The sequence below is a fragment of the Rhinopithecus bieti genome, unplaced genomic scaffold, assembly GCF_001698545.2.
Source record: "Rhinopithecus bieti isolate Rb0 unplaced genomic scaffold, ASM169854v2 scaffold_11966, whole genome shotgun sequence".
Lineage (NCBI taxonomy): Eukaryota > Metazoa > Chordata > Mammalia > Primates > Cercopithecidae > Rhinopithecus > Rhinopithecus bieti.
The window spans coordinates 1,105,983-1,158,928 of record NW_016807254.1 but is presented as its reverse complement, the minus strand read 5'-3'; the positions used below and the strand labels follow the sequence as shown (position 1 = coordinate 1,158,928).

The 52,946-nt window shown below is 34.1% G+C and overlaps 1 protein-coding gene across 1 annotated transcript; it reads left to right on the top strand.

The window, feature by feature from the left end:
• Positions 1 to 15,438: 15,438 nt before the first annotated feature.
• Positions 15,439 to 41,163, top strand: ALX1 (ALX homeobox 1). The gene is made up of 5 exons (XM_017880714.1): positions 15,439 to 15,592; positions 15,678 to 16,137; positions 19,232 to 19,536; positions 26,074 to 26,202; positions 40,534 to 41,163. The coding sequence occupies exons 2-5, from the start codon at positions 15,912 to 15,914 to the stop codon at positions 40,852 to 40,854; spliced, it is 981 nt and encodes a 326-aa protein (XP_017736203.1). The 5' UTR covers positions 15,439 to 15,592; positions 15,678 to 15,911; the 3' UTR covers positions 40,855 to 41,163.
• Positions 41,164 to 52,946: the final 11,783 nt, after the last annotated feature.

Here is a 52,946-nt window from a genome sequence, read left to right as displayed (position 1 = left end):
TTTCCTTCTTTCCTTCCTTCCTTCCTACCTTCCTTCCTTCCTTCCTTCCATCCTTCCTTCCTTCCTTCCTTCCTTCCTTCCTCCCTCCCTCCCTCCCTCCCTTCCTTCCTTCCTTCCTTTTTTTTTTTTTGGATGGAATCTTGCTCTCTTGCCCAGGCTGGAGTGCAGTGTTGGAATCTCGGCTCACTGCAACCTCTGCCTCTCGGGTTCAAGTGATACTTGTGCCTCAGCCTCCCTAGTAACTGGGATTACAGGTGTCCACCACCACAGCTGGCTAATGTTTTATATTTTCAGTAGAGACAGAGTTTCACCATGTTGGCCAGGCTGGTCTCGAACTCCTGGCCTCAAGTGGTCCACCTGCCTTGGCCTCCCAAATTGCTGGAATTACAGGCGTGAGCCAGCCTGCCCAGCCTGGCTCATAATTTCTTACTGTGTTCATAAGTTAGTTGGAGGGACAGCACTCCTATTAAAAAAGAAAAAAGAATAATATAACAAAAGGCAAAGCATTATTATGAGCACTGCTGCACCTTAGATGCAAAAGAGAGAATACACCAACATTCTTGGACATTAGGTTGAGTTTTTTCTTTCTTGGGGAAAACAAGGGAGAGCACATTTTAACTAGAAAGAATATCTTGTAAGGCATAGTAGGTATTAACAGATTTCTGAAATTTGAATTTCAAATGAACAATAAATAGCTTTTAAGAAATCTTTGACTACTTTCAAATCCTTGCAACAGTAATATAATAAGCTTTAGTTCTTGTATTTCCTGAGTATACTGTTTAGCTATTAAATTAGTCATTTCCATGATTTTTCTCCTTATTAGTAATTTTCTCATTTTTTTCTCATGTTTCTCCAAATCTGTGTAATATTGATATGAAGTTTAGACAAATAATGTTAAACATTTATGATATATTTTGATTATATTTTACTCTAGTATGCTATAATAAAAGTAGCTGTAATAAGTTTTATAGGAAAGAGAAATAGAGTGATGTCCTTAAAGCAGTATTCATTATTATTTATCATGTAGCTAATTATTCATCATCTGGATTTGTGGCTTTTATGACTGCACTGAGACCAAAGTGAGTTATAATTAATATATTTTAATTTAGGGGAAGAAGACCCCTAAGGAGTCTACGGGATTGCAGTTGTCAAATCTAATTACTAAGTAGTCACTAACATGAGATATAATTCTATTGTTCTTTTCAGTGTACAATGAAATCTGTTATCTGCCATGATATTTTTGCTTACCTAGATGGAGTTGTTTTTGCTCTAATTATTGTGAAATTCAGAGAAAGACCCTTACTGAGCACTGAAAGAACTGTAATCTAGGTCTATGCTGTGCAACACATTAGTCACTAGACAATTGTGATTAGGATGTACTTAAAATATGGCTAATCTCAGCTGAGATAAAGTGTAAGTGTAAAATTCATATCAGATTTCAGAGATTTCATATAAAAATATAGAACTGCCCAATAATGTTATATTAATTAAAATAATAGTATCTTATTTCTTTTCATTTTTTCAATGTAAGTACTAAAAAAATTTAAATTATATGTACAGTTAACATATTTCTGTTGGACAACACTAACCTTGAAGCTGTTGTGTAAAATAATATAGAAAGGGTGTTTTATGCAGAAAATAACTGGTAAGATATTAGGAGACTCAGAGATGACACAAAACAGGGCACACAAATCCTAGTTTATAAAACAAGAGACCTTAGATTCTGCTAAACATAATGAATATTATGAAATAAAAAGTGGAAATAACCCTTGATTGTGGTTCTAGACTTTAAAGTGGCATAATTGAATTAACCCTTCATTTCCTGTACTTATTTTTTTTTAATCAAAGACCATCTTACAAACTTAGGATAAAATCTTTTATGTTATTTGGATACTTGTTGTAAGAAATAGGATTAGCACCTGACTTGTAATCTATTTCATATCAGGTTTTACATAGATATAATGATTAATTATTCAAATAGCACAATTTGTACTGTGATATGGATGGATTCTTGTAATGAGAGCCATATTATATTTGACATCCTTTTGGATCATAAATCCAGTTTTAATCTAAAAGACACAAAACATAAGAGCCAACAGCAGTCGCATAAGTGAATATATTTGAAAGACAAAAACAAGTATAATGCATTTGTAACTTCCAAGAATCATATGATTATGCTTTGTGTGGCACTTCCTGACAACCACTCCCACTTCCTTTTCAAATATGCAGATCATTTACATTACTGGGAAACAGAATTTTACCCAAACCAAAAGTTAAACTGAAATGCTTCATGTGACTTCTCTGTACCTCACATCCCTGTCAGCACTTCAGGGCAAGGGAGCAAGTAAGTTTCAAGAGCCCTCTCTAGTGGATCTGGAATAGCCACTCGTAGGAAAGGATCATGAGGTTTCCTTAGATTTCAGTACAGAAGAATGCGTAAGGAAGCATGGAAGAGTGTCACAATTGCTGATGTCTGCTATAGCAATGGGAGGTTAGAGTGAGAACTTACTTGCTAGTCGTCTTTGCTGTAAGACAACAGCAAGCCAAGGTGCTACAGGAAGATTCTTTCAAGTTCTTGAGAAAAGTGAACCAGTTCAATTAATAATGCAACAGGAAAAGTTCTCCTTACATTTCATGGTTATATTTGCCATTACTGACGAATATAATCTGCATAACATTCCTACATTTTAGGAGATGTTGTTATAACCACATTTATATTGCAAGAGCAGAGGTGAGAAAGCACTTCAAATTCATAATTTCCTTATGGAGGCCTGAATGCAGCTGCCAGTGATAACCAGATGAGTAAATATAAAACTATTTTTTAAAACAAATATGTCTGAAATGTAGTTTTCTCCCACAAACGCTGTAATGGAAACTTTCAAACTATTTAATCCCAAAGGATTGATCTAGATAAGTATTGTACGACATAAGTATAATGTGAGCCACATATGTAATTTTACATTTTTAAGTCATATTAGAAATGTAAAAATAATTGGTAAAATTAATTTAGTACTGTATTTTATTTAATCTAATATATCCAACAGATACCTTTTATTTAATGGAATTAGGAGGACATTGTCTTACAGGAGAAAATTTTAACTATATAAGCCCCTAAAATTACATGTCTTAAAGAAAACAAAATGCATAAAATAAAGTAATTTTAGATTAACATCTATAAGTATGTAGCTATTAGTAAATGTTAATACATATTACAAATCAAATGATAAATGCTAAATTAATACTTTAAACTTTCATATGGATGTGAGGTTTTCTCTCAAAGTTATTGGATTCAAGAGTTCTCTACCAAAGTTCATGTATCAGTAGAAAATTACAAGGAGACTTGGTAAGGGTGAATCTCTTTCTCATCTTTCTCCACATTATTCAGATTTGATCCAACAATGGATTTTCTATTAAGTTCGAAATAAAACCAGTGCTTGGAATAACTCAGTGTGATACATAGACAGAGTAAGAAATCAGCACAACAATTTTGTTCTGCTAAGTACATATTTTGGTGTGCGACATATGGAAGAAAGTGAAAGGAACTTTTTTTTTTTTTTTTGTAATCTGATTGTGTTGTGTTCTAATCCTTGCTCTGATGGGCATCTTGAACAAGTGACAAACTTTCTGAGCCTATTTCCTTACCATTAAGTTCAGACTGATGTATAACTCATAGGGTCAAGTGACAAAGTATAATGAGAAGCCCCTGGCCTAGTATCTTGATTTTCATAAACATTCAGCAAATACCAACTTGACGCAGTAAACCTTTCCAGAACAATATTCCAAAATTAAACCAAAAATACTCTAAGCAGATTAAAATTGGATCAATTCGACATACCATGTTTAGGAAATATTTCCATGAAATGACGGGAAATTTTTCAAAAAAAAAAAAAAAAAAAAACTTTGAGAACTGATTCCTCTAGATTTGTCTTGAAATGGAAGTAGAACTCAATGTTTTAAATACATCAGTCTTAAGCCTCTTCCACTGTAAGTGTGTAGAATCTTTGGAAATGTAAAATGTATAAATTTCTAATAGCACGTTAAACTTATTTTTTTTCACATGGGCAACTTACAAAAGACGAATTTCTAGAAAACAGGTGGGAAATTTTGGTCAAAAACACCAGACTTTTTACCGGCAGATGCCCAACTATACGCAATGCACTATACTCCAAAATGCAACCAGAAAATGTTTCTACTACCAGGGCCCAAAGGCGGGTGCCAGATAATTGATTAGACTGACCTGTATTCTCTGTAAAATAAATTGGTAAAATAATTTAATAATATTATTTTATTTAATATATTCAACATATACCTTTTATTAAATAGAATTATGAGGACATTGTCCTACAGGATAAAATTTTAGCTGTATTAGCGCCTAAAATTATATGTCCTAAAGAAAACTAAAATACATAAAATAAGGTGGTTTTAGATTATTAACATCTGTAAGTATGTAGCTACTTTTTCATCCCTTTCCCTTTAAGGGAAATATTGGCTAGTTGTCTTTCTAGGGAGACAAAGAGAAGGATATCCACCACTGTGTTTTGTTTCGTTCTTAATCTTATTCAGTGTTTAAACTGTGCAATTGTATTTTCTATTGAGAATAAAAAACTTTTTTGTTTTATTACCTTCATAAACTATTTTTAAAATATTGACCTAGATCCAATAAACAACACTAAAAGGAACTTATAGTTTAGTATCCTAAAGGAGATTTAAAAAATGTTTTGGAGATAGGAAGGATTGGTTTCAAATAATAATGGACAGGGAGCAGGTGTTTCCAGATTCTATTTAACTGATCTTGAAGGATGAATTAACGAAAGCATTTTAAGTGAAGAACACAGACTAAATAAATACCTAGAGACAGATCACAATAATATATCCAGGGAATAGAGAGTAGAACAAGCCAAGGACTGAATTATTAGATAGAACTGAGATAGCTTGGTGAGAGAGACCAGGAATTAGTGGGAAATGTGAGTGGGAAACAGGATTGGATCAACTACCCTGATACCTGTCCAATCTATAGGCTTCAGGTTATTTGTATAATCTCCAGGTGGAAAACGGCTATGTGATGGTTTTGAAAATAGGAAGGCAATAGTATTCTCAGGTAATGTTAATTCCAACAATTATTGGTATATTTTGAAATAAAATTAGACATAGTTAGGGGAAATAGTAATTTAATTCAAATATGAAGAGATAACAAGTTACCTACACTGAAGTCTGTACTTATTGGGTATATCAATTTATTAGTATTATTAAGTGGAAGAAAACTTGATCTACAGAGGTATTGGCATTTCGTTCTGTTGATAGTTGATTTTACATGTGCTGATGCCTCTTAAATCTGAGTGAAGCTGCTTCCAAGTATAGACATTGGTAGAACCATTTGTAAATACTTTGCTCACAAAGATATTGATATAGACAGTGATTTCCTGAACAAGCTAACCTACTCAAGGGATTGAGTTCCTTGAGGGCTTCAGGAGCACTATGATGAGTCCTCTAAGTCTAGTATTGTCTGCAAAAAGCTAGAATTTCTAAGATTATTTATCTGGGATACATTAGAATCAAAGAATTGGAATGCCTTTCTATCTTAGACAGCTTGGGCTCTTGTTACAGAGTACCATAGACTTGGTGACTTAAATAACAACTACTTATTTTTCACAGTTCTGGAGGCTGGAATTCTGAGATCAGAGTGTCAGTATTCGGGGGTTCTTGATTAGGGCCTTCCTCTTGGTTAAAGAAAGCCATCTTCTTACTGTATCTTCACATATCTGGGAGAAAGATCTTGTATCTCTTCATCCCCTTTCAAGTGGGTTAATCCCATCATGAGGACCCCACCTTCATGACCTAATCTAACCTTACTACCTTCTAAAGGCCCCATCTCCAAGTACTATCACGTGGAGGATTAGAGTTTCAACATAATGAATTTTGGAGGAACACATCCACTCATAGCAGCATCTTAGAGACCATGTAGTTTAATTGATAAGAATTGTATTTCTAATAAACTTTTCAAAACACATTAAAAATACATAGTCTTACAATTGGAATATTTTAACAGAGAAACTGAGACTTTAAAAGGCAACTGTCCTTGTTTTAGGTTATACAGATTATTAATGGCAGAGTTAGGAGTAGGACCCCCATCTCCTGAGTCACAAAAATCATGGAAAATTTATGTTAGAGGCAATACTTATGTTTATAACTTAACCGAATAATAGTTTGGGGTAAACACACTTACCTTAATGCAGTACACACACCTCAGGACTTAGAAACTTCATAGAGATTTCTTTCTCATGTGTGATCCATTTTCTTTCCATCTTCTAACAATCATAATTATATGCTTCATATTCTTAATGTAAATAGTTGAATCTGTTTCTGCTTTTTAAGTCACTTTTCATTGTTATAGCACCATTTGTTAATTATTTTTTCTATGTCCATAATCCTTAGTAAATGATTTCACAATGTGAATTTTAAAATATATAACAGCAGCAAACACATAATGCTTATTTTATGACCAGGCACTGTTCTAAATGCTTTAGATACATTAACTTTCTTTATATTAACTCCTATCCTTGGAAATAAACAGTCTTCATTTGATAGACGATTACACTGAATCAGAATCTCAGTATCCCATAGCCAGTGAGTGGTAGAGCTGGACATAACCCCGGTGAGTCTGAATCTAGTCTCTACATTATTACATTTTTGGTGTTATAGATGAAATAGATATGCATAAATACACATTATGATAGAAGTGTGTAACCACTTAGCCAAACTTGCTTATCTGTATAACGAAAACATAGGCTAGAATGATACCATAGTTACTCGACAGAAGACACTCTTTTCTAAGTTTAGTCTTTAATTTCAGCTTAAGGCAAAATATAAGGAGTTATTTTCTTCTCCTTAGAGAAAATTAATCCGGATTTTAAAAAGTAGTACTATAACATATTTATGAACAAACTTCAGATATATAAACTATTGTGAGCATTAAAGATGTCATTTGGAAGTTTTGATTTGAAAGAGAATTGCATGACAGGTTTAACCCTGTAACATACCTTGTTCAGTGCAACTGAATGTGCAATTTTGAGAATCAGCCACTTTAGTTACAGGGAATTTTCATTGTTAGAAAGTTAGTCTTTTACATGAAAAAAAAAAAAATTCTAACTCAAGTCAATCCACTTAGTTCCACCACTGGGGCAAAACTGAATGAATTTAATCACTCTTTCTAATGTCTTAGCTAAAATTCACTAACTCTTACAACCATTCTTTAATATGATATGGTTTACAAATCCTTTTTGCATCAGCCACAGTATACAAAATAGCTTCATATTATTATTCTTTCTCCATAAAAATAGTTTCCGGAGCTCTTTTTGATTCTCTAGATTTCTTCGTATTTCAATGTATTTTGAAGATCTGATCTTCCTTGAAGTGTGACTGTTTCATTTCTGTTAATGTAATATAACCTAATTTTTTTTAGCTTTCTTAGCAACTAAGTCATACTGTAGACTCAAAAGTATCCTCAGAGCTTTATTGTTGGAACCCCATAAGCTTTGTTTCTCTTCTCTATATTTTTTAACTTTAATTTGCAATTTTGAGTTTGCGTCCATTAATTTAATCCTATCATTCTACCTTTGCCCAAAATATCTGCATCCCAATTGTTGTGATATTCTAAAGATTTAGCTGGCCATCATAAGAATCCATAAATTGTAAAGCATAGTAAGTATAAAATATCTATATTTAAGTTTTTGGTGAAAATATTGAAAAAAGTTACACCTTTAATGGATGATACCTGAATAAATTTTTTAAAGTGATTTACAGGATTCCATGGTGTTCACCTCTAGAACTAAATAGTTGCATGATGTACCATAGAGACACTTTTATATCCTATATGGTTTGCCTCAACTGTGATCCAGTAGAGATGCCCAAAGAAGCCAATATATCTTAAATGAAACAGTACATATAGATCTACTTTATTTCATAAAAGCAAAAATTAGTAAAAGTTCTTTATTTTGCCAAGATTTATATTTCTTTTTAAATTTTAAGCCAAATATTCAAAGTTTTATTAACCTAAGAGAGAATGCAAGATTGAAGGGCATTTCTACTGGAAACAGGTAAATCGGGTATTTAGATTTTGCTTAATTCAACTCAATTCAATTATTAAGCAATTCCTAATGTGGCAAAAGAGTGGCTGTATACCTCTCCCCAAAAGTAGCATATATGAATCAAATACAGTGTAAAATAAAAAATTTCAAGAACAGTAATCAGAAGTGAACCCAAAACAAGTCCTTTTTAAAATTAAAGTGTTTTTTTAAATACTTATTTTATAGTAATTTTAATACTGCAAAAAGTGTTTGAAACCTCATAAAGAAGTTGAAATTAATATATTCTTTAAAGACTTTTTTTTGGTATCTTAAAAATACTTATTTAGTAGAATGGCAGTAAACATTTTAATTGCTTATTATATTTGAACTGTATTAATAAATTGTGCGTTCATGAATGTTTGTGAACTGAGAGAGCAAATGTGAAGGTAAGAAAGTGTTTAATTTTTTTGGGATTGTGTAACGAGGGTCCATTTGGGGGCATCTGATGTTGGAAACTGAAAGATGATGTAATCCCATGAGGTCTCTGAGACTTTTCAACAGAGGTCTTCGGATGCCCAGGGTGCCACCCTGCTATAGGTAATGCGTCAACTTGGTTTAATAAAAAGGTCATTAAAAAATCCAGTAAGGGTTAAGAAATTTTTACTGTGGAACAAGATCTTAAGAAGAGACATTACCGTGACCTGGCATTGAAAATATTGGCAGTCAGGCTGAAAACTGGCATTTATTTTTTTCCATCGGGGCAGTCGATCATTACTTGTTGAGGATAGGTAGTTAAGAGTGAGGTATGAGCTACTTTCGGGCGCTCTCCCCTCACCCGTTTGTCCCGCCACGTTTGTGTGTGTGTGCAGGCGTGCTCTTTGTATTGTCAGAGAGTAGCATGTCTCTTGACTAAACTCCTCTAAATCTGTCGCATTTTGTGATATGGATTAATTCTGAATGCCAACATATGAAACAAAAAGGGCACTGTCCTTACCAAGGGACGGCTAGATGACCCATTTGCCAACATCAATATTTGGATGGAAAGCTTAAAATATGCTGTTTTTCCAAGAGTTAAACTTTAAAGGGGGAAAAGCACCACTGATGAAATATTAGCATCCAATCGGTTAACCACTAACTCCTTTCCATTTTCGTCGTCGAGGCTCTTTTAGGTTTGCATGAGAAACGAAACTTCATTCTCTTTGCTCAGAATACAGACTCCTCCACCTATGCCCGTTTAACCACAGAGTCGTTCCTGATTGTAATGGACTTCTCCCACTGCATTGAGTGGAGACCCGGCCCTCATTCCAGACGTCCCGCAATGCAGTCGCTCATGGCTCCCTCCAGGCCGAGAGCCAGGAGGGTGGTCCTTCACCGAGGTGCGCAGCAAGTGGCGGTCCATCCATGCAATGGGGCGCACCAATCTGCCTCCAAAAATTTGCTGCGTACACAACCTGTCCACAGTTCCTGATCAGAAAGGGCTAACGAGATGTCTGTCTACAGCTGTCGCTGGGCGAGGGCGCAGGCTTTGGGAAGTGGTTCAGCGCGAGCAGGGACACCGCTTGCAGCCCTTGGTCCTGCACGCCTAGGAGGGGCGTCCCACAAGCTCGGCTTCCCTTCTGCCAGCCACAGAGAGCTTTTTGTTCCGAAATTCTCATTACGACAGATATTAAAACTCATCAAAATTCACATCAGGAATCTGTGTTGCTGGGGATAGGCAAGACAGGTTGGGAGGAAAAAAGGAGTGAATATTAATCTTCACCTTTCTCTAAAGTTCTTTGATGATTTTCGAAATAAAGGAGCTGGCGCTCTCTCCTCCCTCTTTTTTTTCTCTGAATAATCCTTGATGTAATAAATGTGTTTGTGTTTTTCCTCTTTCTGTTGAACTTATAAAACACCATGACAAAGAGGATAAGCTAGATTTCGAGACGTTTTCATGCCCACAATGAGATTCATTCTAAGCTCACCACCTTGGGGTCTAAACCCGGGCCTCTTATCTTGAGATAAAAGATATCAGTGGGCATGGAAGGGGCACAGTAGGTAGGGAACTTATGGGAGGCCAATCTACTTCACTCCTTGGACTCGCTTCGATTTTGTATATTGGCTATACTCTGAAGGTCGGGTTTGATTAATGACCACGGACTTCACATTTACGTTGTACAATTCCAGTCCAAAGGAGAAGTATCCATCATTTTGTCTCAGCTATCTTTACTGAGATTTTTCTTTAAGGAAGTCTTTACCTGAAATGGGAAATCTCAAGGAGTAAATATGCACGCACGTCTTTTTGAAAATAAACAGCCCTGTCTTTCAGACATATCTAGTAACTCAGCTGGAAAAAAAAAATGTATTTAAATATATCGAATAGAAGTTTAACAGTTCACTTATCAAACAACATAGTGGAAAAACGTTTTAGCGACATGATTAATAGTTTGCTGGTGAAATACCAGTCTATGAATTGAATACAGTTTAACTTACTTATGTACTTCTATATGTGTCATAGAGGAAGTCTAACGTTAACGGTCTTTATTATATTCAGAACTTCCTGAAAAAATGACGACAGCCGTAGAAAGAAATAGAGGTGACTAGATTATTACAGATGAATTATTTTAAAGTTTGGATTAAAATACATTTTTTATACTAAAAGCAAACAATGTCTATAGTAACGGGTACACATACGTTAAATAAATCAAAATATTTGCACCAAGGGCAAAGAGTCATACTGTATTTTTACATTTAAATTGGATCCTTTAGGAGAACAGAAGTTTACTTCTCTGTCTTTTAAGAAAAGGCAACTGTGTGAAAACTATTATTGAAACACTGATATTCAGAAATAAGCATCACTTTTGAAAAGTCAGAAGTTTATAAAACACCAAAACCTTTAATATTATTATTACAATCAGTGTAAAAATTTAATTCATTATACTGGACAGCTTTGCAGCAGCATACTTTGAAGACTTATAAGATCGATTAGCATCTGTCTAATTGTTTTTTTAAAGGCGGAAACTTCAAAAATGTCACAAAGTTACACTTTAGTCTGTAGGTGTGTTTTCTGGAGTAGATAATGGTGGATTGGGCATATATTTTAAAGAAAAGCCTACATATTTATTTGTGTGTGCATATATTTTTATTTTGATGAAAACCTCTTGAGCTGCTTTGATGCAAAATATATTTCAGTATCTGTTATGTCTGCAGAGCTGTGGGAAGGTTGAAGATGAAGGCAGGGAAGGAAAACAACAGCAGAGCACACACAAACACGAGGTCACCTGGCATCCTGCCATGCTACATGACATTCAATTATTTTAGTACTTTTTCATGAAAGTTTCTCTCCACCAGCTCCTCCCCTCTTCAGACCATTGCTCTTCTACATTTGGCATAGTTCGCCTGATTCAGCACACATTTTTTTTCTTGCTCTACTTATAAGCCTCAAACTCTCACTGCAAAAAGGAAATCCTGTCTTGACATTCCCACTATTCGTATGTAAGTGTGACATTTCTCTCAGTAAGTTGAAATTGGAAGAAACTAGAGTGGTCTATACATTTATTCTACAGCTGCTTTAATGCTGTATATATAAATATTTTTTTCATTTCCCAAAACATATTCACAAAGGGAAGATGGGCATTAAAAGCAGCTTTTAGTCTGTGACTTTTTTTTTTCTTTTTTAGTAAAATGAGTCAAGATGCCTTAATCTGCGAATCATTTATCTGAATTTTACTTTCTAATAAAGCACTACTTTGGGGGTGGCGGAGCGTCAAATAGTCATTTCAATGGACTTTCTAATAATTTTAACTTCTTCAATTATTCTAATTCTAGGCTCTAAATGGGAACTAAAAAAGAAAAAAAAGAAACTTAAAACAAATCCCAAATCACTGGGAAAGCTGCCACCTAACAACAACAACTGGTTGCAGGAATAATATTAGATGTCACTTCAAATGGTAGCATCCGTCATCTTTATCTTCACAAAATAGCTTTCTCCCCCTCTGTTAGGATCCCATGGTGCCAGAGGAATGATCTAGCTTGCTCCAACACAGCTCAGTTACTAGAGGAGAAAGTTTTCCAGAGAGGCTGAGACTTGAATCTGTAATAGTCTTGTTAACCCTCATTATTCCTCCTGATTCCCGCTCCACGCCTCACCCACAGGCACTGCTCCTCATCCCCATCAAGAAGATGTGAAGTAGCATCACTAAGCCATGAAGATATGAAAGTGCTGAAATCCTAGGATGTCCTAAATTTTGTTAGGTTTTCAAAGAAATCAATTACTCCCCACCTCTGTTGCTCTCCTACTGCCTCTCTCACCCCATCACTTCCTGCAAGTGTTGGTGCCCATCCGGAAAGTTCAGATTTGAAGGAAGCAAATCAGAAAAGGATGCACAGCAGCTTATTCTAGTTAGATATCTTGACTGACATAAAAGAAGGAACGCTGAATTCTGGGTTTATATCCTGAATATGGAAAAAGATGAACAATACTCTAAAAGGCAAAATAGGTGGGCAAAGAAGAAAACTGATGCCTGGGGTTGATGGGCTGAGGCCCCAGGAGATAAATCTCCACCTAGAACCTGACCTAATAAACTGGATCACACTTGCCTCAGAACACACTTGCCCCTGGGGCCAAGCTGACTTGTTGGAATTGAGGAGGACTTTTAAAAGCTGTGGAAGTAGGAGCCAAGCTGGATCTGGAAGGCTGAAAGCATTTATCAAAGTACTGTGATCAATTTCCAAGAAGGTTATCCTCAAAGCATTGGTGGAAAAAGCCCAGGTAAAGCTCAGGTAAAGTGAGATCGTCTCCAATCTAATTTCTTCTCCCTTCCTGTGACTTTTAGAAATTATTGAATTAGTATTGTTTTAATTAGCATTATTTTCAATGTATTATTAATGCCCCTATCTCTAGAGCTGTGTCAGAACCATAAACTCCATCTCAACCTCTCGAAATTCATGTAATGCAGGGGTTGGCAACCAAATACCCAGCTTCTTGCCCAAAACTGCAGATTAAACATTCGTTATGGGAGTTTGCCATTAGCTGTTCCCTCTGTTATGGGCACATGTGGTTACATGTCACAAAACACACGGGATTCTGTGTAGTATATTTGCATTTCCAGGAATCTCCAGGGATATTATGTGGGTTTGGTGACACCTTACCCCCATCCCTCCAACCACTACCATCAAAAGTGAGTTTTGGTAACGGGGTAGAAACAGGTTTACTAGACAGCTCTTGTCCTCGGCTACGCTGTACTTTTCTCTATGAGTTGGACCTTTATTGGCATACAAGTATCCTAGAACTTGTATTACATGTTTTTCATTTAAAAGACACCTAATGTTTTTCCGGAAATTTAGGGTTTTTAAGACATATATTTATAAACAAGCTGGCACAGCTCTACAAGATAACTTGGTTGATAACTAGTTTGTATACTTCCTCAAGTCAGCAATAGCTGTTGTTCTTGCTGCTGTGAATTTTTGTAAAACATATTAAACGACCATTTTCTTATCTTTCCCCGTGTTTATTAGAGAAAGGCAGACTTTCAGGATACCTGAAGATAAGAAGATACCGAAAGGGATAGGAAGGAATAGAAAATGGCCAACGCAAGAGGAGTGAGTAAGTCAACACTCAGCGTTTCCACAAGGCTGCCCGGGAGCCGGCTAGAAACTGTCCAAAGAACGCAGAGCTGAGCCTCCTACTCACGCAAGGTCGGGATGCTACAGGACACTTTAAGAAGAGCGTTTCAATGGCTTCTTCCGACACCTCACCCTCTCCCCCTGGGCCTGACCTCAGAATGCCAGGTTGTCTGGTTTGGAGTTCCTATGCTCCTACGCCCCGACGCAGCGTGGCTTCCTGCTGAAGCTCAGTCCCTAGTGCTTTTCTTTGAACTTGCTCCCCTGAAATTTAACAAACTGCAGTTGGTGCTGGCAGCAATGCTCCGAAGAGAGTAATAATACAGCAGAAGCTAGTTAGTCCCAGCAATAGTGTCCACTTGCCTGAATCTGAGTGCGCACTCATGGCCACACTGAGCGCTGCGCCACGTGAACTAAGCTTGTGCCCCTCCTCGGGAGAACAGTCTGGGTTGACCCTGGCCGGGCGACCAAGGTTGCTGCTGCCAGCCGATCTGCTCGGGTTCCTGCAGTCGGATCTGGGGGCTTAGGGCCGACCCTGCTTTTGGCGCAATGCTAAGGAGCAGCTCTGGGGTGCACAGCGCTCCCTGATTGTTGCTCTCTGGCTGAGGCCTGGTCAGGTCTCGAAGGTCTTACCAGAGAGGTGAGGGTCTGCCAAGATCCCCGAAGAAAGTGGAGACTCTCAAACCCATCAGCATGCCCACCGCAGCTGGGTTTGGCCTCACCATCCTCAGAGTCGGGACTGCTTGGCCTGCCCGAGGCCTCACCATAATTGACCGGCTTGTCTGGGGAAACGCGACGGCCGCTGTGAGTGCCAGTGTTGACAAAGGCTGTGTCAGGACACATAAGCAGAGGCCTTCCTGGATCACATGTCTGGCTTATTTTCACCAAATTTGCTAGTTTAGGGTGCCTGAGGCAAATGCGTTTTTGTGCCCAGGGCACCGAACGCATTTCCCCCAGGCGCCGCGGGCGCCTGGGAAGCCAAGAGTCATGCCAAAAGTCACACAGAAGGGCTTTCAACCTAGCAGTGCTCTCCTGCCTGCCCTACCATCCCCTCTGGCGGAAATGGAGGCCTTGGACCTGTCCGCGCCCAGGGCACCGCACAGCGAGTGCCCCCAGCTCCGCGCGCTCACCACTCACTCCCAGAGCGCTTTTCGGAGTAACTCCACAGAGACTCTTTAAAAGTAAAAGTAATTTCTGTAAAAATATGCAGACATTCCTAGTCTTCATAAACCCCTATTTGTAACAATCTTCCCTTTGGCATTAGAGAAAAGCCCTTCAAAGGCACTTATCCTAACGGGTTTTCTTAAAATAATTTGGGTCTAATGATAAAATCGTGGACCAAAAGGAAGGGTGGGAAGAGGGTAGGGAATTGGTTGGCATTAGTATAATGGCTTCATTGCCTCTTGCTCGGCTTCTCTCTCCCACCCATCGCCACCGAGTCCACACGCCGCCGCATCCCAGAGAAAAAGAAAAGGCCACGGCCTCGTAAAGCGCCCAGCTGGCCCGGAACGCGAGCTCCTCCCGCTTAGAAGCCGAAGCGACCCTTCTACTACTGCCGCTGCGATTAATAGCTGACAATGCATCTGGTTTCTTGGGCTTCGGATTAATGAGAATCTTCCACGTAAACGATTTACGGAAGAAATGAAAGCCTTTTAGAGCAATACTTCCTTTCAAGTTCTTAAGACGCCTCTAAATCTTTCTGGTAGTGAGTGCCGGCATGGGGGCGGGGTGGGGACGGGTGGCTCAGGAAGGCGCAGGCAGTGGAGAGTGGAGGTTTAACTGCTTTGCGATCTCACCAAGATCTTCCGAAATGCCAGTCCACTGTCACGGCGGCAATGAACTGGGTGTCGGGGGTTCGTCTCTCCTGGCATTTGTCTGAAATGGAGCTGTCTGTCTGTCTATCCTAGGCCTGGACGCGCTCAGCCCCGGTAAGTGGGGAAAATGGGGGTGGGGTGGGGGCGGAGGGGGGACCCGGGGTGGAGTTAGTAGCCCGCCTATTTTCATATTCATTAGAACTGGGAGGTTGCCCAAGATGCCCAGCTGAGTTTCAAGATATAAAAGCAACTTCGGGTGCTCCTTTTCCAGCCGGGACGTATTAAAGGGACCGGAGCGGGGCAGTTCCCGGCGCCGCAGCGTTGGCTTTTCTTTCCCTCCTCTCTGGCCCTCCCTCCTCCCGCCCACTGGCTCCCTCCCCCAGCGCTCTCCAGTTTCTGTGCCTCAGGAGCTACGCGACCGCCTTCCAGGATTATGGAGTTTCTGAGCGAGAAGTTTGCCCTCAAGAGCCCTCCGAGTAAAAACAGTGACTTTTACATGGGCGCGGGAGGTCCTCTGGAGCACGTTATGGAGACGCTGGACAATGAGTCCTTTTACAGCAAAGCGTCTGCGAGCAAATGCGTACAGGCCTTCGGACCCCTGCCCCGCGCCGAGCATCACGTGCGCTTGGAGAGGACCTCGCCCTGTCAGGACAGCAGCGGTGAGTGGCCAGCGCCCCAGCCAGAGCCGCCGCAGACCTTCCGCAATCCAAAATGCAGGATCGGTCAGATCTGGCAGGGAGGGAGGAAGCAGAAAAGTGGGAGCGAGGGTGCTGGGAGGAAGGCAGTGGAAGGTGCTCGCTTTATGAAGCGGTGTTACTGCTGCAGCAGCCTTTGGGGGCGGGGGCCGGAGGGAGGGAGAGATCCGGCACCGGATTGCCTCCCAGCGATTCTCCTTTCGCTGTAGAATCTGGTCGCCTACGGATTCTTGAGTCCTTCTGTAATACTGGCTCCTGGAGTAAACTGATAGGGCGCTAAATAGAGCGTAATTGAGTCAAGACAGAACGCTTCTATGCGAGCCCGCCTCTCTGTCCCGGCGGGAGGAACTGAAATCGATCACAGCTCGTTAGAGTACGTCACTGTCGTCCCGAGTAGGAAAAGAAAAGAAAAGAAAAGAAAAAAAAAAAAACCGAAAACAAAAACAGAAAACAAAAAACCCTTTGAGCCCCTTTAGGTAAAGATAAATCTTTTAATTTTCCGAGACGTGGCTTTATTTTTTCTAAGTTTGAGGATCCCTAGATTTCTAGCGTGTGTGAATTTGTAATTTCTGCTTTTTTGGGTTTGCAATACAACACGCGTCAAATGTTTGTTAAACACCGAAACACATTAAGTAGCTTCGGGCAAAGCATCCCTGGCCTAATAACTCATTCCCAGATTCTACGTTTTCTATTTTATGACTTCACATTAAAAGTCACCTAAGTGGTCTTCGGAATGCTTCTGGGTGAAATCTTCAACTTTGAATGCCCAAGTATCTCCAAGTCAAAATGTTATCAAAACAAACCATCTATCTTTTCTATCTTGTAACCTAATACGAACCTATTATTTCAGATCGCGACAGCTAAAGCACGTTTACAATTCCAAGAGAACTTTTCCTTATCATTGTGTATATTCCACAGTTAAGCTATAAGGGGAGGGTTGCTTTAAAATAACAAACGAATTAAGTGTGAAATATTTACAACAAGCCCCTTGCCCCTATTTTATGGAGATTCAAAATCTGACAAAACACTGACCTGTAGAAGCTCATTTTCTAAATATTTTGAACACAGGTTTTTTTTTTCTTTTAAAAAATCTCATATTTAATTTTATTTAACCTTGTAAGTAACCTGTGACTAAGGGTAAATCAAAATAAAGCCGCAAATGATAGAGAGAGAGAGAAAAAAAAAACAGCTAAGTCGTTTCAGTCATTTGTTTAGAAAGATTCGAGCATATACTTATTATTCTTACACTGAGTTGTTGGTTTTCTGGCTCCGTTTCAGACCTGGTATCTGTATTTGTGGAATTCTTAGATGCATGTGTAAAGTTATTTGAATTGACAGGTCTTTCTTTAATGATTCTGCAATGTCTTGTATTGACTCTGGATGGACTCGATCATAACATTTTATTTTAAATAGTCGGGAATCCAAAATAAGAGACATAGTTGATGCGTTATCAACTTTTAAACAAATATCACACTATTAAGGCGAATTTTAACAGAGAAATGTTAAGGAAGATGAACATAGGCAGTCATTCGCTTAATTTAGGAGAGATCCTGTCTTTCTCTTGAGATGCCCTTAGCCTCTCTGATGCTTCCCCTCCCCATCCCTAATTGCTGCAGTTCCCCTTTAATTTTGCCCAAGGAGACAAAACCGTGTTGTTAATCAGTCATGGCTCTTCTTTATGTTTAGTTTAACATCACATCTTCCTTTACATGAAAACCATTAATTTTAAAACTTTGTTGTATATTGACAAATTATAGTTGTGTTTTTTATGGGGTATAAAGTAATGTTACGTTTTATGAATACAATGCAATGTGGAATGATTAAATCACGCTAATTAAATTGGCCATCACCTTAAGTATTTGACATTTTTTGTGATGAGAACATTTTGAGAGTTACTCCGTTAGTGACATTTAAATGCACAGTACTCAATTGTTAGCTATTTAAGTTATATGCGCATTAAAGTTGAATATATTTGTATAATGATGAAAAGAGTTGTAAAATGCATTATGGGGTAATTTTAAAAAAGAAACAAAAGAAGAAAGTATAATCATCTATTGGAAATTATTATTCTGGCTGGATTGAATTTACGTTTTAAAAGTGCTTCCCATTTCACTCTGTGCATCCACTGCATTTGTGGGTGTGTGGCATTATATGATACATTTTGTTTTATATCATACTGCAAGCATGCAATCAAATCTGAAGAAAATTACTGAAATTAAACATCCCTTAACAGAATGCCAGATGTCATCCTCTGTAATGTTTTAATAGCTGTTTTAATTTCTGTGTTTCAGCGGAGAAAAAAGTAAAGCTTTCAATCATAAAACATATTTCACTAGCTAAGCAGAAATATGAAATATTTTAAAAAGAACTGCATGATAAGTTTAGGTAAAAAAAAAAAATGCTGCTTAAATCTAATTTCCGATAGAAAGAAAGTTCAATATTTGGCATGAAATTTATTTTTTCAATTTAGTAGATTAATTTTGAAGAAAATGTGTAAATGCAGACATGGATATAAAGTTGAAATATCCAAAATTTAGTGGAAATAATGTCACATCTGAAATCTATCATCAGTACATTTTACATGGAGGGGGATAATCACTTTCAGATATTAGTATAGAGGTATTATTTAAGATTAAAATACATTTTCTGAGTCACATTAGTAGCTTGATTTTATCTGCTGTGATAAATATATGACATTAAATTTGCTTTAGTTTTCAAAAATCATGGACACTTAAGGTTTTTTTCAAGAAACACCCAGATCATCTTTTAATTTGAGTACATGAATTTAAATAAAAAATATGTGCATAAACATATAAATCCTGTAAAACAGAACTGCAGATTTTGCCAGATCATATCAGTTGCATGCACACATTTTAAAATGGTATTTAAACCCGTCCTACAATGAACTAAGTGTAGAATGTGGTAACTGAATTAATACTGGCACAATAAATTATTAATAGGCCAATTTCTTGATACTCTCAATTACTTCTACTTATTGATTTAATTGGGATGAGTTTCACAATGCTAAGAACTGTTGTTTTTCCTCCTCTGGGTACAGTGAACTATGGGATCACTAAAGTAGAAGGACAGCCCATTCACACTGAACTGAATAGAGCTATGGACAACTGTAACAGTCTCCGAATGTCTCCCGTGAAAGGGATGCAAGAGAAGGGAGAGCTGGATGAACTTGGAGATAAATGTGACAGCAATGTATCCAGCAGTAAGAAGCGGAGACACCGAACCACCTTCACCAGTTTGCAGCTAGAGGAGCTGGAGAAAGTCTTTCAGAAAACTCATTACCCGGATGTGTATGTCAGAGAACAGCTTGCTCTGAGGACAGAGCTCACTGAGGCCAGGGTCCAGGTAGGAGCCAAACAGAGGCCTTGATGGATGGGAAAGGAAAATGAATGGTGTTAGAATAATTGAATAAATGCATTTTGCTACAAAGAAACAAACTGATTCCGTAGCTGAAGATGAGGAACAGAGTAAAATATATGAATATATGTCTACTAAAATTATTTTTTAATTGCAAAAATTTTGACAACTCACGCAATATATAAAACAAAAGAACACTTGAGTTATTAAGTAGACATAAAAATTAACAATCATTCAAATATAACAATATGATAATATAGCTCTGATTTTCAAAAGCAATTTTTAAAGGATGAAAAGCAGAATCAGGACTATTTAGTAATTGGTATATTTATTTGTTTTTTTTTTCAGTTTTGTTAGCCACTGAAGTTATTTTTTAGATTATATATCAGGTATTTGTAAATTATTTGTATAATAGCCCATACATCTAGAAATTTACTAGAGTTGGAGGCATAATAAAAGAAAGAAAAAGAAGCAATCCCACAAATTCCCAATTGTTATGCATATAGTAGAATGTTTTCACTATGGATAATTAAAAACAAGATCAAATCGTGCTCATTTACAATTTTATAGTTCTAGTAGTTGTCAATATGTAATATTCCATTNAAAAAAAAAAAAAACCGAAAACAAAAACAGAAAACAAAAAACCCTTTGAGCCCCTTTAGGTAAAGATAAATCTTTTTAATTTTCCGAGACGTGGCTTTATTTTTTCTAAGTTTGAGGATCCCTAGATTTCTAGCGTGTGTGAATTTGTAATTTCTGCTTTTTTGGGTTTGCAATACAACACGCGTCAAATGTTTGTTAAACACCGAAACACATTAAGTAGCTTCGGGCAAAGCATCCCTGGCCTAATAACTCATTCCCAGATTCTACGTTTTCTATTTTTATGACTTCACATTAAAAGTCACCTAAGTGGTCTTCGGAATGCTTCTGGGTGAAATCTTCAACTTTGAATGCCCAAGTATCTCCAAGTCAAAATGTTATCAAAACAAACCATCTATCTTTTCTATCTTGTAACCTAATACGAACCTATTATTTCAGATCGCGACAGCTAAAGCACGTTTACAATTCCAAGAGAACTTTTCCTTATCATTGTGTATATTCCACAGTTAAGCTATAAGGGGAGGGTTGCTTTAAAATAACAAACGAATTAAGTGTGAAATATTTACAACAAGCCCCTTGCCCCCTATTTTATGGAGATTCAAAATCTGACAAAACACTGACCTGTAGAAGCTCATTTTCTAAATATTTTGAACACAGGTTTTTTTTTTCTTTTTAAAAAATCTCATATTTAATTTTATTTAACCTTGTAAGTAACCTGTGACTAAGGGTAAATCAAAAATAAAGCCGCAAATGATAGAGAGAGAGAGAAAAAAAAAACAGCTAAGTCGTTTCAGTCATTTGTTTAGAAAGATTCGAGCATATACTTATTATTCTTACACTGAGTTGTTGGTTTTCTGGCTCCGTTTCAGACCTGGTATCTGTATTTGTGGAATTCTTAGATGCATGTGTAAAGTTATTTGAATTGACAGGTCTTTCTTTAATGATTCTGCAATGTCTTGTATTGACTCTGGATGGACTCGATCATAACATTTTATTTTAAATAGTCGGGAATCCAAAATAAGAGACATAGTTGATGCGTTATCAACTTTTAAACAAATATCACACTATTAAGGCGAATTTTAACAGAGAAATGTTAAGGAAGATGAACATAGGCAGTCATTCGCTTAATTTAGGAGAGATCCTGTCTTTCTCTTGAGATGCCCTTAGCCTCTCTGATGCTTCCCCTCCCCCATCCCTAATTGCTGCAGTTCCCCCTTTAATTTTGCCCAAGGAGACAAAACCGTGTTGTTAATCAGTCATGGCTCTTCTTTATGTTTAGTTTAACATCACATCTTCCTTTACATGAAAACCATTAATTTTAAAACTTTGTTGTATATTGACAAATTATAGTTGTGTTTTTTATGGGGTATAAAGTAATGTTACGTTTTATGAATACAATGCAATGTGGAATGATTAAATCACGCTAATTAAATTGGCCATCACCTTAAGTATTTGACATTTTTTGTGATGAGAACATTTTTGAGAGTTACTCCGTTAGTGACATTTAAATGCACAGTACTCAATTGTTAGCTATTTAAGTTATATGCGCATTAAAGTTGAATATATTTGTATAATGATGAAAAGAGTTGTAAAAATGCATTATGGGGGTAATTTTAAAAAAGAAACAAAAGAAGAAAGTATAATCATCTATTGGAAATTATTATTCTGGCTGGATTGAATTTACGTTTTAAAAAGTGCTTCCCATTTCACTCTGTGCATCCACTGCATTTGTGGGTGTGTGGCATTATATGATACATTTTTGTTTTATATCATACTGCAAGCATGCAATCAAATCTGAAGAAAATTACTGAAATTAAACATCCCTTAACAGAATGCCAGATGTCATCCTCTGTAATGTTTTAATAGCTGTTTTAATTTCTGTGTTTCAGCGGAGAAAAAAGTAAAGCTTTCAATCATAAAACATATTTCACTAGCTAAGCAGAAATATGAAATATTTTAAAAAGAACTGCATGATAAGTTTAGGTAAAAAAAAAAAATGCTGCTTAAATCTAATTTCCGATAGAAAGAAAGTTCAATATTTGGCATGAAATTTATTTTTTCAATTTAGTAGATTAATTTTGAAGAAAATGTGTAAATGCAGACATGGATATAAAGTTGAAATATCCAAAATTTAGTGGAAATAATGTCACATCTGAAATCTATCATCAGTACATTTTACATGGAGGGGATAATCACTTTCAGATATTAGTATAGAGGTATTATTTAAGATTAAAATACATTTTCTGAGTCACATTAGTAGCTTGATTTTATCTGCTGTGATAAATATATGACATTAAATTTGCTTTAGTTTTCAAAATCATGGACACTTAAGGTTTTTTTCAAGAAACACCCAGATCATCTTTTAATTTGAGTACATGAATTTAAATAAAAAATATGTGCATAAACATATAAATCCTGTAAAACAGAACTGCAGATTTTGCCAGATCATATCAGTTGCATGCACACATTTTAAAATGGTATTTAAACCCGTCCTACAATGAACTAAGTGTAGAATGTGGTAACTGAATTAATACTGGCACAATAAATTATTAATAGGCCAATTTCTTGATACTCTCAATTACTTCTACTTATTGATTTAATTGGGATGAGTTTCACAATGCTAAGAACTGTTGTTTTCCTCCTCTGGGTACAGTGAACTATGGGATCACTAAAGTAGAAGGACAGCCCATTCACACTGAACTGAATAGAGCTATGGACAACTGTAACAGTCTCCGAATGTCTCCCGTGAAAGGGATGCAAGAGAAGGGAGAGCTGGATGAACTTGGAGATAAATGTGACAGCAATGTATCCAGCAGTAAGAAGCGGAGACACCGAACCACCTTCACCAGTTTGCAGCTAGAGGAGCTGGAGAAAGTCTTTCAGAAAACTCATTACCCGGATGTGTATGTCAGAGAACAGCTTGCTCTGAGGACAGAGCTCACTGAGGCCAGGGTCCAGGTAGGAGCCAAACAGAGGCCTTGATGGATGGGAAAGGAAAATGAATGGTGTTAGAATAATTGAATAAATGCATTTTGCTACAAAGAAACAAACTGATTCCGTAGCTGAAGATGAGGAACAGAGTAAAATATATGAATATATGTCTACTAAAATTATTTTTTAATTGCAAAATTTTGACAACTCACGCAATATATAAAACAAAAGAACACTTGAGTTATTAAGTAGACATAAAATTAACAATCATTCAAATATAACAATATGATAATATAGCTCTGATTTTCAAAAGCAATTTTAAAGGATGAAAAGCAGAATCAGGACTATTTAGTAATTGGTATATTTATTTGTTTTTTTTTTCAGTTTTGTTAGCCACTGAAGTTATTTTTTAGATTATATATCAGGTATTTGTAAATTATTTGTATAATAGCCCATACATCTAGAAATTTACTAGAGTTGGAGGCATAATAAAAGAAAGAAAAGAAGCAATCCCACAAATTCCCAATTGTTATGCATATAGTAGAATGTTTTCACTATGGATAATTAAAACAAGATCAAATCGTGCTCATTTACAATTTTATAGTTCTAGTAGTTGTCAATATGTAATATTCCATTATAATTTTTAAAGCCTAGATAAATTATATGAATTTTGTATAGGCAATAAAATAATGGCTTTAAAGTAAATTTTGCATATACTCAATTATGTTTATAATATATATTCTAGTTATTAAATTGCATGATCCAATATGCTTAATTTTTTAAAATAATTTGAGAAAGAAAAATCATACCAGGTAGAATTTTACCTCTTAGGAGTATTTTATTTTCACAAAATTGGATATTCTTAAACTATACTTTACTAGTTTCCAAGTAGTAAGAGTTTAAAATGCAACAATAATTCATGATAATGGCCTTTGTCTTTGTGTGTGTTCTGACTCCTCTACAAGTATTGATTTTTGCAATTCCCATAAACTACTTAAATGGGGGAATGAAAAAAATAGTGAAATTTTTTGTTCTAAATCGAGTAACAGTATTTCTTCCTAAGAGTAAGCCATTGTAAGGCTCTTACATCATTAGAGACAACATCTGGTGGTACACGGATAACAAGCAGCAGATTTTTACTTGATTTTGTGGAAGTAAATGGTTACTTTATCTTGGTTCAGGAAGTAAATATGTAGAAAGTTCATGCTAACAAAGAATTTTAGAATTGTCAAGTATTAACACCCACTCTGTATGTTTGAGATCTTTGTCTTTGTCTATATTTAGTTATACTTGTAACCGTAAACAAATATGTTTGCACACAGAGTGACCAACTGTACATAATGCATCTTTTCCCTTTCACATTCACAAAGTGTTGATTAATTTTTGTCTAAGAACATGCACAGAGAGCCAGCCTGAACTTAATTTACTCAAGTCATTCTCTTTCCTGCTTTGCACATAAGAGTGGTAACTATTACCCATTTTAAGGAAATTGTCAAGTTCTTTTTGTCAATGGAAAAAAAAAAAAAACCAAAAACATATTACTAAGTTCCCTTAGTGTGTTCCTGGGGTTTGTCTGTGGAGACAGCAAGAAAATTTGATTTGTTTTGTTTTGTTGTTGATGTCTTGAGCCTTGGCATAATGGATAATAAGCATTTATCAGCAGTGTACTAAAACTATAATGAACATGTAGCTCTCTGGCTCATTTCAATTGCTGAAAATTCTTCAAAGTGCCATCTTAAATTTGTAATATGTACTTAAAAATTAAACTGAGTGTTGATATGTTGCCATAATTGTGAAGGTAAAGATATACAAGATTAGAAATGAGTATGAAAAATAGTGAAAATTTGAAGTAAACTTCAACAAAAGACTTTTACAACTTGCGTTTTTTATATTTGATCTCTAGTTTTTTTCCTAAATATTTTATATTCTGAACATAATTGTGTGAAGAAAACTAAAGAGATTCCCAAAGGCTACTCCTATAATGTTCACTTAAAAACATTAAAGTATATATATTGAATATAATCTTCTGCATATCCCTTTAATATTAAAGTGAAGATCTTGGAGCATTACAAGTATGAATTAAAGAATATCCAACCTGCTGAGGAAGATGGCTTTTATGATAAATACTTCTAATAGGTAATTAGAGAAATTGTGGAAGATAGCTTAGTGACCTTAGTTGCCACACTAACTGATAGACTTCCTTGACACTTGGTTCTATCTGCGCTATTTCTTATATTATTTCCATTACCTGTGCTTTAAATTAAAGAAATTATGTAAAGATATCTGAGCATTTTCATACGGGAAAATATGTTGCATAATGTATATAATAGGCACATTCATGTATTTTAAAACCATAGTTCAACTTTAGATGATTCCTTTTCATCATGCTTATTAAAATATGTAATCTCATTTTTTCCTATTTCTAGATAATCATGATGTTCCTGCTGCTGCCATATATTTAGATGCAATCTTTATGTTTAAATTTTTAAAAGATTATGTAGGTATGAACACATCCGAGAAGAGCTTTCACTTTTGTGACATATTTTAAAGATAATTTTTAATAGACTCAGATATTAATTTGCTTATAGATTGGCTGGGTTTATGTTATGGCGGATATGTCTTCCAGACTTGCAGCATTCTCTTAAAGGAGACTTATCCATGACAATGTGGAGATATATGGGGCATTCAGGATCATATAATCTGATTCCTTTTTGTTTTCCCTAAATGAGAAAACAGAGGCTCAGACATATCAGATGTATTTCCCGAAAGTCTCCTGCCTCTTTCTATTAAATTATTTTGCCTCATGGGCAAATCACTTACCACATCAAGATACAAGAAAAAGTGAAATCTGTGGATTCTTTTCTAACATAAATACATTTCTTTTTAAGTAATTTTTTAAACCTGGTTTACCTTTCTGGTTTGATGTCTTTTAGCATCACATTTGCTTTATCAAATATTCCTTAGCTAAAATTCTACTTTTTATTAAATAATTAGGTTTGGTTTCAAAATCGAAGGGCCAAATGGAGAAAAAGGGAACGTTATGGGCAAATACAACAAGCGAAAAGCCATTTTGCTGCCACCTATGATATATCGGTTTTGCCAAGGACTGACAGCTACCCACAGGTATGCTAAACTACACAGAATACTGTTCAAGAAAAGTAGATTTGGTTTGTGTATTCTTAAAATGGTTATCATAGGCTTTATTATATGTGATATAATAGTCAAGAATGAAAATTTAAGCTTCAGAAAACATTCTTCATGTCTGCTAAGTTTTAATTTTTCTAAATTATTTTCTTGTTTTTCTTAGAGTCATTCATTTAATAAATATTTCAGGATATTTTTTTCCTTTTGAAAATTTGTTGTATATTGCAACAAATGAAAATAGCATCATTTTAATGACACAGGTCTTTTAATTATTCTACATTCTAATTTACTCAGACTCTCTCCTTTTGTTAACTTTTAAAAATACTGTAAATAGAGTGTTGCCTGGCATGCAATCTCTGTGGATATTGTTTTATGAACTATACTAAAACCTGATGTCAAATGTGGCCTATTAAGCCCTTAACTCCACTTAAAATATATCTCTTTTCTATTGTTGTTTTTTTCAGACTTCAAATTGCTTATTCTCTCAAGGTCCACATTTGGTCCTGTATGATTTAAACAGAGATAGAATTAGTACCAGACATAATTTTAAAAATTAATCACAGATAAGTAACAGCTCCCCTTTATAATGGGTGCTCTTTTACTTCATTACAAAAGTGTTAGAAATTCTTTTCTTCCCATTTTCTTTTCAATATAGAGACTCCATATATTTCTTTTTCATATTTTGTAATGAATGTAAATGTTTTGTCTTTCTAATATATTTTTTGTCACTTTTCCTAATACTTAATAATGATATTCAGAACTGTATTTGATACATGATAAAAAACACCTGTGTTATAAGGAACAAGCTATGCATTATTTTGTTATTTATTATTTAATGATATGCATTGTAAGAGACCCCTATGAAAACACCTATGAAACAGATATGCTGGAGAAATACCTTGATAATTTAGTAACTAGATGATCTGAACCCCAAACCTGAGTATTCATTTTCTTCAACACTATGAGTACAAATTCAGTTCTTTAACGTTGTTCTTTCCTTGTGTTCCTATGCCTTTTATGATTCTTAAAAACCAATTTCATAAACCTCACTCCTCCAGAAAATCCCCCAAATTTATTAATATAATATTATATGTTAAATGAAAGAAGTCTTGGAGGTCACCTTGTTCAAATCCTTCATTTAAAAAAGTTATGAAAACGGGCTCAATTGTGTTAAGGAATTGGTTCGTGATCACACAAGTGGTTTCCTGCAGGAGAGACTATAAAGGTCGCTACATCTAAGCCTTTACCTGATAGTTTGCTAGAAGACTATTGTTATGGATACCTTTTCAGTAAATGCCCCCTATCTCCTTGTCATAGGAGGAATCTTGCTTCTCTTTTAAAATTTATCTTAAAGAGGTTACCTTATGTTTTCTCCTATTTTAAAGCATGAGGATACCTCTGGTTGTTATTTATCATCACAGGGCTAGTGAAATTTTGTTTGCCGAATATTTTTGAGTGCCTTAGTTGAGTCAGTTTGAGTTAGTTTGAGTGCCTTTTGTTTCTAAACAAAATTATGTAAAAATGTTTCCCCTCTAGGCTGCAAACTCCATGAGGACAGGGACTGCAGTGTCTTCATGGTTATTAACACTACTGTAGCCCTTACTGTATATCTGGACACTGTTCTAAGCAGATTATTTATATTATCTCATTTAATCCTCACACCAACCTTATGTGCTAGGTGTTACTAATTATCTCCACTGCTCAAATGAGAAAGAGGTGAGGTGAAGTTCAGATTTGACCAGAGACAATTTGGTTCCCACTTGCCAGATTTTAACCTGACAATAGAATGTCTCTCCCTGTGAATACATTTAAATGATACCAAAGGAGCATAAGGCTTGAGCTGCATTATTCTAAGTCTGTGCTTTAGTGTGGGGAGCCACAACCAGTGAAATAACAATAAAATTAGGTGAAATGGAGAATGGTTTATATCATTTTGAACTACTTGACTGTGGTGACTTCAGACGTAATAAAGTAACAAATTACGAGCTCCTCACATGGATTTTAAACAGTCTCACTAAGTATATTCCACAACACTTGACTATGACTACTTTTTTGTGCATCTTATTCTTTCAGTCTTCATTTCCTTTCAAACCCCATTTCTGTCTGTTGTCCACTTTTCTGTCCCTATATGTTGGTTGTTTTATATTTGACTCTTCTTGCTTCTTTGGTTTAGGACAAAGCAATCAGAATAGGGCCTACCACTGATTAAGCCCTATACACAGGGTAAAGCATTCAGAATAGTGCTTAGCAACTATTCTGAATTTAAAACTTTATACAGTTTTAAGACCTGAATAAAGGCACAATATGACTCAATGTACTGTGACTAACCATCTCTTTTCCCTAAGGTTATTTTGCCATTGTGTTAATGTACCTCAAAGCTTTATGTATTATTAATTAGAAGAATGAGGTAACTTAGACACCAATGGAGGAAGGGACATGGTACACCAAATTATATATTTGATCATCTTTTTCACTCCAATGAAAAATTAACTTAAAAAATTTCCCCCCACAGATCATGGGAATTTTGCACTAATTACTCCTCATAATTTGTATACATTGGCTATACCACCTGATAATTTAAGAATGGAGAATATACGTTGGAATTATTTTAACAGTGCCAATCGTGAATAATCATAAAAATTAATACCATGAAATCCATAGTACTTTCCTGTATTGGTAAATCATTTAATGTTTGTTTACCAAAATTTCTGAAATTATGTGGCTGCAACTCCCCACTGTAGCTACTGGATAAAGCCAGGGGAAATTTTTATTTTAACTTAAATATATACAAAATACTTTTTTAGTTTGTTTGAAAAAATAATTGTGCCAAGATCATGTCTCTCAAGAGTTAGCCTAAAGGAAACTTTTTGTTTGTTTGTTTGTTTTGTTTTGTTTTGTTTTGTTTTTTATCATGGGGCTTGAAAATAGGAAAATAGGAGCTTGTAATGGGAGAAATAGAAACAGAAGTAGAATCCAATAACTCAGTCCAATAAGACACTGGTTTTGGTGACTGTTAATTACAGAAAAAAGTATTAATTTCAGAAAAGTTGGAAACTAGAAAATGTCGGACGAAGGACAGAAATAAAGAATTAGCAGTTTGGCAGGGAAGAAAAAGTCATACATAGAAATACATGAAAAACAGAGATAGTTTAGAAAATGATCTCCTCAAACCTGCTCAGGATGTACAATCATAATATGTTTATTTCTATATAGTAATTAATACTTTCTAATATGTTCTAATAAATACTTTGCTTCAACTGGCCTTCTTTTACTATAGTAACAACAGCTGTAACAGTAAAATAATTACTAATAATTGGGGCATATTTAAAGCCAGACACTGTGCTTCCTTCTTGTATCTATTAACTTGTTTAATTTAAGCTCAGGTTTTCTGAGCTCAGAAGCCCAGAAACCTTTATTTGACATTAACTCTTTAATTCATCATTGAACAGTGAAATAATTCAACTTGGATCCTAAAATATCACATCATTTTGCAAAGTAAAATGCTTCTGTTTTAAATTTATAGACATTTAGAAAGCCTAAACACTTCACTGACTGTTATAAGATTTTTTTCTTAAACTTGCTTATCTTTGATAGCAAACAAATAAGAAAGTGAGAGATGTGATGTTCATATTAACATATTTTAAGGTAGTACATTGTGATGTACTGACAATAGTATCTTTTTGTTTAAGTTCTTTATTTGGGCTGAAGAGATCAGTTGCCATTTGGCAATGCTATGATTTAGCTAAATTAATGTATTCATTTTTCCTCAAGAGGTGACATTTTTGAAAGCATTGTCATTGCTTGGGATGAATCTGTTTCCTCTATCTTGAATTTCCCTCCCTCACCTAAGCCATATTTACTCCATGAAGCCTCTGGAATGTGCCATCTATCTGCACATCACTTTCTCAGTGACATTTTGGTGGGTTGTATTAAAGATCTGACTTCCCATTTACAATGGAAAATATTTAAAAGATGGCCCAGTTACTAGTCACCTTTGTATCACCAAGGATGCTCTGCTATGGATTGAGCAAATTATATAGACATTGGATAGATGTGAGTAATAGTACAGATTCACTTCAGTATATTAATATATTAAGTAGTGTATCATAAAACAAAAATAATGAGTTTTCAATAAAACATATAGTTTCTGAATTTCTGTTATTAACCAGCTTTGTGGTATAAGCAATTAGCTTTTCCTCAATTTCTTCTCCTGTTAAAAAGAATAGGCTAGAAAGATTTGCAGACACTTTTCAGTTGACTTTTATTCCAAAGTTATTTGCATTTCAAAGCAAATATATGCCATGCACTATTGCAGGGATCAGGGATATATAAATGATTTAGACAGAATTCCCTGCTTTGTAGAAAGACTAAAAACTGGGTAATATTTGTACTAAATTTGCAAACACTTCTTGGTGCAAACTAGGCCCAGAAAACCATAAATCTAAATAATTTTGCCCTTAAATTTAAAAAGCAAGCAAAGATCTATTGATATTACATTTTAACTTGTTTCTAATATAGCAAAACCAAAGCATTTTAAAAATAATTATTTTAGTGAATAAAATATTTTTTCTTAATGTATAAGTGTTTTCTTGAGAATTATAATGACCCTTCATTTCTTACAAGAAACTTTACAATTTCATGTTCTTAGGTTTGGATTACATGAGCATTGACATTATTATCTAGATAGATAACTTTGAGTTACAACTTTGACTTGATCTTCAGATTCTTTATTTGTAAAATGGAAGTATTGTTGGTGCTAGTGTTGGTGGTGTTGATGGTGTAGATGATTAAGATGATGATGGTTTTTCTGTTATTGTGAAGACTAAATGGATTTCCGAATAGGAAAGCCCTCTGTTTGTAGGCTACAGAGGTGTATCCTGGGATTTGAAGAGGACCATTAATGACTATGAACTTCCCAGTCAGAGAGATGTGGGTTCAAGTTTTGGCTTTTCAGTTTAATAGATTTTAGACATTTGACAAATGAATTAACCACGAGGAACATTTCTCTTCATTTATAAAATGGGGGTAAAAGCTCATATAATGTTTGTGAATGTTAAACAAACTTGTTTATGCAAATTACTTAGGGCATTGCCTAGTACAAAACAGAACTTAATAAGTAGTAGGATTTCTATCATTTCCATTAGTTATTATTAATTTTGTTTTAAAGTCCCTGCCTCTCCAGGTAGCTAAATTGCTTGTTATCTTATGTTGTAGCATTTAAGTTAATCCAATCTGTGAGTAAATTTACTATTTAGGGATCTAGGGAAATACTGAATTCGGTTAAATATACTTTCCTTTTTAAATTGAAAACCAAATATGGTAACTTTAGAAAAGTTTATTTTCAATTCACCAGAATTATTTTCTTATAAAGTAAAAATTTTCATCACAAATTTCAGAAAAAGAACCGAAGTGCTTTTCCCACCAAAATTTTGAATGAGGTTTCACTGAGTATTGTATAGTGAAAACTATGACTAAATCTATGCTTACCAAATGTACCAAGGAATCCACATAGTGTCTTGTCTTCTGTTGTATTACTGAGGACTTCAGAAATATATGCCACTTAGAATTTGAACATGCCAAGTAGTAGATTCAAGTTATAGGTAATTGGTAGTAACTTTTATAATTTAATACACAGATTAAAGCTGTAAAACATTTTAGTTTAACACATTCTATTTAAAATATTGTAATGATACAATTAAAAAAATGAAATTCCAAGGTTTTCATATAATAGTAGATCCCATATAATAGATTGTAGACATATTGTTTATCTACCTTGGTTTTAACAGCAGTTTCTATATTAATCTTAATGGCTGTCTTAACTTAAGCTAAATAAGGAACATAGGACTTGTCTCCTTCAACCACTGTGGCTTATAATTAAAAGGCATTTGCAACATTTTTTACCTTTGGAGAAAGTATCATAATTTTATCCCTATAATTTCTACTTTTTTCCAAATATTTGAAGTAAACAAACCAAAATCTTTAAAAAATATTACTAATATAGTGGTAATTAACACATTGTATAATGAATGCTTTTACATCCATGAAACAACCATTGAAAGTCATACAATGATACAGTGAAAATTCTTGTATGACTTATGACCAAAAATGTTACCATCATTTTCAAAAAATCATGTTGATATTGCACAAATTTGTCACTGTTAATAAACACAAATATTTAAAGTGATAGAAGAAATATAATGTTAATCTACCTTACCAAAATATAGTTTTGCAGTGAGTAAATATACTGATTTAAATTTATATACAGTTTAAATAAATATGAATAAAATCTTTATATATGTATGTGTGTGTGTGTGTGTGTGTATATATATGTTATGTATAGCATGAGACAAATTTTGTCAGTATCCTTAGGTGAAAGTACAGTTAGTTACAGTGAATTCTTTATTTTGTTGAAATATCATTTTACTGAAATGGAATTCATTTAATGAAAAGAAATTTTAATTAGAATGAAACATTTCATTTTATTAAAACTTTAATTAATTTTTTTGTTGCATATACAAAAACTTTAAAGAGGCAAAGAATATCATCCAAAAGAAACAAAGTGCATTCATGTAAATTATGAAAATAATTAGGTCTGTTCTTTTGAAAAGGTAATATTCTAATGTGACTGTACACAATAAGTTAACAAAATTTTTTTAAATAAGTATTTTTTATTTTACAAGAAAAGTAAATCAGTAGGTTGAGTAGATAACCAAACAAATAAGAAGAAAATAAAAATAGATGTTGCAGAGTGCCAGGGTTAGCTTATACATATGAAAACCTCACAAGAAGATGGAGAAATGACAGGCAGAAAATTAAGCCATCAAAGCCCAGGAAGTCTATGAGCACAGACCTGTGGTTTAAAATCTGCTGTTTACACTATTGTTAGTGTGAACCTTATGATATACTTTAATCCAGAATTATATGCATGCCATGTTTATGAAGCCTCATGTGTCTATGGATTTTCTTTTTTATTCTACATCATGGACATTAAATAGGTAAACTTTGGTACAAACTCACAGTTGATTTTAAAATTACAAAATAAAATGTCAACTTTGTAGTTAATACAAAGAGATGATGAGTAAAATCAAAGCTTCACTCAACTATAAGAAGAAATTCAAAGTCCATAATATGAGCTCCAAGCAAGATCTCTAAAAATAAAAATTTTCTCGCTTGAAAATACAATATTTGCATATTTAATTCAGTATTTAAGCTATTTATGCCTAAAGCTTAATTTACAAGCTTACATTTGTTATCTTTATTTCTTATATTTTGAATTTTATTCAATAGCGAAATTTCATCACTTAATGAATCAGACACTGAGAGCCATCAGCCAATAGCGATCATCAGCGGTATTAAAATACAGAAAAATAATGTAACAAACTGTTTGGAAAATCCTCGTATGATCATTATGCCCTGATAGTAATAAAAATCGCAAAGGCTAGGGTTACAACTATTTCTTCCTTAAATGAGTTGATGTGAAACTTTAATTTAAGGCCCAATCGTGAGAGTTTCTATAGAATCTTCTTTTTAAAGCTCCACTTAATGCTAGAATGGGGTGGGGGGTGGGGTTGGTGGGGAAGAATACAGCAACACAAAGAAAAAATTTCTTAATTTTTATATCCTTGGACTGGCATTTTTCAATTATTATTTGAATAATGAAAAATGTAAACACATTTATGTGATATTATTCTGAAGAATTTACAGACATTAAACATTTCTTATAAGCTTGTGCCCTTAATTTTGCACTAAAAGTAGACACTATAGCATTTATTTCTGCTAAGCCATTTTCTTCTTAACATTATCAGTCTCATCCGAATGGGTGTGATCTTTAATGTGATTTTTTTTTTAAATGGAAAAGACACCTTTGTTTCAAATCTCTTCTACACATATCTAAGAGGAATTTACTAAAAAGCTAAAAGTGACAGTAGTTAGTACTATGACTATTACTGGAAGAATAAATTATTTAATCACTTTAGTAATAATATACATTGAAAAGTACTTTAAGAATGTGAAATGTCAATTGATTCATCAAAATCTAAATATTTTCGATATATCACTAAAAAACATTTTGGTGAAAATTAGATCTAATGGGTAGATACTGATGACAATGTACCCTCACTTTTACCTTAGGAGTACCTAAAACGAATACTCAGCATTAATCGTTTCAGTGCTTAATAATGTCAAGTGGATCTTTTCTCAGCTAGACAAAGTCTCAGTGCTGTGCCTTAGTCACTGGTTGGCAAATTCAATATCTGAAGATTCACCTTATACTCTTTCTCCCTGCCAGCAATCTTACTGATGGTAGTAAATAGAAAAGCTAATGGCGATCCTAAAGTTAGCTCAACAGCCTAAAATATCGCCATGCGTTGCTAAACATATTGATCTTATTAAATTTTGTCACTGTAAATATTACAGCCAACAAGCATACTAGTGAATTCATAATAGTCTCTTAAAAATGAGAGCTGTTCTGCCAGAAAGTCAGGTGTTTCGTTTTTTAAGAGACAAGTACACAATCTAGTAGAATCAATTCATAGTCGGATACTGTCATCAATACGAAGTTTATGATAGTATTAAATGGAGTATACAGAAAAGTAGTAAATGTAAACAGCAGTATGCAAGAGGAAACACAAACAGTTTTCGATTAATGTAAAGAGCCGTGATGCTATAACATCATGACAAGTAACTCTGTGAAATCTCTGAGCTCTGTCTTTTAAAGCCTACCCCTTAATTCCACAGGAACTGTGTGAGCCAGTGCTGCGCAAACTTATGGGCAGTGTGCACGTGCCGACCTGGTGTGTGCATATGTATGTGGTTATGGCTATGTGTGTTATGCAAGTTAAATATGATCGATGTGGGCAGGGATAGCGAGTTAGGCTCTATCTATAGATGAGAAGTAGAGTTAACTTAGTTTGTAGAAAAATTTACTGTAATTCAGTAGGTTTTGGATTACGCCTTTTAAAATTAAGGAAGGTTGGTTACTCACATATTTTCAGGTTTAGTATTTCTATGAAATATGATAGCTGTTGTTTCCTCGTAAATGGCACGTAACATTAGGATATTGACTATAAAATGCTGTCATGAAATATTTTTGTTACAAGCCGTCTATTTACACATTACTTTTTTTTGTTTTTTTTTTTTTTTCAATTAAGTCAAAAACTAACAAGACTTCACTATTCTGTTTAAAAGCGCCTTTAGCAAAAAATATACTAAAAAGTACTCACTTATACTAATCAATAATATATATTAGAAATATTAACCAGGGTTAGAACAACAAAATCTACTTTGTAGTTGTGATTACAAAGAATATATTCATATCAAGGTTCTAAGGTAAATGAAATAAATAGTTTTCTATCCATAACTTACTGTAGTGCTTGAATTTATTACAAATATATATTCACAGTAAAAAGCTCTTAGTATTTATGTTTATATTAATGTATATTTATAGATTTTCCCTTCTTCTTCTTCTGTACTGCTTTTAATTCCTTGGAAAAAATGAATATTAAATGAATTAAGTTTCAGTTTGGAATAAATATGACAAAAATAAAACTTTTCTCTAAAAATTCCAAAATCATGGGATAATTAAGTGTTAACATTTATTTGGTTAGAAAAAAATGAAGGGGCAAATATTCAAAGTGAAGTGCAGTAAATCCACTGAACTTCCATTCATGCTAATGGGGGGCAGTTGGCCAAGTTCCCTGGACAGAGTTCCCTGGATAGTGCTTTGAACACACCCCTGAAAGTTTTTTTTAAAAAGTTTCGGAGCACATTAAAACATGAAATGTTTCTAGATTCTCCACTCCTTTTAAACACAGCAAAGAAAAAAAAAATGTAAAGGCAGTCAATCTTTTTTTCTTCTTCTTCTTTTTTAAAAAACAGACATGGAAGAAGGATATGGGAATTATTTTTTTCTGGTTGTAAAGCCCTTGAATATTGAACAGAGGCCTACAAAAACATCGCAAAATTATATGTTGCCAGGTATTGTCATTGTAGTATCTATGAAATAGTTCAAAATAAGAAGAGTTATCCTATTTAGGAAGAAAGTTATTATTTTTTAATTCCAAAATTGAACCACAAATATGATTTTTCCTTTAATGAATCAGAGTGCAATTTTGATGGACTTCCTAGTTGACAAAAAGTAATATGCACTTTTAGATAATGTGCACATGGATTTATAGATTCCAGGGCATAGTTAAAAAAGTACTGCCTATGTGAGAATATATTGGAGGGATGGAGGAACAGTGTGAGTCCAGCTTGACATCAGTATAGTCAGCCATTAGCTCAAATAACGTTATTGTTTAATCAAATCTAGATGGCCTAGATCAAAGATGTGTTCTGCCAGGTTTTTCCTACAGCAATGAAATTATATGCAGTGTATGATATTCTGGTGTAGATGCTATGTATTGATAAGGGTAAAGGGTATTGTTAACCTGAAACATATCCAGAATCACATGATCTGAATGATACAGTGCCTAGAAACTAAGGCATATGAGGAGTGGTTAAAAGCACTGGAGATGTTTACCTGGAGTAAAAAGACTTGGGGGTTGTATCATCATGCCTGATGACATTTTAAGATTTTTACGTGTAAGAAAGATGATACTATTCTGCATCATTATAGGGCACATAAATGGAAGCCATAGGTAGAGGTAGAGGAATATAACAGCTTACTTTTACAGAACTCTCCAAAGAAATGGAATGTTTTTTTTTTTTTTTAAACAGGTGAGCTTCTTATCGCAAGAGGTAAACGAAATTGGTGTACAAAGAGTTTTTCATTTGGAAAGAAGTTGGACTCCAGTAGTCTTTCCTAAATTCAGTTGATTTTCAGAATTCCATGTGTGTATTTTATTACTATTATTTTAATACAGATCCCCTGATCCATATTAAATGGGTCAGAGTCTTGAAGGATATGTATCTGTGGTGGAGAATCAGTGTTTGATAATAAGAATAAAGAACTTCCCAGGTAAAGGCAGTTAGCAAGGTCTAGGAATGTAATTTTCATGATTACTGCTAAAATTATTGAGTATGGTGATTTGGGAGTTCATATAATGAAACAAAAATTTTGATATATTAACATAAATCATCCATAAAATTTTGATTATACCTGCAAGATGGATCAGTCCATATTTTTCAAGCACTTAATAAATTTGTGTTAAGGATTTACCATGTACCGTTGTTAGACCTGAGGATGACAAAACAGTTGTGAGAAATAATTGTGGGTTTTTCTTCCAGAGAGTAGACTATGAACCTCCACAAAGTAGGGATAATGAGTTAATAAATAATTTCAACTCATAAAACTAGTCATTATTACAGCATTTCTAAGGCTCCCTAGGTTGAGATTTGACCTCCACCATTGGAACTATGAAATCTTGGGTGATCTTCTTCAGCTCTGTTCTATAGTATTACCATCCTCAAAATGGGGATAGCAAAATAACACACTGCCTAGTGTATTGAGACAATTAAAAGTGTTCATATGTATTTAACATAATACCTGACACATGGTAATTAAATGATAACCATTAGCTATAATGAACATGGTCTTGAGCATCATCATCAAATGTTTCAACACCCAGAGGGCAGGCTTCAGAGAAGTAAAATTACAATATACTGAGGATGCTATCTTTTATGATTTGCATCCAAACAGACTCACAATCTGAAAACCAACAATGTTTCTAAAGTCAAATAAAGATGTGTTGGAAATTTTAAAAAGGAAAGATCAGCAGTGGGGCTGGGGAGGAGGAAGAAATAGACATTTTGAAAACAAGATAGATCAGTAAAAATGTGTGAGGGTATCTCTACCTATGGGAATAAATGACAGTCTTCAAAATATTTAGGGTATCTTCACAAGCCCAATTAAAATATTGCTATCATATTTACTTTACCAGTCTGTTCTGTCCAGAAAAGCATGTCTATGTGTTAGAAATTATTTCATCAAAAGTAATGCATATAACATGCTTGATCATGTCCAGATAAGAAGTTTTGATCAAAATAAAATTTGCTTATTTCTGTATGTACTCTACAGAATGTTTTTCGATTTATAGGTACATTTATGTTAATTATGTTAGGGAGGCAATATTTTCTTAATTTATATTTATAGGTTACTTTCCTTGCCTTTACCTTTCTGATTTTAGCTTTTTCATCTAGTTCGTGAATATATTTCTGTGCATTTGGAATATGAATGAATTATTTTAATAAAAAATTCAAGCAACACTGTATAAATCAAGCAATTCTTTAACAAACAAAATATAAATAATCTTTCTTTCATTATCTTGTCTTCTTTTTTTTTTTTTAAGTACGCAAGCAAAGTTCACTTTCATTTCTGAAAGCTCTTTTGTCAGACATGTGACTGTGGTTTTTGCCGAGTAGCACAATGTGTGATTGAATGTCAGAGGAAAAATCACCCAGATGAAGTTAGAAGAGGTAGTTTGACAGAGTAATGACATTAACAGCCCTCTTGTTGATTTGAGATACATATCTCAGCAATCACTGGTACCAATCATTATATTTTGCCTAAAATGGAACACATATAGTAGAATGAACCAGAATTAGAACATAGCCTGAGACAATTTAAGGATTAACAAAATATGCAAATCATATGTGTGTGAGTGTGTGTGTGTGTGTATATATATATTTAGATATAGATATGTAGATCTCTTTCTTTGTCTCTTTCTACATACGTATATTTAACAAGTTTAAAGCAGCTTATACATATATTTATATAAAGAATTATTTTCTAAGACAACACAGATATATAAGCCCCTTGCCAATCACTGAAACCCCACCTAAAGGTTGAAATTACTTATTAAGGTTTTTCTCTTATATTTTGAACCTGGTTAATCAGTCCTTTCTTGAGTGACAGAGTACCTTTTTTACCAGTGTGATCTAGAAGATTTATTAATGTATTTTTTGCTATTATTTGAAAATTAGTTGCCATAGAAAGTACAACTCAAGTATGGGTATTGTAAGACTACACCAGACGTTATATGTAGGAGCCTGGAATCTCTATGTAAAAACAAATATAGGAAAACATATGTGTCCTACTCATTGATAATTCAACTCTTGCAATCATTATTTTAAAAGATAAGAAAGCCTGATGTGATTAGCATGTGTATTGCTGCTATGTTCTAGTCCAAATATATTATAATAATGTTGCTAAAAGCATTCAGTTTTATTTCATCTTCAAAGGGCTGCATCATAGTATTGCTATCCCACGCAGCATTTTCTTTTTTACCTTCCCCAGCTCCTGCCATTTGTCATGATTTTCTCTGAGCTTCCCAGTAATGTATGCGGTTCCTGTTTTTGTTTGTTTAAATAGCTTGTATATTAAGATTGAGATACGTCCCACTTAAAATTCATGTTATATAAGCTCTACATCACATTTCTTTTACATGCTAGTAACTTTAGATAAATTTGTACTTGTTAATATTGCATTGAATTGTTTCCTGTAGAGATTTAATTGTATGAAATGTGAATATCTTGGGTGTCAATGATAATGCAGTTTTTACTAGATAGGAGTACTATATAAAATAAGAGCAACTGCGTTATACTCATCTGATATTTTTTCTAAATAATTACATAGCTTTCTCAGTTATGATTCCATTATTTGGTAATGGCCCCTGTTTTAGAATTCTAACTTGGTTTTACAGGTCACATGTCTGTTTTGAATTCATTATATCATATATAAATCATACAAGAAATTTAAAAAATATGTATATTTACATATTTTGTAATTTCCCAGATTCTCAGAGGTGTTTCTTCAAGACTATAGGATACCAAAAGCAGTGGGCAGACAAACATGTTCCAGAATGAGTTTGATCAAAAATGTCTTTACAGAGCAGTCTATTGTCAGTAATGGTTTCCAACAAAAACTGCCACACCAGGAGTCCAAGTTAGAATCTTTTAAAAAAATGCATTCATGTCATTTTGTTTAGAAAGACAAAAACTATCTTTAAACTTAAAACCAGATTTTAAACTACTTTTCTAAGCATATGAATTGGTCATGAGTTTTGACTCAATCTTCCAGATTCATTTTTAAAATCATGACTATGAAAATAACACTTTTTAAATAAGAGATAGACATGTTTGAGAGTGTGTTATGTGGCCAAGAATGTGGGATTTGTTGCTCTATTTCAGTATAACAAACTAGAAGGATCTCTCAAATAATTATTTTTTAGTCATTGTTGTATGTAATTACAGACCACCCAATAGGAGCAAACAATGAATAGTTAACCAAATTTAGTAAATACAACTTAACAAAAGTAAGAGAACAAAAGTGAGAACATGTAAATGTAATATTTGTTGTTTTATATATTCCAGATTCAGAACAATTTGTGGGCAGGAAATGCAAGTGGTGGTTCTGTGGTTACTTCATGCGTGTTACCACGTGACACTTCCTCCTGTATGACACCTTATTCTCACTCGCCTCGGACAGATTCCAGTTACACGGGGTTTTCAAACCACCAGAACCAGTTCAGTCACGTGCCCCTCAACAATTTTTTCACTGACTCTCTTCTTACTGGAGCAACCAATGGACATGCATTTGAAACAAAGCCAGAGTTTGAAAGGAGGTCTTCCAGTATCGCAGTTCTTCGAATGAAAGCCAAGGAGCACACCGCCAATATTTCATGGGCCATGTAACACACAGTACTCTTTTATTTTTCTTTTAATAGCAAAGTTAAACATTCTTATTTCTTATATTTAAAGGATACCACAATAAGCTGCTGTGTGTGGAATTGCTAAAGGTCAAGATATGCAGTGAGACCAGCTTAAATGAATAGTTGTTATTTAACATTAAAATCTAAGAATGAACCTCTGAAAAGACTAAATAGGTTTACCATGTGCCAGTCTCCACAAACTCTGTTTTAGTCGTAAGATTTTCTTTTTCTATTGTACAGATCAATGAAATATGATCATGCAACCTATTAAAGAATAAATGTGTTAAACAAATTCTTCTGTTATAGATTGATTTATGTAACTTCTGTATAACAAGAAATCTCTTGTAAAATAATACCTGATAAAGAAGGAAATGCACTGGGGAAAATGTCAAGATGACAAAGCTGTCAGGTAAATATTGAACCAGGGTGTTTTGGGGAGTTAACTGCTCTCTCTCTCTCTCTCTCTCTCTCTTTTCTCTCTCCAAAAGCAGTGTACATAAACCCTGTTGCTGAGAATTTATTTTCAAGCCTCATTTTATTTTGTTTTACCTTTTGATGTTTTAGTGAATTTCCACTCTGTTACACAAGAGATCTTTTAAAATAACCGACATTTGCATGAGATATTTGGGCATAGTTTCCTGAAGCCACATGGCTAAAGGTGAGAAATGAAGTATTCTGGTGTGATTGAAAATATAGTCATGGGAGCAGACTTTATAAATGTCATTTTTCCAGTGAAGAAGCCAGCATAGACTCACTTAATCATCACAAACAAGATGATTGCTTTTGCTTTTAAACTAAGATTGTGTTGATTAAACTGTGCACATAAACTGCTAATTAATACTACACTGAAAGTAACATTTTCTGTTAGAGAATCAGTGAGTTGGAATTTATATGTATTTTTGTGGGTATGTGCATGCTTACATGCTTGTGTGTTTGTTTCCTGACATATTATGCCTTAAGCATTTTTTGCTACTGTGGTTTTTGCATAGAGAATTAAAATGTCAGAAAGCTTTCTAAAATTTCTGGTGGAAAAGAAGAGAAGAAAAATACATTGCATCTGGAAAATTGCTAACCCCTTTGATTTACTTCTCCTCCCTTTACCCTGTCACATTCCAAGCTTTTTCAGATGAGTGAAATGTCAACCTCCATGAAAGATTCTTAAGTTCATAAAGGCAAAGTAAATTAATTGAAATGAAGATGACTTCCATGGCTCGGATTAGAGCCGAGTTCTTTGTACTCTGTTAGAATCTTCTTGTGGTCCCTGCAGACTTTAGGAATATGCTTGGGATCTGTAATGGCTAAAGGACAAGAATAAATTAATTTTAAAATTAAATTTTGGAAAAAGTACTTAAATCCAGTAAGTGTCTCTTCTCAGTGGGAAAATATTTATAGCAATTAAACATCTTTTGTAATAAAATTTTAAATCAAGCCAATGATACAAATGAGTGATGTCCGAAACATTCCCTGACTTCATAATACTTTATTACTTTTGTGTTCTCTCTATTTTTGTTCCTAGAAGAAACTTGTTCAACTTCTGTTGTGAGAATTATGCTTTCATGCAATTTTGTTAAAAGACCATTTAGGCAGCTGTTAAATATCCTTCATGGTTTTAGAAGAGAATGACTTATTTTCACATATATTCATATATGTGATTAATAGGAATTTGTGAATTAAAACTTAAAACTAAAATGTAAGATTTTCTTTTCAAAAATTTCACAAATTAATAGTGTTCATTTTCATTTTCTTCTGCTTTAATTTAAATTTTAGTATCCCTTTGCTAGTACCATATATTTTTCAGATGAGAGACAGAAGTCATATAGTCAAGTTTGAATTTCATTTTCTTCCTTAGTTTTTCTACTCCTTTCCTCCTTATACTTAATAATTAGGTAATAATTAGTTGGAGCTTCTATAACTATTTTTTTCAGTTGAAACACCTTTTTAATTAAGGTTTTACACATACAATTCTCTGTATAAATATAATTCACACATTTTAAAAACATAGTAGATGAAGGACTATTTGCAATAATAAAATAAATAGTGGAATCATAGTTCTTGTCCTTTATGAGTTCACAATCTTCCTGGACAAACACATGCCTGAAGTTCTTACCCTCACCCATGCCTCAGATTGTATTATGGCAATAAGAATCTCATGAATTTTCCTGTGTTAACATTCCAACTTCCTTTTTTATACAGTGAATTTTTATTATGTATTCAAGTTGCCAAAAATAAATAAAATAAACTTTTGATGTAATAGGATAAAATAAAGCTAAGACAAAGTACATAAAATGAACTTCCTGAATTTCTCTTTCTCTTTCTAAATTTAAGTTTCATATACTAGAATTCATATTGATGTTATACACTTTTCTTAAGAGAAAAAACTAAGGAACATTTTATTTACTTTTATTTGGGCTCATTATTGATAGTATTATTGGGAGTTTTGGTACATTAAGTAATTTGAACCACACGGACATATGTTCCCATGGCTATCTCATCCCCTATTTGCCCCTTCCATACATTTTCCTTGCACACATGGTTTAAAAGATGTTTCTTGTACTCTTTTTCTTGAGCAATGTGGTTAACCCTTGAACCTCAGGATAATAGATAAATTTATGGGAGAATTAGGTAAGGTTTCAGTTTCTTAAGGATAAAATGAAATTTAAGAAATGGTTTATAAATTTTTGAAGGTGTCTTATTTATTTTATGAATATTAAATAGTAAGTATTTTCTTCTTATATAAGATCTTATGAAAGTAGAAAAATAAAGTCACTGCAGTCTTTGCTCTGAGTCCTGAGAACATATCTTAAAGGAATAACAGTTATGTAACCTATATAACCTTGAGGAAACTCATGAAATTGTGTGTATAAATTATGGGAATGTATTAACTTCATCGTTTCATCTGACTGTTTATTTTGCCTTCAAGGGAGGGATAACAGGCAGACCATTGGACTTAACACAGTTCTTCCCAAGATGATATGCAGTTGTTTTCTTTTTGTATCTTTACTTTCTTCTCTCAAATACCTTTGGACTTAATGCGGTTCTTCTCAAGACAATATGCCATTGTTTTCTCTTTGTATCTTTATTTTCTCATCTCAGACACCGGGTGCTTGTTGTGACTGCCATGATATAATTCACACATCACCTCCATCTGTATTTTGTGTGTGTGTGTGTGTGTGTGGAGTTTCACTCTTGTTGCCCAGGCTGGAGTGCAAGGGCGCGATCTCAGCTCACTGCAGCCTCTGTCTCCCAGGTTCAAGCTATTCTCCTGTCTCAGCCTCTCAAGTAGCTGGGATTACAGGTGCCTGCCACCACTCCTGGCTAATTTTTTGTATTTTTTTGTAGAGACAGGGTTTCACTATATTGGCCAGGCTGGTCTCGAACTTCTGACCTCAGCCTCCCAAAGTGCTGGGATTACAGGTGTGAGCCACCATGCCCGGCCTCCATCTGTTTTATGTAATGCTGTTCTATATATAATACTATAGTTTTAGTTAACCAGCAACTAAAAATATTCCTTGGATGAAATAAGAAGTGAAAAGATCAATTACAGTGTTTATGTAAGCTTTGAAAATTTTAATTTTCTAAATTTATCAGTGGCTCTTATTTCTGTCTTTCAACAATTAATTCAGATAGTATTCTATACAATAAGTAATTATGTTAGCTATATTTTGTATTAAAATATTTGTCACTTATACTACCAAATATTTTAGGAGAAAGATTAAAGGATCTTATTTTAAAATTCTAGTTGGTGGTGACCTCTCTTTTCTCTAATTAGAATATAAAATATATCTTTATTATTTAATGCATAATTGTTCTCTTTAACCTTATAGGAATTCATATATTGCATTGACTAAGAAGTATGACATTTTGCAAGAGAATCTACTTATTAAAGTTATATATTAAATAATATTTTAGTTCTTAGCCTCTAAATCCTATTATATATTTTTTATATATGCCAGGTAGTTTTAAATAATTTAACTGGTGGTCAAATATGCAAATGAAGTGCTAAATGAAATGCCTAGCAGTACAGCCCCATTTATGGCCCAAAGTCTCAACAATGACTAAATGTGATATTTTATAGCACATAGTAAATGCTGAAAGAGGATTTTTTTTGTTTCCATAATTCTCTTTATATAAGCATATTATCATTAATCTGGGAAATGTACTGCAAGATGGTGAACAATGCTTCAAGACAGAAACTAGCTAATTCTTCAGTTTTACTGAATAAAGTAGTAAAGAGCTGAAAGAAGCCCTTTTAGTACCTTTTTATTCTTAGAATTGCATACCACTATGTGTTTTCCATGTCCAAGGGGCAAATCCATTATTTCACTTGAAAATTTCATCATGACTCTATTTTATAGTATACTTTTGATTTTTTTAAAAAAAGAAACATTATGTACTGAAGTTTTTTCATGTGTCTTCACGTAGTGTATATTTGCAAATTTATTTTACCTGTTTACCTTGAGGTATATTTTAAAGGCTTAAGAGAATAATCCAGAACAATTGTTAGCATTGTCAAAACATGACAGCTTTTCAGTAGGAGGCAAAAGGAGCCCCCTATGAGCTATTTACACAGAAAACAGGGGAGGATGCCTGTCTGGATATAATTTAGAATTTCCATGAACTGAGATGGAAGATAATTAAATCTTGATTTTCACTAATATCTAGAATAAAACTTAGCATTTTCTTTCATTTAATATATAGACAATATATCTCAGTAGTATTAGCAATACCTGTGAATTTGTCACCAATAGAAAGAGTAGATATTTTCATGTAGAGTTGTTGTAGATTCCTTGAAATAACTATAATTAAAATTCATAATTTGATTAAGGCAATTTTCAAACACGACTTGAACATTGACATAGTTTTTAGCTCTGTTTCTGGCTCTTGCTGATCTATCATAAAGATGCACAGATATCACTACATCGTAGAGTTAGTTTTGTAACTATTTGGATGCCTGTATTTGAACATACTTTGTTTTGCTCCTAAGCCTATGCATTTTCTTTTACTTCAAATCATTTTCTAAGTAAGAATTCACAAACCTTACTGAATTGCCAAAAGGGTTCATAGGACATTCTCTTTTGCCATTATTTTCATTCTGAATACGTTGACTATTTTTAGGATTTTCATTCTTAACGTTTAGTCCTCTTCCTACTTCACTAAAAAATATTTCTAAGGTGTTTCTATGAATATTTTTCCTGACTTTTGCTTTTAATTTGAACCAGAAAACATATCCACAAGGGTAACTCCTTTAAAAAGTTGCATAAATTAACAGAGCACTTTTATATTTATTTTCTCATTTGACTTTCACAATTTTGTGACAGTGGGTATAATTATCATCTCCCTTTCACATTGTGAGGTAACTTAGGGACAGAGAGTATAAGGATCTCCTGTTGAAAGCCTCTCCTGATGCCTCCTTATTCTGCAGACTTTTTTTTAAGCGATGAAGAAAAAAATAATTTAAATATGCATTTTAAAAGTATTTTACTGTATTCTGTGAAGTACTTAAATGAAATTATTTTAAAATAGGCTTTAATTTTTCTTTCTGTTAAGTCAATGTTAGACTTCTTTCTCTTCATTTTGAATTTTTTAAATCCAGTTTTGCTCAATATACCAAACATTTACTGACAACCCACTTTGAGCCAAGACCTTAGAGAAACTAACATGCTGGTCAGGGAGACCAAAGAGAGTCAAACAAATAATTACAGTATGACATGAAAGTGTCTCAAGCAAAATACTATTGGAAAACAGGTAAGAGATTAATTAATTTAATATTTTATAGGTCATGGAAGACTACAGAGAAGAGATGACATTTGAAACAGACCTTGAAAGATGAATGAATTATAGAAATGACATTTTATCTCTTTTTTATTTTAAATAGAACCCAAATAAGTTTAGAAAAGCTATGTTCATGCTAGTTAAAATGTTTGTAATCCTTTATTATTTATGTCATTCCACAACTTTTCTCTAATTTTAAATATTCCATTTTGTTTTTATTATTATGTTTATTAACTGGACCAAAGTTCTCAAGCTCAACAAAAAATGATTTTTTTATTCAATAATGTTTTTCAAGTTTTCTGTAATACTATTAATTTAAACAAAATGTGCTGAGCTCATATTTTAATGTGCTATGCTAGCCATGGAGGTTATGAATAAATCCAAGCCACGGACATTCGTTTTCAAAGAATATATCACTTTAGTTGGAATAGGCGTGAATTTACCTGAACTTTCAAATAATATTAAAAAAAATAGATCGATACATTATATCTATAATATAACGTATAATTATATAAGCCATGTATAACAAAAAGTGGCAAAATTATACAGTTATTAAAATGCAATCCTGCGAAGCTGATAGTAAAGTTCCATAAGAAGAAGGTTTCACCCTTGTATACCTTAGATCGCTGACGCAATAAAACGGAGAAAATTCTTGATGGTTCATTAGAGGAAAAATATCCACTTACCAGACATGGGAGAAGAAAAAGAGGCAGCTGGGTATATGCTCTTTGTGTCATGTATTTTGTGTCTTTAATTTAACTCTTTGTCTGCCTCAGAAGGCCAAAGTCTGTCTCACTTTATACAAAACTGTTTTCTAAATTGTATAAACTGAGTTTTAATGGAGGAACAGCTATCTCTTATCTAAACCCCTCTATTCCCAGCTGTGAAATTGATTGATGTTTTTAAAGTTCTAAGGAGCTACCCTTGTGGATATGTTTTCTAGTCCAAAGGAAAAAAAAAAAGTCAGGAAAAGGGAATCATAGAAATACCCTAGAAATACTTTTAATGACCTAGGAAGAGAGCTAAACATTAAGAAAAGAAACCCTAAAAATATTCAACATATTCAGAGTGAAAATAATGGCAAAAGAGAATTTGCTAGGCTCATGTAGTTACATGACTCAGATTAGCATTTGTAGCTGTGTGAAGATTTCATAGATTTAAAATTCTTCATGTCATGTTTCCATTGGCTTTGGCTAAAGTCACTATTTGGCAGAACAGAATCAAGATTCTGATGCCAGATATGTCACTGATGATCAGTTCCATCTCACCTCGCAGTTCTCAGAGTTCAAATCAATTCAGCAAATATTTATTGAGTGCTTATGGCTGCTGACTTTTCTAAGTCAGAGAAAAGTAATGAGATGTTAGTAAAATGTGACATGTCTCTGGTTAGACAGCCACAGATATAGAAAACCATTATCATCATTGCTATTTTAAACCATAAGTTTAATTTGATTGCGTTAATAACAGTATTAGTGTACATTGCTTCAAATTACCATAATTTCCACACTGGACTCTTATTTTTAACTACAGAAATCACTGGATATGAACTGAAGTCTCCAAGGCTTGACTTATAGGTAAAAGAACACCATCCCTCATCTAGCATCAGTTATGTATATTTCTAATACCTCAGTTGAGGGACAGCATTAAGCCATTGTATAAACTAATTGGGTTAATTCTGCTCTGGAATTTAGGCAAATAATGTAACTGAGATAAACAAAGGGTCACTTATGCATCTACTTGTACACATTTATCTACACTTCTTATTTATACTACTAAATGCTTAAAACAACACTAGGCTATAAATTTGCCTTTTCTTTCTGATTCTCTTGGCAGGGTTTCTTACATGCTTAACTTTTAAAGAGTGGAGATCGGCCTCCTCTCAAATAAATAAGAGAGCAGTGGAAGGAAAAACTGCAGCTACAAAGTAGTTCTAACCCATTAAACGCAGATGGCCCACAGGGGGTTTAATCATCAGGAGCGAACACACATCACGCTGAAATATAGAGCTGTTTTCTATCACTTGTTACCATTTGAATGTCTGTCTCAAGAAAGTGAATTCCATATATCTTCCTGGCCATCAGTTGCCCTTTGAATACTCCTCTCTCTGATGTAGCTAGATTTCTCTTCAGAACTTACTGAGATGAATGAGCTCTTGCCACACGTAGAAGTGAAAGAAAACATTTCTTTCTTTGCCACAACAGATGAGATTCGTCATTAGGAGAATGGATTTGACCTTGTAAAGTGGACCAAAGCAATTAACAAACAAATCCCTTTGGGGCAGATTGAGTTTATTCTAGTCCTTTAACAGAAGCTTTTTTTTTTTTTTTTTTTTTTTTAAGTACTCACAGCAATCTTGTATAGTTATTGGAATCTGACCACAAAAAATCAAAAATCAAAAACGTGGAATAAAAAAAAATCATCTTCTATTAAACCTTTCTATGTAAGAGAATTTAAAAACACTTAAAAATCACATAGGTTTATCCTCAGATACCATATCAACAAGTCAAATTAGTCAAGAAGCCATGAAAGAAAATCGATAAAACCAATTTGATAACATCATATAAAATAAAAACTAGAGATCAGTATTAAGGTCTATTGCAAAATGAGGAAAAACCCAATTTTAGGACAATTTACAGTATCTAAGGGAAATATTAATTGTACTTGCCATCTCATACTCATTGTATGAGCTTCTTTAATATATTTATCTCTTACTCAAGATGTCCCTTCTATAGTGTCTTTCCCAGGCTTTTTATCTATGCCTTGTTCTTTTAAAATTTATTTTCCTCTTTCCTGGAGCCTATACCTAGCTAAAGTCCATTCTTCAAGTTTAAAATCTTATGTGACATTCATGGAAAGAACAGCTACCAATTCATTGGACAGCACAGTAAGTAAGCAGCTTTCTTACTTTCCCTAGAGTATGTATTTAGCTAATGCTATTAAAGTGAATGACACAATCTTGAGTAAACCCAGCTGATAAACCCCATGGAAGCTACTCATCTACCATGGGCCTGCAACACTTTAGCCTTGCTCTTTTATTTGTCTTTCTGAGTTTGTAAACCATTCAGCAGTTTGGACACTTAGATGCAAATTGAAAGTTATTATTTTAACCCTAAATCATCTAGTCAGTTCAAAGCATTAATAAAAAGGCATTTCTTCTTTTAAAATTTTGTGTATTTTGTTTGTTTTGCAAAGTCTGTTTTTTCAAAATCCAAAATAGGTCAAAGGAAATATATCAGACTAACAAAAGATCTGAGGTCTCAATATGTTTTAAACATTTGGATGCTTAAAAGTTTTATTATTAATGAGGAAAATATTAAATCCATTTATTTTTTATTTTTAATTCTTTTTTTACCAGTAGATGGCACTGCACAGATGTAAGAGATATTTACATTTAATGTGATTTAGGGGACAAGAGAATCATCAGCAATGCTAGCTGGTGTGAAATTCCCTCCAATACAGTTAGCTCTTAAAGTATTGTATCTGGGAGTCCCATCGGTTGTGTAAGGGAAGAACACAAATTCATTAATACCAATGTTATTGATCAAACACTTTAACAGTGCTCACTGTGTGACAGATGAGTAGGTTCTCTTATTCGCCTATTCAGGTAAGAAAACTGAAGCTCAGAGAAGTTAAGATTTCTGGATGTCAAACTTCTAGTGAGATACAGGACAGAGATTGAGCTAGGCAATTGAGCCAGTCTGTGCTCACTGCTTTGTCCCCTCTTACCTCACTAACATGAACCACCCATCCATCTATTCAGTGATTTCTAAGGAGCTAACTTGAAGATATAAGGTATTAAAACAAACACGCAGTCCAATTCGAAAATCAGAGAAGTACTAGGAGCATAGGAGTAATCTTGAGGAAAGCAAAGGGGTCCTTAAGAGGAAGAGAACATGTGGGTCTCCCTTCTAAAGAGCAGAGCTATTTATCTGATCACCTACTTGTGCTCACAGGCACACCAGTTATTAGGAGGCTGAAAATGGAACATAAAATCCCAACCTACCCCTGCTTTTGTACAACATATACATATAATTAATAGACCATATTTTCAAGAACAGTCTCAGGTTTACAGAACATTTGAGTAGAAAGCACAGAGAGTTTTGTTTACCCCTTTCTGTTATTAATATTTGTATTAGTGCTCTACATTTTTACAATTGATATGACTTTATGAATACATTATTATTAAAGTCTACAGCTGGCAACAGGGTTCATTCTTGGTGCTGTACTTTCTATGAGTTTTGACAAATATATAATGATATGTATCCACCATTACGGTAGCATTCAGAATAGATTTACTGGCCTAAGGATCCCCTTTGTTCCACCTATCCATCCCTTCTTTCTTTCTTCCAAACCTCTGAAAACCAGTTATCTTTTTATTGTCTCTAAAGTTTTGCCTATTCCAGAATATCATACAGTTGTAATCACAAGGTATATAGTCTTTCTAGATTTGTTTCTTTCACTTCATTTCATCTGAGTTTTCTCCAAATATTTTCATGACTTGGCTCATTTTTCATCACTGAAAAACGTCATATGGATGAATGTAACACAGCTTGTTTATCCATTCATACTGAAGGACATCTTGGTTGCTGTAAGGGTTGGCAATTATGAATAAAGCTATTATAAGCAATCATGTGTAGATTATTGTGTGGACATAAGATTTCAACTTCTTTGGGTAAATTACAGGGAGTATGATTTCTGGATCATATGGTAAGAGTTTACTTACTTTTATAAGAAACTGCCAAAGTATCTTCCAAAATGGTTCAACAATTTGGTAACTCCCCCAGCAATGAATGAGAGTTCCTCTTGCTCCACATCCTAACATTTACTGTTGTCCGTGTTTTGGATTTTACTTGTTATAAAAGATGCACACTGGTATTTCATTGCTTTAATTTGCAATTCACTGATAACATGATTTTGAACATCTTTTTATACACTTGTTTTGTATCTCTATATCTTCTTTGGTGAGGTGCCCAGACCTTTTACCCATTTTAAATTTTGTTGTTTTTGTTGTCTTGTTGGGTTTTAAGAGTTCTTTGATATTTTATATACAAGTTCTTTGTCAGATACAGGTTTTGCATTTTTCCATGTTCTATGGCTTTTAATTTTTTCTCTTGACAAAGTTTCTCACAAAGCAGAAGTTTTTAATTTTAATGAAGTCCAACTTACTAATTTTCCTTTTATGGATTGAGCTTTTGGTATTGTATCTAAAAGTTGTTACCAAACATAAGGTCACCTAGATTTTCTCCTATGTTATTTCTTAGGAGTTTTACAGTTTTATGATTTACACTTAAGTCTTTCATACCTTTTGAGCTAATTTTTGTGAAAAGTATAAGGCCTATGTCTAGATTCCCTTTTTTTCTTTTGTATGTGGATGTCCAGTTGTTGAAAAACAGTATTTTATTGAAAAAAAGTATCCTTTCTCCCTTGAATCACCTTAGCTCCTTTGTCAAAGATGAGTTGACTATATTTGTGTGAGTCCGTTCTTCGGCTACTTCTGCTTTTCATTTCTCTCTTATTTCCTCTCTTATTTCCTCTGTAATAAACTTGAGTGATATTTATTTCATTCCTGTCTCTTCTCACTCATAGGCAATCAGCTATCAAATCTTATGGTAAGTGTTTTTAATGTATTATTTATTTTATTACTACAACAATCCTATGTATTATTAGGCCCATACTAAGTGAGAAGCAGCTCAGAGAGGGAATCTACTTACCTAGAATAAAACAACTGTATTCTTCACTTCTTTGGGAAATTACCACACACATCTCATAAGTGGCAGAGCAGTTTGACTTCAAGATCTGAACTTCCAAGCACTACTGTAATTTCTAAATCTATTTTAAGTTGTTAATTCCCTTCACCTGTATTGCCATCATATTAATTCAAGCTACTATCATACCACAGTAAATTTATTAACAATACTCAGTATCTTCCTTCCTTCCTTCCTTCCTTCCTTCCTTCCTTCCTTCCTTCCTTCCTTCCTTCCTTCCTTCCTTCTTTCCTTCCCTCCCTCCCTCTCTATCTTCTTTCTTTCTTTCTTTCTTTCTTTCTTTCTTTCTTTCTTTCTTTCTTTCTTTCTTTCTTTCTTTCTTTCTTCCTTCTTTCCTTCTTTCTTTCTTTCTTTCTCTTTCTTTCTTTCTTTTCTTTTTCTTTTCCTTCTTTCCTTCCTTCCTTTCTTCCTTCTTTCCTTTTTTCTTTCCCCTTTCTTCTTTCCTCCTCCTTCCCTCTTCCTTCTGTCTTCTTCTTTCCTCCTCCTTCCTCTTCCTCCTCCTCCTCCCTCCTCTTCCTCCTCCTCCTCCTCCTCCTCC

Bases quoted from the DNA above. Each gene is read 5' to 3' on its own strand.
- ALX1 (XM_017880714.1), top strand. From the start codon at position 15,912: ATGGAGTTTCTGAGCGAGAAGTTTGCCCTCAAGAGCCCTCCGAGTAAA. The intron at 16,138-19,231 runs GTGAGTGGCCAG...CTCTGGGTACAG, and splicing joins GCCCTGTCAGGACAGCAGCG to TGAACTATGGGATCACTAAA. The intron at 19,537-26,073 runs GTAGGAGCCAAA...TTAAATAATTAG, and splicing joins TCACTGAGGCCAGGGTCCAG to GTTTGGTTTCAAAATCGAAG.